The sequence below is a fragment of the Mus musculus genome, chromosome 7, assembly GCF_000001635.26.
Source record: "Mus musculus strain C57BL/6J chromosome 7, GRCm38.p6 C57BL/6J".
NCBI lineage: Eukaryota > Metazoa > Chordata > Mammalia > Rodentia > Muridae > Mus > Mus musculus.
The window spans coordinates 22,866,588-22,922,083 of record NC_000073.6 but is presented as its reverse complement, the minus strand read 5'-3'; the positions used below and the strand labels follow the sequence as shown (position 1 = coordinate 22,922,083).

Genomic DNA, 55,496 nt, shown 5'->3' with positions numbered 1-55,496 from the left:
GTTTACGCAACACTTGGAACCTGAACTCAGGACCTCTTGCATACTGAGCAAGCACTCTACCAAGCTGCACTCCAACTCCTCAGTTTTTATTTTACTTACTCACTATTAATATTTCTTTCTCTTTGTTTTTTTCTCACTGTCTTAGTTAGACTTCTGTCTTAGTTAAAGTTTTACTGCTGTGAACAGACACCATGTGCAAGGCAAGTCTTATAAAAAACATTTAATTGTGGCTGGTTTACAGGCTCAGAGGTTCAGTCCATTATCATCAAGGTGGGAGCATGGCAGTATCCAGGCAGGCATGGTGCAGGAGCTGAGAGTTCTATGTCTTCATCCAAAGGCTGCTAGTGGAAGACTGACTTCCAGGCAACTAGGGTGAGGATCTTATACCCACACCCACAGCGACACACCCATTCCAACCATGTCACACCTATTCCAACAAGGCCACAACTTCATTCAGATGGTGCCACTCCCTGATCCAAGGATATACAAACCATCACATCCAACTCCCTGGTCCCCATATACTTGTTCAAAAACATGAGTCTATGGGGGCCATACTTAAACATAGCATAATGCAAAATGCATTTAGTCCAACTTTCAAAGTCCTCATAGTCTATAGCAGTTGCAACAATGTTAAAAGTCCAAAATTCAAGGTCTCTTCTGAGATTCATTCAACTTAATTAACTGTAATCCCCAAAGCAAGGCAGGAAACCAGGTGGGCAAATTCCAAACTCTCCATCTCCATGGCTGATGTCAAAGCGGTCTTCAGATCTCCACTCCTTTGTCATCTTTGTTGACTGCAACAAACTGCTTTCTCCTGGGCTGGTTCCACTCCCTGTTAGCTGCTTTCCTCAGCATGTATGCCATGGCTCTGGCATCTTTAACATCTTTGAGTCTCCAAGGCAATTTCAATGTTACAGCTTCTTGTTTCAGTGTCTGGGATTCCACTTGATCTTTTGGAATCCTCCTAAGGGCTGGCATCACTTTTCCAGCTCTGCCCTCTGTAGCACTCTAAGCTCAGGTTGATCCACTCTACTATGGCTGCTGTTCTTGGTGATCATCCCACGGTACTGACATCTCCAATACACTGGGGTGTTCCACTCCAACTAGGCTTCACCAATAGCCTCTCATAGGCTCTCTTCAGGGTGTCAAGCCTCAAATCCTTTGCATGACCCCTTCAGTCCTGGGCCATCAACTACAGGTGAGGCTTCACATTCTCCAATGGCCTTCCCAGGCCTCTCACAGTGCTAAGCCTCAGCTTCTCTCCATGATCCCTTCATTCCTACACAAGCAGTACCACATGAGTGACTCTTACACATTACCAAGTCCAGCCACAGCATGAGGTACTGAAAGACCCCCGAAGGGAGACCCTCACTCAAGCCTCGGGACAGCCGCGGACCCAAGAAGACACTGAGACCGAACTCAAAATGTTGCGGGCAAGATTTAATAAAGCAACAGCAAGAAAGCACATAGACCAGAGCTCTGGGGTCAAAACTCATACACCTAGTATGGTGTAGAGGAGAATCGACCTCGAGCCAAATTTTTCACAGGCTTATATAGGAAAAACTCAAATGGGGAGAGCGGGGCAGGGAAAGTACAAGTTTGCATAACTAAGGGGTTCTGCCAAGGGACAAGGGGTTCTGCCAAGGGACAAGGGGTTCTGCCAAGGGAATTCTACGTAACTAAGGTGTCATGTCCTATTATTTGGCAATGTACCCGGTTCATTCTGAGGTTGTTCCAGGAGGCCCTTATCTCAAAAATGTTCTTGGAACAGTCTTTAGTTGGGAGGGTTCGAACTCTAGGGTAAGGAGTTCAGGAATGCATTCTGGGGTGAAGAGTTCAGGAATGCATTCTGGGGTGAAGAGTTCAGGAGTGTTCTGGGAACAATCTCTAGATGGGAGGGGTCGGGCTCTGGGGTGAGGAAGAGTTCAGTAATTTTTTATCTTTATTCTTCATTCCACACTCCTTTTAGAAAATAGCTCTAATCTTAGAGCGAGTTTTCAACCTCTTGGATGACCCGATATTGTTGCCTTAGTACCATAACCTGTACTGCATTTATCCTTTCTCTAATAAAAGCTACCAACTTATTAAGGATGCAGGGGCCAAAAGTAAGCAAAAGCATAAGTGTAATTAAAGGTCCTGCTATGGTGGAGAGGAGAGTGGTGAGCCAAGGGGACTTATTAAACCAGCTTCCAAACCATCCTTGTTGGCTTTCTCTTTCTCTTTTACGTATATCTAGGCGTTCTCTAAGTTTGGCCATAGAATCTTTGATTACTCCTGAATGGTCAACATAAAAACAACATTCTTCTTTTAGGGTAGCACAGAGTCCTCCTTCTTTAAGGAATAATAAGTCTAATCCCCTTCTATTCTGTAGCACCACTTCGGACAGGGAAGTTAAAGATTCTTCTAATTTGGTTATAGACTGTTCTATAGTTCTAAGATCAACATCCATAGCTGCACATAGTTCTTCATAGTATTGGGGGGTCTTAATTAAGGCAGCGGTTTCTGTACCTACTCCAGCCGCTACTCCCAATCCTAATAGAACTGCCAAAGTTAAGGTAACGGGTTCTCTTCTCCAGCGGACCCGATGTTCAAATTTGTCTAAAAAGGAGCTATCATCATGATACAGAAGTCTAGGAATAAGCTGAACCAAAATGCAGAAATCTTTGGAACTATTAAAAACAGACATAGACACACAAGGAGTGAAACCGGTATTGCAAGCCCACACTGTGTCTAGGGGGGGGGCACTAGATACTGACCACTTTTGCTAGACTGGATGTTCTGGGTCTGATTACAGAGGTGCCCTTTATCCTGAGGTACCTGGCCCAGACAAAGCCCTCTTCCTGAAACTGCTGCTAGAGTCAACTTTCTGTTTTCTCCCCAAAGGCATTGAGAATGATCTGAAGTAATATTATAAGTCCTGATCTGAGCTATTCCTTCATAATAAGGGGGGCTAGAGGCATAGCATAACCAGCATGATTGAGTCATATTAGGGTTAGTCCTATTTAAAGCTAAAAAAGCTCCCTGGACTAGACTGACCAGACGGCTCTCTGTATCTAGGGGCGGTGGGGAAGCCAAGGTAGGCTTTATGAGGGGAGTATTAGTCCCTAGGAAGGGTACCACCGTGTTGGGCTGTGGAGTTGGTGGAGCTGGTACGGCCGGGACCTTTGGGGGAGCCGGTACGACTGGGGGGCTCTGTTCTATAAGGACCTTGTTGGGCCCTACGAGTGTCACCGCCGGGTCTCTCACTGTCAGTCTGATCGTGAAAATGAACCCAGGGTCTCTTAGTGGAATGTATACTCGCCAACCCCACCTATTTCCTTTAAGCCAACTCAGACGGTGTTGTTTCCCTTTCTCGGTGAACTTTATAAGTAGGGGGTTGCAGTATTTACCTTTGCATGATCCTGGGGGGCTGTTTTTAAAAGCGCACCCATTCTCTGGATATTTATAGGGGTTTCTTTCTCCTTGGTTTGACTTATCATAGCCACTACCTCGTTTTACCGTGATTAGGTCCCAGTCAGAGGAGGGCTTCCAGTAAGCTTCCCCTGTCGTTTCACATGTCCATTTACCACAAAAGTAATCTGATGCCCCTCCACATTCTTGTTGAAGCCTTTTGCTCCGACCCTGACCAGGGCAAACATAAAATTGTGCAGCTCTAAGATTAGCTCGGTAGAACTGCCCCGAACATCCATACGAGTTCCCTATCCCGCCCGGGACACACCGCTGTTCAGAGGGTGGGTTGCTAAGATCAGTATGATCGGGGAGGTCCCAATTGGGGGATCCTGCCGCTAACTTACAGATGTCAGGTGTGAGATCAGGCCACCAAGTCCAGAGGGGATGGACTGCAGTGGTTGCCCATACAATGTTTCCCTCCTCATTAAGCACTTCCCAGGACTGTTGAATTGGAGCATGAGGGTTGTGGTTCCCTAGGCTCAGGGTGGTGCCTGCAGTGCAAACGAAGCTTAAGAGGATTGTCAGTGGCTGCCACTGTCCAATTGTCTTCGTGTTTTTCTTCATCTTGACTGGCGGCCCTCTTGACGTGGGAGGCGTGGATCCAGGAGGCAATCCCGTCAACTTTTACCGCAGTAGGGGTTGTCAGTAACACCAAATAGGGTCCCTTCCACCGTGGCTCGAGGCTGCCGGTTTGATGCCGTCTGACCAAGACTTTGTCTCCAACTTGGAACCCGTGGGGTACTGCGGTTGTCCCTGGGGTATAGGCTGCCTTCAGTTGGTCCCAAATTTGGGTCCTAATCACTCCTAGGGCCTTTAAATGAATAAGCAAAGAGGAGGGTAAGACAGGGTCAGAGTCGGAAACCAATGTTCCACCAGCTTCCATTAAGGGGGGAGGTCCTCCATACAGAACTTCAAAAGGAGTGAGCCCGAAACGTCCAGGGGTGTTTCGGGCTTGGAAGAGCGCAAGAGGGAGGAGAGCCACCCAGTCTTTCCCGCCGGTCTCAATGGCTAATTTAGTCAAGGTCTCTTTTAAGGTCCTATTCATCCTCTCTACCTGTCCTGATCTTCGAGGGCGGTAAGCACAGTGTAATTTCCAATCAATGCCCAACTGAGTGGCCAAGCCCTGACTTACCTGGGCAACAAAGGCTGGTCCATTGTCGGACCTGATTACCTTAGGGATTCCAAATCTTAGCAGGATTTCTTCAAGGATCTTCTTGGCCACAATCTGGGCAGTCTCAGTTTTAGTGGGAAACGCCTCAACCCATCCTGAAAAGGTGTCTACAAATACTAACAGATACTTGTTACCATACATTCCAGGTTTAACTTCAGTAAAATCTACCTCCCAATACACTCCAGGACGGTCTCCCCGTTGTCTCTTTCCAGGTTCTTTGTAGGCTCTAGTCGCATTAGTGAATGCACATGGTTTGCAGGAGTCTATAATCTTTTGAGCCACTGACTTCAGGTTGGGGACTTGGTATCGGGAATTTTTAATTAGTCTCATCATTTTTTCAACTCCCAGGTGGGTGAATTGGTGTAGTCCTTTCACAAATTTTATTCCTTCTTCGGGAGTCAATTCTATTTTCCCTTCAAAAAAGTATGGGAGGGGATCACTGGTCCACAATAGCTCTTTTATGTTATACCTCTCATCCTCAGGGCTTTTGGGCGGATCACCTTTTTCAGTTAAGATCATGGCCCCTTGAGCAACTTGTTTTGCCACTGAGTCTGCCATTCGGTTGCCCTTGGCCACCAAGTCTTCTCCTCTTTGGTGGCCGGGGCAGTGGATGATGGCTACCTTCTTAGGTGCATGTATGGCTTCCAACAGGGCCAGAATTTCTTCTTTGTTTTTAATGTCTTTACCAGCCGAAGTCAATAGCCCTCGCTGCCTGTAGATGGCCCCATGGATGTGTGCGGTAGCAAAAGCATAGCGGCTGTCAGTGTAGATGTTAACGATCTTACTTTTAGCCTCTCCGAGGGCTTGTATAAGCACTATAAGTTCAGCCTTTTGTGCCGATGTTCCTTCAGGCAAAGCGCTTGCCCAAATTACCTTTTTCCCGTCCACCACCGCAGCTCCAGCCTTTCGCTTCCCCTCTATCAGGAAACTGCTGCCATCCGTATACCAACTGGGAGCTCCAAGCCAGGGTTGGTCAGTCAGGTTCCTTCTGGTCCCAGTTTCTTCAGCGAGGATGTCTGTACATTGATGTACTGGGACGGAATCATTTGTTAGAGGGAGAAGGGTAGCTGGGTTGAGGATGGCAGGGGGCGCAAAGGTTACACGCTCATTTAGCAGCAGGCACTGATAGTGTGTCATTCGAGCATTTGTCATCCATCTGTCAGGTGGCTGCCGCACGATACTTTCCAGGGCATGAGGGGCTACAACAGTCACCTGCTGTCCCATTGTCAATTTGTCAGCATCTTTGATTAGCAGGGCTACTGCCGCAATAGCTTTCAGACATGTGGGCCATCCACTAGCAACGGGATCTAATTTTTTTGACAGATAGGCTACAGGTCTCTTCCAGGGTCCCAGTGCTTGTGTCAACACTCCCCTGGCTACACCCGCTCTCTCGTCCACATATAGGATGAAAGGCTTAGTCAAGTTTGGTAATGCTAGCGTGGGGGCAGTCATTAGAGATGACTTGATAGCCTCAAAAGCTCTTTGGTGCTCTTCTTTCCACTCAAAAGGAACCCCTTCCTTAGTCAAAGGATATAGAGGTGCCGCTAGGGTTGCAAAGCCTGGAATCCAGAGTCTACAAAAGCCAGCAGTCCCCAGAAACTCACGTACTTGCCGTGGGGTGGTTGGCGATGGGATCATCATAACAGTCTTCTTCCGGGCTTCTGTGAGCCATCTTTTACCCCCTCAGAGGGTATACCCCAGGTAGGTTACCTCAGTTTGACAGATTTGTGCCTTTTTAGCCAAAACTCGATACCTCAAGTCACTCAGTTCTGTGAGGAGCCTCTCAGTTCCCTGGTGACACAGCTCCTTCGAGGCCGCCGCGACCAAGAGATCATCCACATACTGTAGTAGGGTAAGCTGAGGGTTTCGAGCGCGAAAAGGCGCGAGATCCCGATGGAGGGCCTCGTCAAACAGGGTGGGGGAATTTTTGAACCCCTGTGGTAGCCTAGTCCAGGTTAGTTGACCAGTCTGTCCGCCCTCTGGGTCCCTCCATTCAAAGGCAAACAGGAGCTGACTCTTAGGGTGCAAGCACAGGCAAAAGAAGGCATCTTTTAAGTCCAGGACTGTATACCATGTTCTCTCGGGTGGGAGAGAGCTTAATAAATTGTACGGGTTCGGGACTGTGGGGTGAATGTCCAGGACCCTTTTGTTAACTTCCCAGAGGTCTTGCACCGGGCGATAGTCATCCGGCAGAAGTGGTGTATTCCAGGGGGACTGACAGGCCACTAAAACTCCTTGGTCTAGCAACCTCTGGATATGAGGCCGGATGCCCTCCCTAGCTTCCTTGCTCATGGGGTATTGTCTTACCGAGATGGGGGTGGCATCAGCTTTAAGTTCTACCACTACCAGAGGCACTTGTTTAGCCAACCCCATTCCTGCTTGTTCTGCCCAGACATTGGGGAACGCAGTTAGCCAGCCTGAAGAGACTGCATTTTTGGGTTGCTCTTCATGCAACCGGTACTCTTCCTCTGTGTTGAGGACAAGGCAGGCAACGGGGGCTTTTCCCTAGCTTACTTGTGGGCCTTCTGAAGTAAATTGGACTTGAGCCTTTAGCTTGGTTAGCAGATCGCGCCCCAAGAGGGGAGCAGGACACTCAGGTATCACCAGGAAGGAGTGGGTTACTATGTTCTTGTTTATCTGTAGGGCTCGTTCAGTCATCCAGGGGTAAAATTTACTACCAGTGGCTCCAATCACCATGGTCTTTTTAGAGCCTAGCTTGCCTAAGGGGCTAGTGAGTACTGAATGCTCTGCTCTGGTGTCTATCAGGAAGTTGATGGGGGTCCCCTCCACGGACAAAGTTACCCTAGGCTCAGGGAGGGGGTCTGAGCCCCGACTTCCCTAATCATCTTCTAGGGTCAGGACCTTGGATCGCTCCCGGTTTTTAGGGCAGTCTCTAGCCCAGTGTCCTTTCTCTTTGCAATAGGCGCATTGGTCTTTTTCCAATGGTATCTTTCTGCCACCTGGCGGTTTCACTGCCCTGTTGCCCAGGAGCCCTGTTTTACCTTTTCCTGACTGTCTATCATTTACAACTGCGGCCAAAATTTTACTCAAATTTCTATCCTGACGGCGATCCCGTCTATTTTCCCTCTCCTCCATTTCTTTCTTCTCTCTCTCCTGCCTCTCTTCTTCTGTTTCCCTCTTATGATAGACTTTCTCTGCTTCTTTTACTAAATCTTGGAGCGTATGATCTTGGAGCCCCTCCAGCCTTTGCAGCTTTTTCTTAATGTCGGGAGCGGACTGACCAATGAAGGCCATGGCTACAGTGGCTTTCTGCCCCTCTGACGAGGGGTCAAAAGGGGTGTACCTCCTATATGCCTCCATGAGACGCTCAAGGAAGACTGCGGGTGGTTCAGTCTGCCCCTGCAAGACCTCTCTTACCTTAGCCAAATTGGTGGGCCGTCTAGCGGCTCCTCTGAGACCTGCCACTAGAGTCCGGCGATAGACAAGGAGGTGTCCCCTACCTTCCGCGGTGTTGTAGTCCCAGTTGGGGTGGTTCAAGGGGAAAGCCTCGTCCACGAGGTTAGGGAGGGCAGTGGGTGTGCCGTCCTCTCCTAGAACATTTTTTCTCGCCTCCATCAGGATTCTTTCTCTTTCTTCTGTGGTGAAAAGAACCTGCAAAAGCTGCTGACAATCATCCCAAGTGGGTTGATGGGAGAACATAAGTGACTCAAGGAGCCCAGTAAGCCCAGAGGGGTTCTCTGAGAAGGGAGGGTGGTTAGTTTTCCAATTATATAAATCAGAAGAGGAAAAAGGCCAGTACTGTAAAGGAATGAGATCATTAGGTCCTGGCGCTGGCCCTCCCACATGTGCTCTAAGTGGCAAGGCAACTGTTGAATCCGGCCCCCCTTCCTCCCCGGGGCTTCGGCCTCGGCGGCTCCGAGTCCCCCCCCCCCCCCGCCGGTCCCTGAGCCCCTCTCGCTATTGGTCCCTGTGGTGGGGCGGCTACAGGTGGCTGCTGGGGCAGGGGGTAAGGGGGAGGTTGGGAGTCCATCCAGAGGAGGTCGTCAATCTCTGGATAAATCTTGGGGGTGCTGACAGGCCGGACTTTCCGGCTGCATCAGACTGGGCAACCGCGACCGTCAGTTTCGAAGAATTTGGGGTCCAAGGCTTGACCCACGGAGGTGGGAATTGGACGAGATTCTGCCAGGTCACAATGTAGGGGATCTGATCAGGGTGACCCCCTTCCTCCTGAAAAACAATTCGCCTGACGGTGGCGATTAGTGACAAGTCAAAAGCACCTTCTGGTGGCCAGCCCACTCCAAACGTCGGCCACTCAGAGGCGCAAAAGGTCTGCCACGGACCCTTTCTGACCTCCACTGACTGGTTGTGGGCTCTGACCTGCACCTCCTTCCAATGCTCCAGAGTTAGAGAAAGGGGAGTGGACACAGATTGTCCCATTTCTAGAATAATAGTAGACACAACAAGAGCGAACACGAGACTAAGACAAAAAAGAAACCAAAAACGGCGGCGACTTTGCGTCGACCACAAGCAACTCAAAGAATCAGATGGCCTTTCTAAGGCCGGCCGATTGAGACCCTCTGCACGAGGTGGGACTCGAACCCACGATCCCATAACAAAACACAAGGTGGGACTCGAACCCACGATCTCGCAACCCCAGATGGTCTCTTGGCCTCCAAAGGGGTCCACCAGGCGTCCCTGGTCCTCCCCTGTTCCTCCTGGGACGTCTCCCAGGGCGAACGGGCGGTGGACACCTGGACACGTCTATCCTTATCCACCCCGCGTTCCCTCTCGGAGCGCGGTCTCACTGAGCGTCCGCAAAACCGAAACTGCGATCGCACCAAACATAGAAACAGAACACAGACACCAAACCAAGACAGAACAAAGAATCTTACCTTTAAGTGGGTCTAGGACCTCTGGGTGGTCGCGCTGATCCCGGACGAGTCCCCAAATGAAAGACCCCCGAAGGGAGACCCTCACTCAAGCCTCGGGACAGCCGCGGACCCAAGAAGACACTGAGACCGAACTCAAAATGTTGAGGGCAAGATTTAATAAAGCAACAGCAAGAAAGCACATAGACCAGAGCTCTGGGGTCAAAACTCATACACCTAGTATGGTGTAGAGGAGAATCGACCTCGAGCCAAATTTTTTACAGGCTTATATAGGAAAAACTCAAGGGGGGAGAGCGGGGCAGGGAAAGTACAAGTTTGCATAACTAAGGGGTTCTGCCAAGGGACAAGGGGTTCTGCCAAGGGAATTCTACGTAACTAAGGTGTCATGTCCTATTATTTGGCAATGTACCCGGTTCATTCTGAGGTTGTTCCAGGAGGCCCTTATCTCAAAAATGTTCTTGGAACAGTCTTTAGTTGGGAGGGTTCGAACTCTAGGGTGAGGAGTTCAGGAATGCATTCTGGGGTGAAGAGTTCAGGAATGCATTCTGGGGTGAAGAGTTCAGGAGTGTTCTGGGAACAATCTCTAGATGGGAGGGGTCAGGCTCTGGGGTGAGGAAGAGTTCAGTAATTTTTTATCTTTATTCTTCAGTACAACCTTGGGTATCTCTGGAACACAGCTTCTTTGTGCTACCAGAAAACAATTTCCAGAAGATTTCACCTCAACAATGCTGGTTTCTTCTTAATCACCGCTAATTGCTTAGCTCCAGCTAACCAGCATCAATTTTCCCAGTAGTTCCATCCATTCTTAACTCTAGAGTCAGAGTCACATGGCTGAAGCTGCCGAGTTCGGCTGCTTACAGGAACTAGAACATGATCCCCTTGTACTATTACATTATCACTAGCTTTATGTTTTCTAAATCTTTCAATGCTTGGCTATCCTGGTTCTTGCTCTGTAGATTGACCTTGAATGCAGAGATCAGCATGCTTGTCTCATGGGATTAAAGGTATGTACCACCATGCCTGGATCTAATTAAGCTGGGTAGAATCTTGCCCCAAGGTCCCACTCCCTTAATCTTTTATCTCCTAAAACACAAGATTTTGTTTCATTTCACTTCCTGGTACCCCTTTAATACTCAAACCATATATTTTATATTTTTCCTTTCTAAGCTTGCTATGCTTGTTCAAACTTCTCTTCATAAGACTTAACCAGAGAACAAAGTCTCTGCTGGGCTTTTTTGAAACTTCTTTTGTCAATGCAATTAATACAAGTCTCTTCACCTTAGCCTCAGGCAAATTTTTCAGACAAGGGCAAAAAGTAGCCACATTCTTCACCAAAATACCACAAAACCAGTCTTTTTGCCACATTCTGACATTCTTCTCCTTTGAAATCTCTTGGGTCAGGTCAACACAGTTCAAATCACTCCCAGCAACAAAGTCTTCCATATTCCTACTAGGATGACCCATTAAGTCCCATTTAAAGCATTCCACTGCTTTCCAAATCCAAAATCCCAAAATCCACATTCTTTCAAATAAAAGCATGGTCAGGCCTATCACAGCAATACCCCACTCCCAGTACCAACTTCTGTCTTAGTTAGGGTTTTACTGCTGTGAACAGACACCATGACCAAGGCAAGTCTTATAAAAAACAACATTTAATTGTGGCTGGTTTACAGGTTCAGAGGTTCAGTACATTATCATCAAGGTGGGAGCATGGCAGTATCCAGGCAGGCATGGTGCAGGAGTTGAGAGTTCTATGTCTTCATCCAAAGGCTGCTAGTGGAAGACTGACTTCCAGGCAACTAGGGTGAGGATCTTATACCCATACCCACAGTGACACACCCATTCCAACCATTTCACACCTATTCCAACAAGGCCACAACTTCAGATGGTGCCACTCCCTGATCCAAGGATATACAAACCATCACACTGACTTATATTTTTTATTATTGAAATAATTCTCATTGTGTACATCCATTGTACATGGCTGTGTTACTAAGGGACATTTGTATGTGTAATGGCTATTCCTGGTTGTCAAGTTGACTATATCTGAATGAACCAAAATTCAGAATTGGAGGGCTCACCTGTGATCCAGATCTTGAGGCTAGAAGACACAAGTTTCTGACCTAAGTCTTGGCATGGAGATCTTGAGGCAAAATGACTATGAAAAGATTAGGCCAAGTCAAGATAGTACACACCTTTCATCCCAGGAGACTAAAGCCAGGAGATCTCTGAGTTCAAGGTCAGCCTGGTACAAGTCCCAGATCCAGACATGGTAGTACACACCTTTAATCTGGGCCATACCTCCTGAGGGAGACCTATATAAGGACATCGGAAGAAGGGAGATTCACTCTTTGTTACCACTTGCATTTACTTGCCAACACATCTGTTGGAATCTACTTCTACTGAAAACCAGCTGAAACAACTAGCCTCGTGGGACTGAGCAACTACTAGATTCTTGGACTTCCAATTAACAGCTGACCATCATTGAGAAATTGGACTACAGATTGTAAGTCATTACAATAAATTCCCTCAATATAGAGAAACATTCCTTACATTCTGTGACTCTAGATAACCCTGACTAGTACAGTATGCAAGTATAGACTACATTAAACATATTTTCTCCCATACAGCCTTCCCTTCTCCTTCATTGCTTCTCTCCTGATTTTTTTTTTAGTGTCTCTTAAAATTTTTTCAGTTTTTAAAATTTTATGTGACTGGATGTTTTGCCTGCCTATATGTCTATGTACTACCTGAATTCAGAGTCTGCAGAGATCAGTAAAGAGTGGTTGATCCCCTGGGATTAGGGATACATATAGTTGTGAGCTGCCATATGAGTGCTAGGAATCGAATCTTGTTTCTCTCCTAGAACAGCAAGCGCTCTTAACTATGGAGACATGTCTCCTGGATTTTTAATTTTGTCTATTTATTTATTTATTTATTTATTTATTTATTTATTTATTTATTTATTCACTTTATATCCCAATTGAAGCTCCCCATCCAACTGCCCCCCTCTCCTCCCAGTCTCCTATACTCCTCTCTTTCACCTCTGAAAAAATGGAAACCCCTCCTGGGTACCAACCCACCCAGGCACCTCAAGTTACTGTAGCACTAGGCACATCCTCTCCCACTGAGGCCAGACAAAGCAGACCAGTTAGAGTAACAGGATCCACAGGCAGGCAGCAGAGTCAGACTAAGCCCCCATAAGACAAAGCTGCACATCTGCTACATATGTGTAGGGGTCTAGGTCCAGCCCTTGTATGCTCTTTGGTTGATGGCTCGTTTCTTGGAACTCCCAAGGGTATAGGATAGTTGACTCTAATGGTCTTCTGGGGAGTCCCTGCCCCCTCCAGGTTCCCCAATCCTTCCCCCAACTCTTCCAGAAGACTTCCTGGGCTTGGCCTCATGTTTGGCTATGGGTCTCTACGTCTGTTTCAGTCAGCTGCTGGGTGGAGCCCCTCAGAGGACAATTATTCTAGGGTTGTGACTGTGAATCCATGCTGACAGATACAAACAACCTAAGGCTCCAAGATAAGAAGGCAGGCCCACAATGTGCCCCACTGATCCTCTGAGGACAGCTCAGCACACCGCCCCACCCTAAACTGCAGGGGTTGCTTCTGCATTCATTTATGTCAGTCTCACACAGGGTACCTATTTATCCAGGCCCGCAATGACAAATATAGCTGTCAACAGTGTCTTCACATGTTCTATCATTGTGACAAGGCTTTGACTAACAATGAGGTATCAAAGCCTCACAATGTGGCCCTGTGAATCTACTCCCCATGCAGTCACAGTAGTAGCTGTTTCTTCCATCCACACACAGATCCCTTGGAGATGTGGCTGACTGCACGTTCATCAAAGTTGAGTTCACAGTGGTCTCCAAGAAGTCTAGGTGAACAATCACAGAAGTGAGCCCCAAGAGCATCCTGACACATGGGGCATCATGTAGACATGGCTGGGATCCACATCCATCAATTCCCAACTCATAGCTCACTGTAGAATACTCTTGAAGACCAACTCATGTGTCGCTTCACTGAAGTCTCCCAGAGTTTTAAATATTGTGTGTGTGTGTGTGTGTGTGTGTGTGTCTGTGTGTGTGTGTGTGTGTGTGTGTGTGTGTGTATGGAGTGTGTTTGAACACTCTCATGTGGGTGCCTGCAGAGGCTAGAAGACAGCATTGCCTTCTCTGGATCTGCTGTTACAGATGATTGTGAGGGACCTGAGATAGATTTTGAGAGCTGAACCCTAGTCCTCTGCAAAAACAGCAAGTACTCTTAACTTCTGAGCCTTCCCTCCAGCCCTTTAAAGTAAAAATTTTACTTAGCATTCAAATAATAGGATTCATGATTACATTTTATACACCTGTCATAACACTTTGCTTTGTCTGTCTTCCTACTGCCACCCTCACTCCTCGTCTTTCTTCCACCACCCTCCTCCCTCCACATATTCCTCCTACCACCCCCTCCCTCTTCATCTTCCTCCCACCACCCTCCTCATCTTCCTTCCACCATCCTCCTCCCTCCACATATTCCTCCCACCACCTTCCTCCCTCCTTCTATTCCTCCCACCTCCCTCTTTCCTCCACCTGTTCTCCCCCACCACCCTCCTCTCTGCCACATTTTCCTCCCAACACCCCCTCCCTCCACACCTTCCTCCTGCCACTCTTCTCCATGCAACATGCTGCCTTTTTTCTATCACTTCCCTTAATTTAAATAATGCCTTCTATTTCCTTTCCTTTTCTTTTATTGAAGAGATTTTTGGGTTTTTTTCTTCACATAACATCCTGATCAAGGTCTTCCTTCCCTCTACTCCTCCCATTCTCTCCCTCCCTCCTCCTCCACCTGAATCCACAGACTTCTAAGAGGTAATAGTAAGATATGACAACATGAAATGTAATATGATTAAAATAAAAACCTATCATATTGGAGTTGGACAAGATAAACAAAGATAAGGAAGCCGGGCGTGGTGGCCAACACCTTTAATCGCAGCACTTGGGAGGCAGAGGCAGATGGATTTCTGAGTTCGAGACCAGCCTGGTCTACAAAGTGAATTCCAGGACAGCCAGGGCTACACAGAGAAACCCTGTCTTGAAAAACCAAAAAAAAAAAAAAAAAAAAACAAAACAAAAAAACAAAAAACAAAAAAAAAACCAAAAAACCCCACCCCATTCCTGAGCCAGGAGTGGTGGCACACACCAAAATAATAATAATAATAATAATAATAATAATAATAATAATAATAATGAAAAGTACCCAAAAGAAGGCATAAAAATAAGAGACACACTCATTCACAGACTCAGGAATCTCATAAAAATCCTTAATTGGAAGTCATAATGTATATGCAGAGGACTTGGTGCAAACCCGTGTGGGCCCTGTGCTTGCTGCTTCAGTATCTGTGAGCTCATATGGTCTTTGCTCCTGGTGATTAAGAGGGCCTTGTTTTCTTCTTGTCCTTCAATACCTGCTGGCTATTACACTCTTTATACCTCCACTTCCACAGGCTTCCCGGAGCCCTCAGGGAGGGGTTTAACAAAGACAATAGATTTAGGCTGAGTGTTTCAAGCCTCTCACTCTTCATTATGTCTGGCTTCAGATCTCTGTATTTTTCCCATCTGCTGCAGGAGCAATTTTCCTTGGTATTGGCTGAGCAAAGTGCTGATCTGTGAGTATAGCAAAATGTCACTAGGATTAATTTTTTTTTTTTTGCTACTTCTTTCTTTTGGACTAGTATTATTTTGTTTTATGCTAGGTTCCTTGGTTATCCAGTCTCAGGTATCTAGCCACCCAACCAGAGTTGGGTGTGAGTTCCTTCTTCTAGAGTGAGCCTTAGGTCAAATCAGATACTGATTGGTTACTCCTACAAACTTTGTGACACTATTTCACTAGTGTATTTTGTAGGCGGGGCATCATTGTAGATTGGAGAGTTTGTGGCTGACTTGGTGTTTATGTTTTTCTTTTGGTAGCATGCACAGGATCTTCCTGTACCAAAGGCAATAGAACATAGGGTTAAAGGCTCTATGTAGGCATATCAGCTTGGCTCCTCCAGGTTCATTGAGTTGCTTAGTTCGTTTCAGAAATGGTCTTAGCTGTCAGCAAGCTATAATCCTGGAAATAGCCTGGGTTGTTTAGGGATTCTCACAGGATAGCTCTGAACAAGTCAATTAGATATAACCTAATCCCAGGACTGAAAACTTCATTTAGTGAGAAGAGATGGCAAGTGAGGCACTATCTCTCACATTATTTAATAATTTCATTTAGAGCACACATATATGTATATATTTTAGGAAGCTTCTATTGCACAGGTTTCCATACTACCCCTCAAATGTCCCTTATGTTAGCTGTCTCTCCCCTCCACTTCCCCACTTGATCTTCCCATTCCAGTCCCCCTTCAATGATAGCTATTCTATTTCTCTTTCCTAACAAGATCTACATGTACCCCCATTGTCTCTTAGTCTGTATCCAATTTCTGTGGTTCTATTGATTGTGGCTAGTTTAACATTGATTCAACAGGTAATATCCACATATACTGGAACATGTAACATTTATCTGAGTGGGTTATCCCATGCAGGAGGGTTTTTTGTTTTTGTTTTGTATTACCTGTGTCACAATGACACTTTTTTTTTAATGTTTTTTCGAGACAGGGTTTCTCTGTATAGCTCTGGCTGTCCTGGAACTCACTTTGTAGACCAGGCTGGCCTCGAACTCAGAAATCTGCCTGTCTCTGCCTCCTGAGTGCTGGGATTAAAGGTGTGTGCCACCATGCCCAACCCTACAGGGGTTTTAATGGCTAAAATCCACAAACAGGGCTGGTGAGATGGCTCAGTGGGTAAGAGTACCCGACTGTTCTTCCAAAGGTCCAGAATTCAAATCCCAGCAACCACATGGTGGCTCACAACCATCTGAAACAAGATCTGACACCCTCTTCTGGAGTGTCTGAAGATAGCTACAGTGTACTTACATATAATAAATAAATAAATCTTTAAAAACAAATCCACAAACATCTATACCAAGTTATTCCACCAATCTGGACTTAGGGATAGGGGATTCCTTAGGAACATATCTTTGTTTGTTTGTTTCCATAGCATGAAGGGCCTAGCTTAACACTTATGGACTCCAACTTTCTCTGTGGTGAGAAACTGGGTAAATGATTTTTTGTGAAGATGTGACAAAGTCTCTTCCTCTGAGCCCCATAGATGGTAGTCACCCTGGAGTGTCCTGGGAAACAGAGCATTGTGTCACAGCATCCCAGTGTCCCTCACAAGCTACCATTTTATTCTTATTACTCTGAATCTAAAAATAAAAAAACTGATGTTTTTGAATATAAGTTAGACAGGTTCTATAAACCAACACTTATTACAGAATGTTTGTGTCCAAGTAAAAAGTAAACCACTAATATATGAATGTTAGTGTGTGCCAATAATTTTTTGGAAACTTGACACCAGCTAGAGAAATATGGGGAAGAAGAAGGAACCTAATTCGTTTGTAGGTAATTCTATGGGGGAGCACATGATTGATTTATGTCCCTGGATATGAGGTCATGGCTGTATATATGTATATATATGCAGGCTCAGTCAAAGTAAGCAGCTTTACTCCATGGACTCTGCCTCAGTTCTGGCCTCAAGAGTCTTGAGTTCCTGCCCTGACTTCCACTCATGTAGGCTATGATTGGGAAGTGAAAGCCAAATAAACCCTTTCTTCCCCAAGTTGCATTTCTTTGTGGTGTTTTGAATCCCAGCAAGATAAAGCACACTAATAGAGTGTGCACACCCAGTGAAGGATAGCACTCTGCAGCCTGGTGGAATTCAGATGAATTCACTTAGTATTATGAAAGTGGGAAGGGTCTTTATTGGGGTTTGGATATTGTAATGGCTATTCCTGGTGGTCATGTTGACTATATTTGGAATAAACCAAAATCCAGAATTGGAGGGCTCACCTGTGATCCAGATCTTGAGGCTGGAAGACACAAGTTTCTGACTTGGATCTTGGCATGGAGATCTTGATGCAAAGTGACTATGAAAAGATTAGGCTAAGGCAAGATAGTACACACCTTTAATCCCAGGAGACTAAAGCCAAGAGATCTCTGAGTTCAAGGTCAGCCTGAGATAAATCCCTGTTCCAGGGACTGTAGTACACACCTTTAATCTTGGCCACACCTTCTGAGGGAGACCTACATAAGGACGGTGGAAGAAGGAAGATTCACTCTTTTTAACCACTTGCATTTACTTGCCAGCATACCTGTTGGAATCTACTTCAACAGAAGACCAGCTGAAACAACTAGCCTCGTGGGACTGAGCAACTACTAGATTCTTGGACTTCCCATTCACAGCTGACCACTGTTGGGAAGTTAGACTACAGACTGTAAGTTGCCATAATGAATTACTTCAATATAGAAAGACATTCCATATGTTCTGTAACTCTAGAGATTCCCCAAGCAATAGAGATATCAACTATCCAAGAAAGGGTCCTGAGTTTGAACATTGGTCCCTAGCATGTGGCCCTGTTGGTCCAGTTGCCAAAAATCTTGAAAATATAGCCTGGCAGATAGAGTTGGTCATAGGGGGTAGGGTTGTGAGTCCTGTGTCCACTCTAACACAGGGATCGGCTGCTTGAGAAGGTAGGACAAAGGGAGTTTGTGCTAGTCCCATGCCATTGCTGAGTGGGTATTGGGCTGTGGGAAACTACAGTCTGAGGTGCGTGGCAGTCACAGCTGGCTTGAAGGTCCCTGGGCCTGAGAAGAGGCTAGAGCCATGGAGTTCCCAAATTCTTGGACACTCCAGCACCTCTGCAAATAGAGGAAGATCTGAGAACAGAATCTGGGCCTGTGGGATGGAGCTAGCCCTGGGCTGTGCGTGGGAAAGGGGAGAGCTCTGGCTGGTCCCTTGTGGAGAGTCCTTGGCTTGAGAGAGGCCAACTTGGCTTGGTGGCAGTTGTGGTTGAGAATGCAAATAGACCTTCTACAGGAAATTAGACAGAGGCTCTATAGGCAAGGGCCATCTCTGTGGCTCCCCACAGTGGATCCCAATGAAAAGAGGCAGTCCATGGAGTTAAGGTATTTATTGTCATGGCAGAAATTGAATGAGTAAAACCATACCCCACTTCTCAGGATGGGCCTGAGATTAAATACCATTTGCTGGGAGGAATGTCTGAGAAGGAAAGCTTATTGGCTAAGAACTCAAGGCCTCTAGGTACCTCATTAGAATGGAGATCTGTCTTGAGTCTAAGTGACCACAGGTCACATCTATTTTCCTATTAACTTGGTCTGAGATGTTCAGGCTACATGTGGAAGGGCTTTGGGCATTGCCCTTACTTTACTGATAAACACAAATCTATAAGGGCCTGCATCTAGTGACAAGGGCCAGGTGCCTGCTGCAGGCAAAGTTCCTACCATCCCTTCAAGGTCTCTGGGCTTCTAGCCTTAGCCCAACTGAAGGCCAGGCTAACTTTCATGGTCAAATTCCTTACAATAAGGGATCTAGGGACTGCTAACTAGGTGTAACCTTCTTCAGGTGTTTCTACTGCCCCACTAACCAGCCTTTCCTGTCCTGAGGACAGAATGTGAAAGAAACCAGTGAACTGTGCCCTACCATCATTGGTCCATTTTACCTCTGACCTCAAAAGGAGCCATTGGGAGGTCATTGACCTGCCCACTTAAGCTCTGGCTAAGGCTCCCTCCTGTCCTTACAGGGACTGAAGTAGCTGTTGGTTGGTAGAGAGCATTTAGAGTTCTAGGCTTTTGAGCCACTGCACTTGGATCTTCGTGTATTGTTGAATCTGAACATAGTGAGTTTTCTTTTAAATCCTTAGGTTTCAGTTTAGAGGTTACTGGGTTGTTTGTTTGTTTGTTTGTTTTTTAAAGGTGTATTTATTTTATATTTGTGAGTGCACTGTAGCTATAAAAATAGTTGTGAGCCTTCATGTGGTTGCTGTAAATTGAATTTTTAGGACCTCTGCTCACTCTGGTCAGCCCCACACACTCATCCCTGCTCATACTGGTCCAAGGATTTATTTATTATTATACATAAGTACAGTGTAGCTGACTTCAGATGCACCAGAAGAGGGCATCAGATCTCATTACAGGGGGTTGTGAGTCACCATGTGATTGCTGGGATTTGAACTCAGGGCCTTCAGAAGAGTCCTCTTACCCACTAAGTCATCTTGTCATCCCGAAGTTTCTGTTTTCTGCTTTTATACTAACTCTCTCTTCCAGTCCTTTGTTGGTTCGAAGTATGATTGGAAGAAATTATATCTTCTTTGTTCTTTAGTTTTTTGACTTTGTTTTAAAATGTCCTATTTTACATGGCTATATTCCTTTCACTATTTTGGAACATTAGTTTATGTTAACTACACAACATGTTCATTCTCAGTGATATTTCCATACATGTACATGAAGAACATTGATCACATTCTCCTCCCCATCACACTTTCTTATGCCTGCCCCATCCAAGTCCCTCAGTGTTTCCCTGTTTTGTCCACACCCTTACTTTCCAAGTACAGGCCACATCACATCAAGTCCTCCTGTTCAGAGGAATGACAGACAGGATTGGATGGTCTCTTAAGCAAGGGCACCAATGTGTCTCTGCTTTAGCAGAAAGATTCCTCCTGGCTGGTTATCTTCTGATCTTCCTGGAAGTTCAAACATCATGACTCCATGCAAGGAGCAAAGGCAATGCTCAGATCCTATTCTGTTGATTCTATTTATGGAAGTGGGCAGCTGAAAAGGTTCAAGGCCAGGATAAATGTAAGTCTAAAAGGAGCCACAATTGTACTTCCTTGAAGAACTTTCCTTGGTGGAAGATAAAATTGCTTGTCCCTGAACCTACTTGGGTCCCTCTGTCTGCAGCTGTCATCCCATGATGTATCTTCTGTCTTAAGTAGAGCAAATGTGCTATGAAAGCTAGTGTCTTCTCAGGCATAGGAGATGGGGGCAATAGTAATTTTGAAGCAAAGAATCAAGTCTGTGCCCTTGAGTCCCACTGGCCAAAGAACTCAAAAACATGTTGAGGAACAAAAGCTGCCTACTGCTTGGATGGTCTACCTCTCATTTCACAGAACTCCGTTACAAACTCCTGTCCCTTTGGAAAAACAGAGGGGAATTGTTACTGTCTCTGGATCCTGGGCTTTGGTGAGAACTCTCAGGCCTAATGGGGAAGATGGGATGAATGCTATCATCTTCCTCTAAACCTCACAGATGTTAGTCTCAAACCCTGGGTTACCATAGAAAACAGTATTTTGTTCTAACTACCAATGTAGTAAATAGCTACCATCCTTTAGCACCTATGAATGTGTGTTTTTTTAAAAAAATTAATAATTGAATCCTTTTAGTGTACACATGAGTTATTACAAAGTTGTCATAAAGGCTAGGGTCTAAGTGAAAAGCTGAACACTGTCCATCTGTAGCCAATGAATGCCAGAATCCATAACTGAGGGAGGACCAAAGCTCTGGAGCCCATCATCAGTCTTAGGACTCCTTGTTAACAAGGGGAGATTCCTTGTTAAAGTTGGGGTGTCAAAAGTTCCACAAAGTGTCAAGTTGTTTGAACATTGTTCCTACCTGTTTGCATAGCTTAGGGAAAATTATGAACCTTCGGCAGTGGACCTAGCAGGAAGAAGGGTCACTGGGCAACACTGTGGACAGATATTTGAGTGTAACCAGCCCTCTTCTGCCCCAATGACCAAGATCAGACATCCTGTCTTTCAAGAAAGAATGTGGGGAAAGCCAGTGGGTTGTGCCTGAACACCATTGATCAATTTCATGGTTTGACAACACCAGGACCCATTGTAAGGAATGATAGACACCTGTCCACTTACAGCTCTGAATGAGGCTGCTTCCTGTCATTACAGGACAGAAGCTGTAAGTTGATTGGAAAGCAACTGGCGTTCAATGATGCTGAGCGATTAGACTTGGACTTCAGGAGCTTCAGATCCCAAAATAGTGAGTTTCTCTACACTTTGGTGACTATGATAGGCTTTTGTGGTTATGGTTTGTGTGTTTGCTGGCTTGATTTATGTGTTTACTTTTCAATGTTCTTTATTATCTTCTATTTTACTTTTTAAAGTTACATTTGATAAATTAGAATATTTTATGTCTTCAATAATGTGCATGAGTATTTTGCCTCCATGTGTGTCTGAGCACCACCTCCCTGGTCTCTGCTATGGAGGTCAGAAGAGGGAGTCAGATTTTTCTGGAACTGGATTTATAGATGGTTGTGAGCCTCTTGTCAAACACCCGGAATTAAAGCAATAACATGTTCATATACCATACCTAGGTTTTAAACCAAACGAAGCTCTCACTACAACTGCCTGTAGTTCTACTCCAGAGAATCTGATGCCCTCTTCTGACCAACAAGGATCATAAATAACATTATATAGAAAGATTTGTATCAGTATTTTAAGTGGCATGTAGTGATGGTGAGTCTGCTGTATACGTGGCCTTAGAGGCCAGAGGTGTAAGATTGAGAGCTGGACTTAGGGCAGTTGTGGGCCATCTGACCTGGGTCTTGAGAACCAAGTGCAGGTCCTCTACAGGAGTAGCTGACATTTTGGACTCCAGAGCCAGCTCTCCAGCCTGGACACTGTGGGTGTTGGAGTGTCTGTTTGTTGTCTTATGTACTCCTCTAGAACCTGATTTTCTTGGTGCACTGGCTCTCAGTGTGTGCTGAGACCAGGGGAGAGGATGGTTCTTTCCAATGAGCAGCTCTTACTGTCCGTGATCCCTTGTTTTGTTCTATCAGTTTGCACTTGGTTGCTGTCAACCTGATCTATGTCATAGTTTGTGTCTACTGCTTTAGAAGGTGCTTTGCTCTCCTTTTCCCAAGCATTCCAAATACCTGATTAGGTTGTCTGACATGTTTCTGGCATTTTTCTTGTCTTTTGGAGGTAAGAAGTTTTAAATGTAAAAATTCTCTTTAGCCTGATTTTAAATGGTTTGTTTTTGTTTTGTTCCTTTTTTTTTTTTAACTTTCTCATTGCAAGGTTGGTTCTAGCCAAGTCATAGAGGGCCTGATGATGGAGCAGGATCTGAAGATGATGGAGCAGGATCTGAAGGCCTGCTACTCAATTGAAGAGAACTTCGACACTAACTATAAGATGCTGAACACACTGGGTGAAGGAAAATTTTCAGTGGTGAAACGGGCCTTCCATGTCCCCACAAGTACCTCTGTGGCTGTAAAAATTCTCCAAAACACCAAGGAGTACACCTCACCCATCTGCAGGGAAGCCAGGATTATGAAATCACTTAGCCATCCTAACATTATCAAGCTGTTTCATGTTGGGAGCCGCCCCCACATTCGCCGTCACAAGATGGCGCTGACATCCTGTGTTCTAAGTGGTAAACAAATAATCTGCGCATGTGCCAAGGGTATTTTACCACTACATGTACTCTGCCTTTCCCGTGGCAACAACTCGGTCATGGGCTGCAGCCAATCAGGGAGTGATGCGTCCTAGGCGAAGGATAACTCCTCCTTAAAGGGGACGGTGTTTCCGCCATTCTCTCTCTTGCTTGCGCTCTCTTGCTTGCGCTTTCGCTCTGGCGCGCTGGCTCCTAAAGATGTAAGAAGGGGGCTTTCGTTTTTGGGGCTTGGGGTTTTGCGCTCCTGCTCCTGAAGATGTAAGCAATAAAGTTTTGCCGCAGAAGATTCTGGTTTGTTGTGTCTTTCCTGGCCGGTCGTGAGAACGCGTATAAGAGTTGGTGCCGAAACCCGGGACGGGACGAGAAAATCCTGGGACAAGAAAACCTGGGACGGTTACCATCACCGGCGCAAGGAAGATCCCTCATTCCGGAACCAGAACTGCGGGTCACGGTAATAAAGGTTCCCGTAAAACAGACTGTTGAGAAGGATTCAACTGCATGAATTCAGAACTTTTCAGCTGGGGAACAGAAGTACCAGTGAGTACAGCTTTACAAGGTAAGTCTGGTCTTAAACTTTCTAAGGAAATTCAAGACAGTCTATCAGAAGTAAAGTGGGGAATAGCTTTACAAGGTACGCCTGGCCTTGAACTTTCTAACGAAATTCAAGACAGTCTATCAGAAGTAAAGTGGAAAATAGCTTTACAAGGTATGTTTGGCCTTGAACTTTCTCTAGTGTTAGAAGCCCTTTTGTTCCTTTTCACATGTTATCAAGTGGTTAAGGCAGGGCGGATTCTAGATGAAATTCAGGACAATCTATCAGAAGTAAAGCGGGGAGAGAGAATAGGAGCAAAGAGAAAATATGGTACACAAAATAAGCATACAGGCCTTTCCAAGGGTCTTGAACCCGAGGAAAAGTTTAGGTCAGGTAAGAATACCTGGGGAGAGATTAGAAGGAAGGAGAAAGAAAAAGAAAAGAAAAAAGATCAATCAGCGGAGGTTTCTAGGAAAAGGAGCCTATACTCATCACTAGGTGAGTTCAAGGAGCCAGTTTTTAATAGTTCTAAATCAGATGAAAAGGCTATTAGGGCCTGGAAGGCGCTCTCCCGAGCAGGTGAAGCCACTGGACAATAATGACAGAGGCAGGCTCTTGCAGCCTACAAGGTCTTATTGTCTACCCTGGAGTTGTAGATCAAGATTATAAAGGGGAACTTCAGGTTCTCTGTTCTTGTCCTCAAGTTGTCTTTTCTATATCACAAAGAGACAGAATAGCTCAACTAATAATTTTGCCAAGCCTACATGGCTGTTTTTCCTTCCTCTGGTATTCCTAGAGCTGCCAGAGGGATTGGTTCTACTGAAAATGATTCTGATTACTTAATAATGCCTTTAGATTGTTGTCAAATTTTATCTACTCACGTAGGGGTAAACCCTCGTGGCGTCAGGCCATTACAGGTCTGACAAATGGATGTCACGCATATTTCCTCCTTTGAGAGAAATCAATATTTACATGTTTAGATAAGAAGAGATCACCTCCATACCTTAAATGATTTTCAAAAGCTGTTGGGAGATATTAATTGGCTCAGACCTTTTTTAAAGATTCCTTCCGCTGAGTTAAGGCCTTTGTTTGGTATTTTAGAAGGAGATCCTCATATCTCCTCCCCTAGGGCTCTTACTCTAGCTGCTAACCAGGCCTTACAAAAAGTGGAAAAAGCCTTACAGAATGCACAATTACAACGTATTGAGGATTCGCAGCCTTTCAGTTTGTGTGTCTTTAAGACAGCACAATTGCCAACCGCAGTTTTGTGGCAGAATGGGCCATTGTTGTGGATCCATCCAAACGTATCCCCAGCTAAAATAATAGATTGGTATCCTGATGCAATTGCACAGCTTGCTCTTAAAGGCCTAAAAGCAGCAATCACCCACTTTGGGCGAAGTCCATATCTTTTAATTGTACCTTATACAGCTGCACAGGTTCAAACCTTGGCAGCCACATCTAATGATTGGGCAGTTTTAGTTACCTCCTTTTCAGGACAAATAGATAACCATTATCCAAAACATCCAATTTTACAGTTTGCCCAAAATCAATCTGTTGTGTTTCCACAAATAACAGTAAGAAACCCACTTAAAAATGGGATTGTGGTATATACTGATGTTCAAAAACTGGCATAGGTGCCTATGTGGCTAATGGTAAAGTGGTATCCAAACAATATAATGAAAATTCACCTCAAGTGGTAGAATGTTTAGTGGTTTTAGAAGTTTTAAAAACCTTTTTAGAACCCCTTAATATTGTGTCAGATTCCTGTTATGTGGTTAATGCAGTAAATCTTTTAGAAGTGGCTGGAGTGATTAAGCCTTCCAGTAGAGTTGCCAATATTTTTCAGCAGATACAATTAGTTTTGTTATCTAGAAGATTTCCTGTTTATATTACTCATGTTAGAGCCCATTCAGGCCTACCTGGCCCCATGGCTCTGGGAAATGATTTGGCAGATAAGGCCACTAAAGTGGTGGCTGCTGCCCTATCATCCCCGGTAGAGGCTGCAAGAAATTTTCATAACAATTTTCATGTGACGGCTGAAACATTACGCAGTCGTTTCTCCTTGACAAGAAAAGAAGCCCGTGACATTGTTACTCAATGTCAAAGCTGCTGTGAGTTCTTGCCAGTTCCTCATGTGGGAATTAACCCACGCGGTATTCGACCTCTACAGGTCTGGCAAATGGATGTTACACATGTTTCTTCCTTTGGAAAACTTCAATATCTCCATGTGTCCATTGACACATGTTCTGGCATCATGTTTGCTTCTCCGTTAACCGGAGAAAAGGTCTCACATGTGATTCAACATTGTCTTGAGGCATGGAGTGCTTGGGGGAAACCCAAACTCCTTAAGACTGATAATGGACCAGCTTATACGTCTCAAAAATTCCAGCAGTTCTGCCGTCAGATGGACGTAACCCACCTGACTGGACTTCCATACAACCCTCAAGGACAGGGTATTGTTGAGCGTGCGCATCGCACCCTCAAAGCCTATCTATTAAAACAGAAGAGGGGAATCGAGACTCTACCCCGAGCACCAAGAGTGTCTGTGTCTATGGCACTCTTTACACTCAATTTTTTAAATATTGATGCTCATGGCCATACTGCGGCTGAACGTCATTGTTCAGAGCCAGATAGGCCCAATGAGATGGTTAAATGGAAAAATGTCCTTGATAATAAATGGTATGGCCCGGATCCTATTTTGATAAGATCCAGGGGAGCTATATGTGTTTTCCCACAGAATGAAGACAACCCATTTTGGATACCAGAAAGACTCACCCGAAAAATCCAGACTGACCAAGGGAATACTGATGTCCCTCGTCTTGGTGATGTCCAGGGCGTCAATAATAAAGAGAGAGCAGCGTTGGGGGATAATGTCGACATTTCCACTCCTAATGACGGTGATGTATAATGCTCAAGTATTCCCCTGCTTTTTTACCACTAACTAGGAACTGGGTTTGGCCTTGATTCAGACAGTCTTGGCTCTGTCTGGACAGGTCCAGACGACTGACACCATTAACACTTTGTCAGCCTCAGTGACTACAGTCATAGATAAACAGGCCTCAGCTAATGTCAAGATACAGGGAGGTCTCATGCTGGTTAATCAACTCATAGATCTTGTCCAGAAACAACTAGATGTATTATGGCAAATAGCTCAGCTGGGGTGTAAACAAAAGTTTCCGGGATTGTGTGTTACTTCCATTCAGTATGAGAAATTTACTAGGGCAGCTAATTTGTCAAAAAGTCTTTTTCAGTATATGTTACAGAATTGGACGGCTGAATTTGAACAGATCCTTCGGGAATTGAGACTTCAGGTCAACTCCACGCGCTTGGACCTGTCCCTGACCAAAGGATTACCCAATTGGATCTCCTCAGCATTTCCCTTCTTTAAAGAATGGGTGGGATTGATATTATTTGGAGATACACTTTGCTGTGGATTAGTGTTGCTTCTCTGGTTGGTCTGTAAGCTTAAGGCCTAAACTAAGAGAGACAAGGTGGTTATTGCCCAGACACTTGCAGTACTAGAACATGGTGCCTCCCCTGATATATGGTTATCTATGCTTAAGCAATAGGTCGCTGGCCACTCAGCTCTTACATCCCACGAGGCTAGACTCATTGCACGGGATAGAGTGAGTGTGCTTCAGCAGCCCGAGAGAGTTGCACGGCTAAGCACTGCAGTAGAAGGGCTCTGCGGCATATATGAGCCTATTCTAGGGAGACATGTCATCTTTCAAGAAGGTTGAGTGTCCAAGTGTCCTTCTCTCCAGGCAAAACGACATGGGAGCAGGTCAGGGTTGCTCTGGGTAAAAGCCTGTGAGCCTAAGAGCTAATCCTGTACATGGCTCCTTTACCTACACACTGGGGATTTGACCTCTATCTCCACTCTCATTAATATGGGTGGCCTATTGCTCTTATTAAAAGAAAAGGGGGAGATGTTGGGAGCCGCCCCCACATTCGCCGTCACAAGATGGCGCTGACATCCTGTGTTCTAAGTGGTAAACAAATAATCTGCGCATGTGCCAAGGGTATTTTACCACTACATGTACTCTGCCTTTCCCGTGGCAACAACTCGGTCATGGGCTGCAGCCAATCAGGGAGTGATGCGTCCTAGGCGAAGGATAACTCCTCCTTAAAGGGGACGGTGTTTCCGCCATTCTCTCTCTTGCTTGCGCTCTCTTGCTTGCGCTTTCGCTCTGGCGCGCTGGCTCCTAAAGATGTAAGAAGGGGGCTTTCGTTTTTGGGGCTTGGGGTTTTGCGCTCCTGCTCCTGAAGATGTAAGCAATAAAGTTTTGCCGCAGAAGATTCTGGTTTGTTGTGTCTTTCCTGGCCGGTCGTGAGAACGCGTATAAGAGTTTCATGTGGTCCAGAGAAGAGAGACGACCTACCTGGTGATGGAGTATGCCTCAGAGGGAGAGCTACAAGATCGCATCATCAAAGTGGGGTCTTTAGAGGAGAGCAAGACTCGAAGGCTGTTTGCCCAGATAGTACATGCGGTGCAGTACTGCCATGACCATCACATTGTCCATAGAGACATAAAGGCCAGCAACATTTTGATCGACTGCAGGGGAAATGCCAAGCTGTGTGATTTTGGCTTGGCTGCTGAAGTGATTCCTGGACAAAAGCTGGCAGGTTTCTGTGGCACACTGCCCTACTGTGCCCCGGAACTCTTGCAAGCAGAGAAATATGAGGGCCCCCCTGTAGATATCTGGAGTTTAGGGGTCCTCCTGTTCCTCATGGTATCTGGGAACTTGCCTTTCCAAGGCAAGTCTTTTGTGGACTTGAAGCAGGAGATCATCTCTGCAAACTTCAGCATCCCTTCCCATGTTCCCATTGATATTTTCAATGTCATCATTGAACTGCTGATGATCAATCCCAGCAGGAGGCCCACCATCCACCAAATCATGAGGCACCCCATGATCAGGGGCAGTGAGGCATGTTTACCACCTACTTCCACACAGATTTCCCAGGCACCCCAAGCCACAGCATTGTCAGGACCATGAGAGTCATCACATAGAAGCCTGACAGGAATATGTCCTCCTGCAGTCCCCAAGAGGAGCTCTGTGGATCCCTGCAGCCACCTAAGAGTGTAGGTGTTCCAGGATCCTCCTCTGGGGATATCTTGGAGAAAGAGACCCTCATGGAAAAAAGAACCTCACCCAGGAAGAGGCCATCAAACAAGAAGAGGCTGTCCATCAGAAAGTTGCTGTCATTCGAGAAGAACCCATTATTGGTGGCCAGCCTCGGTATGGAGGTGGAGCCACCCTGCTACATCCACTCTAGTAGTGACTCACTTGACAGGCTTAGAAACCTGGAAGCAGTCCTGAGGCAAAGAGTTTCACGGAAACTTAGTCTCCTGGAACCATAGCATCCCGTATAATAAATGCTCCAAACTTGTCCTTGCGAATGGATCTGTGTGCTTTCTTTCAGCATTGTTTTATTATACGTGCGTCCAAGCAATGACTTGCTCAATATCTAAGCAAAGTCGAACATTGCTCCCTGGCCTTCAACAATGCCCTAGTCTTGAGCTGGCCCTGGGCTTGGAATTCAGTAAAAATATTTCCCATTCAGTGACATCCAGAATTGCCTCTAGTATTGTAAGAGAGATAGTGAAAGAAATCAGGCATTACTATCTACTACATAGAGCTAGAAATCTCAGGGCAAGCTTAACAATGTAAGTTTAGAATTCTTATTATAGTTATGTATGGCATACTACATTACTTATTAGTATAAAGTCACCCCAATACTATCACTTAGAATAAAAGCCAAGCTGTTCCCATATACAGGAATTTACAATGGTTTAGGAAGTAGATCGGGCTGTGGTTTTAGAGTATTGCATTATTGATGCGAAAGTTAGCTAGAGCGGAACTCCCTAATTAGAACCATGACTTGGGCATGAAAGCCCTTGCCTCGAGAGTGTAAAGACCTCAAACACTTGGCTTCTAAGAATATAGCTGATCTTAGATAGAGAGGACTTTGTCTCAATTGTTTTATTGCCCAGTTCCTGCCAGTTTTTATGTTTGCATTTCTCTGTTCTGTGTAAGAGTCATTAAGCATCCGGTAACCTCATTGTACCTTGCCGATGTGTCACCTAATTCCCCTATTTTCTTCTGTATTAAAAGTCTGGTACTGAATTTGACAAATTACATTCAGATACCACACTCCCTTGTGTTCGTATTTGTTTGTCATCCAGGCCAACTCCTTGCCCACTGATAACTGGAACCCCGAGTTTCACCCTTGGATCTAGGACCCAAGTGAGGTTCATCTGCAGCACTTCCCCTTGTATCTGGTGACACCATTGGAAGGAAATAAGGAAGATAACCATGAACTGTCTCTGAAATCTGTGCTGCTGCCTGCCATTAACAAAGAGAAGGAGTTTTGTTTTTAATTTTTAACTCTATCATTTTTATTTGTATAAATATTTTATCCCACCTGCTAATTAGGCAACTCCCAAGGCTGAGTGGCTCTGCCCGACTACTCCAACTTCTTGGGATTCTGTAATGTTCTTGCAAAGTGAGGAATCCTGACCAGAGGCTGGGGCACTATAGTCTTTGGATTCTTCAATGAAAACAGATCAGACTTTCCTCCTTGCTCAGCCTCCAGAGAGGTACCAGCTAGGTCTGGGGATAGCAATATCAGTCTGAGCCATCTACACTGGGAATAGCTCAGCACCGTGTCACTGGGTTCCTCAATAGCCAGGACCTGGTACACCATGTCTCAGGCAGCAATTCATGACAGTACAGCCTTCAGCCCTTGAAAGGCTGCCGTGCACACAGAGATGAGTTGGTAACCACAGTCTTACTGAGGCCAGGACTATCTGGAAAGGCATTCGGGTTACCCAAGTCAAGCAGCACATAGAGGTCAGGTTCAGAGTCAAGTTGTTGTTCACCATACCTAGGTCCTTCACATTCAGGAAGCCTTTGGAAACGTCCATATTAGTTCCTGAAAAACAAAACAAACAGTAAACATGATGGAAAAAATGGCACAGCAGAAGGGTGCTCTTCTCCTTCCCTCCGCTTTCCACAGTTCCTCCCCTTAGACAACCAGGTAAGGCTAAGACTATAGTAACACTGGTCCATTCTCTCTCCTCTTGGACTTTGGAATTTTCAGGACTGACTCTCTACCTACACAAAGGGCATTGAAGTTAGAGCTCACAGTCTTGGTCTGGACAGGAGACTCACCTGCATGGTTGATGAGCAGCGGGCTTTACAGCAGCTCAGTCTTAGGGAGCTCATGCCCAGAGCAGAGAAACTGCTGCCCAATGGCCTTAGAGTCCAGATAGGGGGCTATAAACACCACTCACAGGCCAGGCTGTTGCTTGGCCATCTCTGCCTTCAGTAACTGCAGCACTGAGTCACTGCTTGCACTTAGGAGCAATGAACCTGGAGACAACAACCAGGCCAGCTGTGGGGCCAGGGCTTTCCCCAAACCCTAGGTGGCACCCCTCAGCACACACACAGGGCAGCCCAGCCTACTTCCTCCAGGCCTGGAACTTAACCACAAAAGCATCTACTTAACTAGCATGGGGCAGCACCTCTCTCTCCCCTTGGTCTGGGAGAGAGGAAATTCAGGCCAGCATCCACTTGGGTTGGGTGAAAAAGGTGACCAATAGCCAGGGAGGCTTGGCTCAGCAGGACATCCCAGTCCCCCAGAGCTTCCAGGTTCCCCTTGGGCTGTTTGCACAAGAAAATCAGTCCTTTTCTGGGACACATGTTCCTAATCTCTACCCTGTTCCCAAATCAGTTTCCTCCTCCAGGGTTGGTTTGTCTTCATCCATAGGGGACATACCAGGAAGTGACCAGTGACTGCCTTGGATTAAGTCCTTGCCTGTGTAGAGCTTGTGGTCCCTTGCACTCTGAAGCCTTCTCTGGAAGAGCACAGCAGCTCTCCCAGGAGATGCTGGGCAGACAGAACAAATAAATGAAGAGGACACACGGGCCAAAAGAAAGGCTGAAAATCACAACAATCTCATGAACAAGACCCATCTTGAGTAAAAACACACCTTGACGCGCTGGGAACTGTGACCAGCAGCCTTATCCTGTAACCTGTCTCATGCATCTCAAAAAACACTTCATAATCTCAAACAAGACTTCTCAGAACTCTGGAGCTCTTGGAGGAGGATAAGGAGTTTAAGACATGGATTGCTTTGTTGCATGAGGTAAGCTAGAGTCCATCCAAATTACAGAAACGCAGGCTAGGGGCTAGCCCCTCTTTGTTTTAGAAAGTTACAAGTGTTAGACCTAGTCACTTATCTGGGTCATATAGGGAGGCCAGCAATCGGAGGGGGCCACTCTCCAGTCCCAATTTTTTTTTTTTTACTGACTGAGGCTTTTATCCTAGGCCAATGAGATAGGGATCAAGATGCAAGCTCTATAGGCCTATAGGAGAAGAGAACTGGACTTTCTCTATCTATGTTTAAAAAAAAAACACTCTCAAATGTTGCCAAATCAGCCCCTTAGCCATTCATGCCTTTTCTGTATGCCAAAGTTCCCTTTCTGCAGAATTGAATATTTAAAACTACTCAGTTATCACTAGTCTCTTGAATTTGTTACCTTATTTCCAAAAGGACCTTCAACAGATAAAACAAGCTCAAGGTCAACTGCTCTATATGAGACCCTGTCTCAAGACAAAATGTAATGCAGGAAATAAAAGAAGGTGGAGGTGGAGAGATAGCCCAGTCAGTCACAGGCTTGCCTTGATGAGTTTGAACCCCAGAACATGTGGGAAGCAGTTTCCACTGTGCCTGCTTGGCATAACTGGTAAACAAGCAATATGCGCATGTGCAAGAGTGTGTTCGAGCCAAGTCACTGCCCATCCCGGGGCATGCTGAAAGAGCAGCCAATCAGGTGTGGACACGCCGCACTGAGGTGTATATAAGCAGTGCCTTTTTGGGGCTCGGGGTCTTCCTCTTCATGCTGAAGATAGGGTAATAAAGCATTGCTGCAGAAGGATCCGGTTGTCCACGTGTGTTCTTGCTGGTGAGAAGATAGTGTGCAGGACAAGAACACACATTGAAAATGCTAGGTGTGCAACGAAAGAGTACACATGGAGGAATCCATGCTTCCAGCTACATATGTAGCAGAGGATGGCCTTATCTGACATCAATTGTTGGAGAGGACCTTGATCCTACAGAAGCTTGATGCCTCAATGTAGGGGGATGCTAGATTGGTGAGGCAGGAGTGTGTAAGTGGTTGGTGGAACATTCTCATACAGGCAAAAAGTGGGGCACGGAAAGGGTGGTTTGCAGAGGGGAATCTAAGAAAGGAAATATTGTTTAAAATGGAAATAAATAAATTAATAAAAAGGAAAAGAAGAGATAATGCTAGGTGGCTAGGCAGTGTGGTGCTTGCTTTTAATCCTAGAACTCCAGAGGCAGAAGCAGGTTGATTTCTGAGTTCCAGGCCAGCCTGGTTTACAAAGCTAGTTCTATGACATCCAGGGCTCCACAGGGAAACCCTGTCTTGGCCAGACAGCAGTGATGCCTTTAATTCCAGCACTCAGGATGTAGAGGCAGGTGACCCTCTGAGTTTGTGGCCAGTCAGATCTAGAGAGTGAGTTCCAGAACACCCAGAGCTACACAGAGGGAAACCTACTTACAAAACAAACAAAACAAAGCAAAACAAAACAAAACAAAACAAAACAAAGCAAAACACTTTTTAAAAGGAGGCCATGCATGAAATGAATAACAATAAACATTGTCCTCTGGCCTCCACCCCCTAAAACCTCCGAACACACCCAGTCACACAGGAATAAACACACACATTAACATATTGAGGAAGAAGACCAGGAAAAGGAAAGTTTCTTAAACAAAAGTAGGCATAGAGAGTCTTGTTAGAGTCTTTTAAAGAAACTATTGGACATATGTGAGTACACTGTGGTTCCTTTCAGGAGGAGCAGAAGAGAAAATGTGATCCCATTACACATGATTGTGAACCACCATGTGGTTGCTGGTAATTGAACTGAGGACCACTGGAAGAGCAGCCAGTGCTTTTAACCACTGAACTATCTTTCCAGCCTCTATATCTCCCTTTTTAAGGCTCTTTGAATGTCTTATTTATTTATTTACTTACTTACTTACTTACTTACTTACTTACTTACATATGTGTATGGGTGTTTACTTGCATGTATGTCTCTGCACTACTTGTATGCAATTCATAGTGGAGACCAGAAGATGGCCTTAGCTTCTCCAGGGAGTAGAGATTTAGACAGTTGTGAGCTACTATGTAGGTAGTAGGTCTTGAATCCCAGTGCCCTGGAAGAAGCAACCAGCTGTTCTTCACTGCTCCCATGTCTTTCTGGCGCCCTGAATTCAAAGTTTGAATCATGTAACAAAATGGTAGGTCTTAGTATTGCTGCTTGAAATTCCAGTAGTTAGGAAGCTGAGGCAGGAGAATCAGTTTCACTATGAGATTGTGGAGCCAGCCTCAGCTACATATTAAATTCCAGGACAGCCTGAGCTATATCACTCTCTCCTCAAATTAAATCCCTCACAATCCTATACAGGGCTGTTAATCTAGGCCTACAGGATGTAGGAGATATTTAGTTTTTTTATTCTTTTTCTTTTTTCTTTTTTGTTTGTTTTGTTTTGAGTCAGGGTTTCTCTGCATAGGCTGGCTAGCCTGGAACTCACTCTGTAGACCATGCCAGTCTCAACCTTGGAGAGTTTCCTACTTCAGGCCCTGGAGTGCTGGGATTAAAGTCATGCACAGCTACCACCATATGGCTGAAAGCAGTGTTTCTTAACATTTATTCTTCTGAGCTGCAGAGATGGCTCAGCCTTTAAGAGACCTGACTGTGCTGCAGATTGTGTTCCCAGCTCCCAGCAGTAGCTGTAACTGCAGTCCCACGAAACTTTCTGACCTCTAGAGTCACAAAGATGCATGCAGGTGACCAATCATTCACATAAAATGAATAAAAATTTGAAATTAAATTAAATTTTATTTTAAAAATATGAACTTATTTTTATGTGTGTGAGTCTTCTGTGTGTGTGTGTGATGTATATTTGCCACATGTGACTGGTTTCTACGGAGGTGAGTAAACAGCTCTTATTCCCTAGAACTGAAGTTGCAGACAGTCATTAGTTGTCATGTGGATGCTGATAATTGAACTTGGGGCCTATACAAGATCGGCCAATAATTTTTTTCTTTTTTCTTTTCAATTTTATTAGGTATTTTCTTCATTTGCATTTCAATTGCTATCCCAAAAGTCCCCTATACCGTCCCTGCCCCCCCCCCCGCCCTGCTCCTCTACCTACCCACTCCCACTTCTTGGCCTTGGCGTTCCCCTGTACTGGGGCATATAAAGTTTTCAAGACCAATGGCCCTCTCTTTCCACTGATGGCCGACTAGGCCATCTTCTGCTACATATGCAGCTAGAGACACAAGCTCTGGGGGGAACTGGTTAGTTCATAATGTTGTTCCACCTATAGGGTTGTAGACCCCTTCAGCTCCTAAGGTACTTTCTCTAGCTTCTCCATTGGGGGCCCTGTGTTCCATCCAATAAATGACTGTAAGCATCCACTTCTGTATTAGCCAGGCAGTGGCATAGCCTCACAAGGGACAACTATATCAGGGTCCTTTCAGGAAAACCTTACTGGCATATGAAATAGTGTCTGCGTTTGGTGGCTGACTATGGAATAAATCCCCGGGTGGGGTAGTCTCTGAATGGTCCATCATTTTGGCTTAGCTCAAAACTTTGTCTCTGTAACTATTTCCATGAGTATTTTATTCCCTATACTAAGGAGGAAAGAAGTACCCAAACATTGGTCTTCCTACTTCTTGATTTTTTGTGTTTTGTTAATTGTATCTTGGGAATTTTAAGTTTCTGGGATAATATCCACTTATCTGTGAGTGCATATCAAGTGACTTGTTTTGTGATTGGGTTACCTCCCTCATGATGATATGTTGCAGGTATATCCACTTGCCCAAGAATTTCATAAATTCCTTGTTTTTAATTGCTGAGTAGTACTCCATTGTGCAAATGTACAACATTTTCTGTATCCATTCCTCTATTGAGGGACATCTGGGTTCTTTCCAGCTTCTGGCTATTATAAATAAGGCTGCCCTGAACATAGTGGAGCATGTGTCCTTCTTACCAGTTGGAACATCTTCTGGATATATGCCCAGAAGAGGTATTGTGGGATCCTCCGGTAGTACTATGTCCAATTTTCTGAGGAACCACCAGACTGATTTCCAGAGTGGTTGTACAAGCTTGCAATCCAACCAACAATGGAGGAGTGTTCCTCTTTCTCTACATCCTCGCCAGCATCTGCTGTCACCTGAATTTTTTACCCTACCCATTCTGACTGGTGGGGGTTATTTGAATTTCTGAAGTCCAGCTTCTTGAGTTCTTTGTATAGGGGATATTAGTCCCCTATCAGATTTAGGATTGGTAAAGATCCTTTCCCAATCGGTTGGTGGCCTTTTTGTCTTATTGACAGTATATTTTACCTTTCAGAAGCTTTACAATTTTATGAGGTCCCATCTGTCGATCTTACAGCACAAGCAACTGCTGTTCAGCTCAGGAATTTTTCCCCTGTACCCATATCTTCAAGGCTTTTCTCCAATTTCTCCTTTATAAGTTTCAGTGTCTCTGCTTTGTGTGGAGGTCTTTGATCCACTTAGACTTGAGCTTTGTACAAGGAGATAAGAATGGATCAATTTGCATTCTTCTATATGATAACTGCCAGTTGTGCCAACACCATTTGTTGAAAATGCTGTCTTTTTTCCACTGGAAGGTTTTTGCTCCCTTATCAAAGATCAAGTGACCATAGGAGTGTGGATTCATTTCTGGGTCTTCAATTCTATTCCATTGATCTACCTGTCTGTCACTGTACCAGTACCATGCAGTTTTTAACACAATTGCTTGGTAGTACAGCTTGAGGTCAGGCATGGTGATTCCACCAGAAGTTCTTTTATTGTTGAGAATATTTTTTGCTACCCTAGGTTTTTTGTTATTCCAGATGAATTTCCAAATTGCCCTTTCTAACTCAGTGAAGAATTGAGTTGGAATTTTGTTGGGGATTGCATTGAATCTGTAGATTGCTTTTGGCAGGATGGCCATTTTTACTATATTAATCCTGCCAATCCATGACCATGGGAGATCTTTCCATCTTATGAGATCTTCTTCAATGTCTTTCTTCAGAGACTTGAAGTTTTTGTCATACAGATCTTTCACTTCCTTAGTTACGGTCACACCAAGGTATTTTATATATTTTGTGATTATTGAGAAGCATGTTGTTTCCCTAATTTCTTTCTCATCCTATTTATCCTTTGGGTAAAGAAAGGCCACTGATTTGTTTGAGTTAATTTTATATCCAGCTAATTCACTGAAGCTTTTTATCATATTTAGGAGTTATCTGGGGAATTTCTATGATCATTTATATAAACTATCATACCATCTGCAAATAATGGAATTTTGAAGTCTTCCTTTCCAATTTGTATTCCCTTGATCTCCTTTTGCTGTCGAATTACTCTGGCTAGGACTTCAAGTACTACATTGAATAGGTAGGTAGAAAGTGGACAGCCTTGTCTAGTCCCTGATTTTACTGGGATTGCTTCCAGCTTCTCTCCATTTACTTTGATGTTGGCTAGTGGTTTGCTTTATATTGCTTTTATTGTGTTTAGGTATGGGCCTTGAATTCCTGGTCTTTCCAAGACTTTTATCATGAATGGGGGTTGGATTTTGTCAAATGCTTTCTCAGCACCTAATGAGATGATCATGGGATTTTGTCTTTAGGTTTGTTTATATAGTGGATTACATTGATGGATTTCCGTATATTAAACCATCCCTGCATCACTGGGATGAAGCCTCCTTGGTCATGATGGATGATCATTTTGATGTGTTCTTGGATTCGGTTTGCAAGGATTTTATTAAGTATTTTTGCATCAATATTCATAAGGAAAGTTGTGATGAAGCTCTCTTTCTTTGTTGGATTTTTGTGTGGCTTAGCTATCAGAATAATTGTGGCTTCATAGCATGAATTGGGTGGAGTACCATCTGTTTCTATTTTGTGGAATATTTTGAGGAAACTGGAATTAGGTCTTCTTTGAATCTCCGACAGAACTCTGAACTAAACCCACCTGGTTCTGGGCTTTTTTTGGTTGGGAGACTATTAATGACTGCTTCTATTTCTTTAGGGGATATAGCACACTTTAGGTCAATAATCTGATCCTGATTTAACTTTGGTACCTGGTGTCTGTCTAGAAATTTGTTCATTTCATCCAGGTTTTGCAGTTTTGTTGAGTATAGCCTTTTGTAGAATGATCTTATGGTGTTTTGGATTTCCTCAGGATCTGTTGTTATGTCCCCCTTTTCATTTCTGATTTTGGTAATTAGGATGCTGTCCCTGTGCCCTCTAGTGAGTCTGGCTAAGGGTTTATCTATCTTGTTGATTTTCTCAAAGAACCAGCTCCTGGTTTGGTTGATTCTTTGTATAGTTCTTTTTGTTTCCACTTCGTTGATTTCAACCCTAAGTTTGATTATTTCCTGCCGTCTACTCCTCTTGGGTGAATTTGCTCCCTTTCGTTCTAGAGCTTTTATGTGTGCTGTCAGACTGCTAGTGTATGCTCTCTTTAGTTTCTTTTGGGGAGCACTCAGGGCTATGAGTTTTCCTCTTAGGACTACTTTCATTGTGTCTCATAAGTTTGGGTATGTTGTGGCTTCATTTTCATTAAAAAGTCTTTAATATATCTCTTTATTTCTTCCTTGCCCAACTTAACATTGAGTAGAGTGTTATTCAGCTTCCAGGTCAACATTGTATTTCAATTATTTATGTTGTTATTGAAGATCAGTCTTCGTCCTTGGTGATCTGATAGGAAGCATGGGATAATTTCAGTATTTTTGTATCTGTTGAGGCCTGTTTTGTGACCAATTATGGGGTCAATTTTGAGAAGTTACCATGAGGTGCTGAGAAGAAGGTAAGTTTGGGTATGTTGTGGCTTCATTTTCATTAAAGTCTAAAAAGTCTTTAATTTCTTTCTTTATTCCTTCCTTGACCAAGGTATCATTGAGAAGAGTGTTGTTCAGTTTCCACGTGAATGTTGGCTTTCCATTATTTATGTTGATATTGAAGATCAGTCTTAGTCCTTGGTGATCTGATAGGAAGCATGGAATAATTTCAGTAGTTTTGTATCTGTTGAGGCCTGTTTTGTGACCAATTATGTGGTCAATTTTGAGAAGTTACCATGAGGTGCTGAGAATAAGGTATATCCTTTTGTTTTAGGATAAAATGTTCTGTAGATATCTGTTAAATCCATTTGTTTCATAATTTCTGTTAGTTTCATTGTGTCTCTGTTTAGTTTTTGTTTCCAGGATCTGTCCATTGATGAGAGTGGGGCATTGAAATCTCCTGCTATTATTGTGTGAGGTACATTGTGTGCTTTGAGCTTTACTAATGTTTCTTTAATGAATGTGGCTGCCCTTGTATTTGGAGCGTAGATATTCAGAATTGAGAGTTCCTCTTGGAAGATTTTACCTTTGATGAGTATGAAGTGTCCCTCCTTGTCTTTTTGATAACTTTGGGTTGGAAGTCAATTTTATTCGATATTAGAATGGCTACTCCAACTTGTTTCTTCAGACCATTTGCTTGGAAAATTGTATTACAGCCTTTCACTCTGAGGTAGTGTCTATCTTTTCCCCTGAGATGGGTTTCCTGTAAGCAGCAGAATGTTGGGTCCTGTTTGTGTAGCCAGTCTGTTAGTCTATGTCTTTTTATTGGGGAATTTAGTCCATTGATATTAAGAGATATTAAGGAAAAGTAATTGTTGCTTTCTGGTTTTTTTTTGTTGTTGTTGTTGTTAGAGTTGAGATTCTTTCTGTTCTTGTGCTGTCTTCTTTTAGGTTTGTTGAAGGATTACTTTCTTGCTTTTTATAGGGTGTAGTTTCTGTCCTTGTATTGGTGTTTTCCAGTTATTACCCTTTGAAGGGCTGGATTCGTGAAAAGATATTGTGTGAATTTGGTTTTGTCATGGTATACTTTTGTTTTGCCATCTATGGTAATTGAGAGTTTTGCTGGGTCTAGGAGCCTGGGCTGGCATTTGTGTGCTCTTAGGGTCTGTATAACATCTGCCCTGTATCTTCTGGCTTTCATAGTCTCTGGTGAGAATTCTTAAGTAATTCTAATACGACCCGCCTTTATATGTTTTTTGACCTTTTTCCCTTAATGCTTTTAATATTCTGTCATTATTTAGTGCATTTTTTATTCTGATTATTATGTGTCAGGAGAAATTTCTTTTCTGGTCCAGTCTATTTGGAGTTCTGTAGTCTTCTTATATGTTCATTGGCATTTCCTTCTTTAGGTATGGGAAGTTTTCTTCAATAAATTTTGTTGAAGATATTTGCTGGCCCTTTAAGTTGAAAATCTTCATTCTCATCTATATCTATTATCCTTAGCTTTGGTCTTCTAATTGTGTCCTGGATTTTCTGGATATTTTGTGTTAGGATATCTTTGGATTTTGCATTTTCTTTGATTGTTGTGTCCAACCAAATGACCCCAAGAAAAAAGCTGAAGTAGCCATTCTAATATTGAATAAAATCGACTTTAAACCAGCAGTTATCAAAAAAGGTATAAAAGGACACTTCATACTGATCAAAGGAAAAATCGACCAAGAAGAACTCTCAATTCTGAACATCTATGCTCCAAATGCAAGGAGACACATATTCATAAAAGAAACTTTATTAAAACTAAAAGCACACATTGCACCTCACACAATAGTAGTGGGAGACTTTATCACCCCACTCTCATCAATGGACAGATCATGGAAGTAGAAACTAAACAGAGACACAGTAAAAAGTACACAAATTAAGAACTAAATGCCCAGGAGAGGTATTGCGGGATCCTCCTGTGGTACTATGTCCAATTTTCTGAGGAACCGCCAGACTGATTTCCAGAGTGGTTGTACAAGCTTGCAATCCCACCAGCAATGGTGAAGTGTTCCTCTTTCTCCACATCATCGCCAGCATCTGCTGTCACCTGAATTTTTGATCTTAGCCATTCTGACTGGTGTGAGATGGAATCTCAGGGCTGTTTTGATTTGCATTTCCCTGATGATTAAGGATGCTGAACATTTTTTCAGGTGCTACTCAGCCATTTGGTATTCATCAGGTGAGAATTCTTTGTTTAGCTCTGAGCTCCATTTTTTAATGGGGTTTTCTGATTTTCTGGAGTCCACCTTCTTGATTTCTTTATATATATTAGATATTAGTCCCCTATCTGATTTAGGTTAGGTAAAGATCCTTTCCCAGTCTGTTGGTGGCCTTTTTGTCTTCTTGACAGTGTCCTTTACCTTACAGAAGCTTTGTAATTTTATGAGGTCCCATTGTGAATTCTCGATCTTACAGCACAAGCCATTGCTGTTCTATTCAGGAATTTTTCCCCTGTGCCCATATCTTCGAGGCTTTTCCCCACTTCCTCATCTATAAGTTTCACTCTCTCTGGTTTTATGTGGAGTTCCTTGATCCAAAACTGACTGTATAATTGGTCACAAAACAGACCTCAACAGATACAAAAATATTGAAATTATCCCATCCAGGGGCTAAGGCTAATCTTCAATAACAACATAAATAATAGAAAGCTAGCTATGATGGTTTGTATATTCTTGCACATATTTGGATGTGTGGCCTTGTTGGAATAGGTGTGACCTGGTAGGAGTAGGTGTGTCACTGAGGGTGTGGGCTTAATACTCAAGGCCTAGGTGCCTAGAAGTCAGTCTTCCACTAGCAACATTTGAAGGAAGACATAGAACTCTCAGCTCTGCCTGCACCATGCCTGCCTGGATACTGCCATGCTCCCACCTTGATGATAATGGACTGAACCTCTGAATCTGTAAGCCACCCCAATTAAATGTCATTGATAAGACTTGTCTTGGTCATGGAGTCTATTCACAGCAGTAAAACCCTAACTAAGACACCAAAATTCACGTGAAAGCTGAAGAACAATCTACTCAAAGATACCTTGGTCAAGGAAGAAATAACGAAAGAAATTAAAGACTTTTTCGAATTTAATGAAAATGAAGACACAACATACCCAAACCTATGGGACACAATGAAGGCAGTCCTAAGAGAAAAAATCATACCTCTGAGTGCCTACAAAAAGAAACTAGAGAGAGCATACACTTGCTGTTTGACAGAACACCTAGAAGCTCTAGAACGAAAGGAAGCAAATTTACCCAAGAGGACTAAACTTCAGGAATTAGTCAAACTTAGGGCTGAAATCAAGGAAGTGGAAACAAAAAGAACTATTCAAAGAATCAACCAAACCAGGAGCTGGTTCTTTGAGAAAAATCAGCAAGTTAGATAAACCCTTGGCCAGACTCACTAGAGGGGACAGGGACAGCATCCTAATTAACAAATCTGGAATGAAGAGGGAGACATAATAACAGAACCTGAGGAAATCCAGAACTCCATCAGATCCTTTTTCAAAAGGTTATACTCAACAAAACTGGAAAACCTGGATAACATGGACAAATTTCTACACAGATACCAAGTACCAAAGTTAAATCAGGATCAGATTAATTATCTAAACAGTCCAATATCCCCTAAAGAAATAGAAGTAGTCATTTATAGTCTCCCAACCAAAAAAAGCCCAAGACCAGATGGGTTTAGTGGAGAGTTCTATCAGACCTTCAAAGAAGACCTAATTCCAGTTCTCCTCAAACTATTCCACAAAGTAGAAACAGAAGGTTCTCTACCCAATTCATTATATGAAGCCACAATTACTCTGATACCTAAACCACATAAAGACCTAACAAAGAAAGAGAACTTCAGACCAATATCCCCTATGTTTATAAATGCAAAAATACTCAATAAAATTTGGGCTAACAGAATTCAAGAACACATCAAAACAATCATTCATCATGATTAAGTAGGCTTCATCCCAGGGATGCAGAGATGGTTTAATATACAGAAATCCATCAACACAATCCGCTATATAAACAAAGACAAAAACCACACGATCATTTTGTTAGATGCCGAGAAAGCATTTGACAAAATCCAACTCCCATTCATCATGAAAGTCTTGAAAAGATCAAGAATTCAAAGTCCTTACTTAAACATAATAAAAACAATACACAGCAAACCAGTAGCCAACATCAAAGTAAATGGAGAGAAGCTGGAAGCAATCCCACTAAAATCAGGGACTAGAGAAGGTTGCCCACTTTCACCCTACATATTCAATATAGTACTCAAAGTCCTAGCCAGAAAAATTAGACAACAAAAGGAGGTTAAGGGGAGACATATTGACAAATTGGAAAGGAAGAAGTCAAAATATCACTATTTGCAAATGATATGATAGTATATATAAGTGATCCTAAAAATTCCACCAGAGAACTCCTAAACCTGATGAACAGTTTGAGTGAAGTAGCTGGATATAGTATTAACTCAAAAAAAAAATCAATGGCCTTTCTCTACACAAAGGATAAACAGGCTGAGACAGAAATTAGGGAAACAACACCCTTCACAATATTCACAAATAATATAAAATACCTTGGTGTGACTCTATCTAAAGACCTGAAAGATCTGTATGATAGGAACTTAAAGTCTCTGAAAAAAAAAACAAATCAAAGAAGATCTCAGAAGATGGAAAGATCTCCCATTCTTATGGATTGCCAGGATTAATATAGTAAAAATTACTATCTTGCTGAAAAAAATCTACAGATTCAATGCAATCCCCAACAAAATTCCAAGAATTTCTAATTCTTCAATGAATTAGAAAGGGCAATTTGGAAATTCATCTGGAATAACAAAAAACCTAGGATAGCAAAACTATTCTCAATGATAAAAGAATCTCTGGTGGGATTCACCATGCCTGACCTCAAGCTGTACTACAGAGCAATTATGATAAAAACTGCATGATACTGGTACAAAGACAGACAGGTAGATCAAGGTAATAGAATTGAAGACCCAGAAATGAACCCACACACCTATGGTCAATTGATCTTTGACAAGGGATCTAAAACCATCCAGTGGAAAAAAGACAGCATTTCAACAAATGGTGCTGGCTCAACTGGCAGTTACCATGTACAAGAATGCGAATTGATCCATTCTTATCTCCATGTGCAAAATTCTAGTCTACATGGATCAAGGAACTCCACATAAAACCAGAGACATGGAAACTTATAGAGGAGAAAGTGAGGAAGAGCCTGGGCACAGGGGGAAATTCCTGAACCGAACAGCAATGGGCTTGTGCTGTAAGATCAAGAATCACCCAATGGAACCTCTTAACAATGCCAAGCTTCTGTAAGGTAAAAGACACTCTCAGTGAGACAAAACAACAGTCAACAGATTGGAAAAAGATCTTTACCAATCATATATATATCAAAATGTTGGACTCCAGAAAATCAAATAAGCATATTTCAAAATGGGGTATAGAGGTAAACAAAGAATTCTTCAGTGAGGAATGTCGGGCTGAGAAGCACCTAAAAAAATGTTCAACATCCTTTTTCATCAGAGAAATATGAATCATACTCATGGATTGGCAGGATCAATATATTAAAAATGGCTACTTGCCAAAAGCAATCTACAGATTCAATGCAATCCCCATCAAAATTCCAACTCAATTCTTCAACGAATTAGGAAGGGCAATCTGCAAATTCATATGGAAAAACAAAAAACCTAGGATAGCAAAAACTCTTCTCAAGGATAAAAGAAACTCTGGTGGAAATACAAATCAAAACAATACTAAGAATACACTTCACACCGGTCAGAATGGCTAAGATAAAAATTTCAGGTGACAGCAAATGCAGGCAAGGATGTGGAGAAAGTGGAACACTCCTCCATTGCTGGTGGGAGTACAATCTAGTACAACAAATCTGGAAATCAATCTGGCAGTTCCTCAGAAAATTAGACATAGTTCTACCAGAAGATCCAGCAATTCCTCTCCTGGGCATATACTCAGAAAATGCTCCAATTTTTAATAAGGACACATGTTCCACTATGTTCATAGCAGCCTTATATATAATAGCCAGAAGTTGGAAAAAAAGTAGGTGTCCCTTAACAAAGGAATGGATACAGAAAATGTGGTACATTTACAAAATGGAGTACGATGCAGCTATTAAACACAAGGAATTCGTGAAATTTTTAGAGGAATGGATAGATCTGGATGATATAATCATGATTGAGGTAACCCAATCACAAAAAGACACATGTGATATGCACCCACTGATAAGTGAATATTAGCCCAGAAGCTCAGAATACCCAAGATACAATTTGCAAAACACATGAAACTCAAGAAGAAGGAGGACAAAATATGGACACATCAATCCTTCTTAGAAGGGTGAACAAAATACCCACGGAAGAAGTTACAGAGACAAAGTGTGGAGCAGAGACTGAAGGAGTGACCATCCAGAAACTGCCTCACCTGAGGATCCATCCCATAAACCACCACCAAACCCAGATACTATTGCAGATGCCAACAAGTGCTTGCTGACAGGAGACTGGTATAACTGTCTACTGAGAGGCTCTGCCAGTACCTGACTGATATAGAAGTGGATGCTCACAGTCGTCCATTAGATAGAGCACAAAGCCCCCATTGAAGAAGCTAGAGAAAGTACCCTTTCAGCTGCAGGGGTTTGCAGCCCTATAGGAGGAACAACAATATGAAAAAACCAGTAACCCCAGAGCTCCCTGGGACTAAACCACTAATCAAAGAAAATGCATTATGGGAATCATGGCTCTAGCTGCATAAGTAGCAGTGAATGGCCTAGTCGGTCATCAATGGGAGGCGAGGCCCTTTGTCTATGAACGTTCTAAACCCCAGTATAGGAAAATGCCTAGGCCAGGAATCAGAAGAGGGTAGATTGGTGAGCACAAGGAGGGGGTAGAGGATAGGGGATTTGCAGGGGAGAAACTAGGAAAAGGGATAACATTTGAAATGTAAATAAAGAAAATATCTAACATAAATAAATAAATAAATAAATAAAAGTGATGAATTCATGAACTTCTTAGCCAAATTATAGAACTATAAATTATCATCCAGAGTGAGGTAACCCAATGGCAAAATAACATACTTGGTATGCACTCACTGATAAGTGGATATTAACCCAAAAGCTATAAATAACCAAGATAGAATTCACAAACCACAGGAAGCTCAAGAAGAAGGGAGAAAAAGTGTGGGTGCTTCAGTCCTTCTTAGAAGGAGAACAAAATATTCACAGGAGCAAATATGTAGATAGAGAGTAGAGCAGAGACTGAAGGAAAGGCCATCCAGAGACTGTCCCACCTGGGGATTCATCCCATATAACTTACCAAACCCAGACACCTTTGTGGATGCCAAGAAGTGCATCGAGAAAGAGGCTGGTATGGCTGTCTCCTAAGTGACTTGCCAGAGCCTTACAAATACAGAGACAGATGCTCAAAACCAATCACTGGAATGAGAGTGGGGTCCACAACAGAGGAGTTAGAGAAAGGACCAAAGGAGTTGAAGGGGATTTCAACCCCACAGGAAGAACAATATCAATCAACTAGTCCCCCAAGAACACCCAGGGACTAAGCCATCATCTAAGGAGTACACAAAGCTCCAACAGCAGAAGTTGCAGAGGATGTCCTTGTCATGCATCAGTGGGAGGAGTGGTTCTTGGTCCTATGAAGACTCAAGAGATGCCCCAGTGTAGGGGAAGGAACTGAGGACAGAGAGGTGGTAGTGGGTTTGTGTGTGGAGGAACACCCTCATATAAGTAGGGGGATAGGGGATGCTATAGAGGGTTTCCAGGAGGGATAATATTTGAAAGGAAAATGAAGAAAATATCCAATAAGAACTTATTAATACCTGAAAAAAAGAAATTACGAAAAAGAAAAGAAAAGAACTTTACATTATCCAACGTCAGACATCTATGTGGGAAACTGTCCAACTAATATAGTGCTGGTTTTTAAAACTCTTTTGAACTATGCGTGTGAAGTATTACAGGAAGCCCCACAGTACAATGTTTCTATACATATTTGCAAAAAAAAAAAACTTAGTGTTAGCTATTCCTCTCCATATTTCCTCCTCTACTTTTCCTCCTGCACACACCCAAATCTAACTCTTCATCTTCCATTATCACCTTTTCATTCTTTAGAAGACTGTATTTTACCTCCTCATTTTTTTCAACATGCCATGACTCTAACAAATTCCTGACTAGGAAGGTTATTCTAATATAATTATGTATTAGGCTAATAAGCCATATTTAAATGTCAATTAGCCAATATAAATTTTACAGATGAAATCATGGATATGTGCTTGTTCTAGACAAACATAAGGTATCTGAGCAATTAATGATAAGTTATTCTTTAATTTTGTCCTATTTCCACATATATTCCATTCTAAATGCTGGTATTTGCATTTGTAAAAATATTGTACAATGATATCTTAATTCTCACACATGAAAGTATAAGTTCATTGTGCCTGAGACAATATTGTTGCAGGCTTAAATATCAATAAAGTTTTGGAACATACAATTCTTAGATTTATAACCTGAATTTTTACTTTTCATCATTGAAAATCAAAACTAAGTCCCTAGTTTTTTATTATACCTAGAGCAGAAATGAGTTGGAGCTATCTATTTCTTAATGATTGCTCAATCCATATCTTTGCTTGTATGTCCAGGATTACTTAATTACAAATGAAATTCTCTAGATACTACCAAAGTATATTAGACCTGTGATAAGGATTCATGAGTATATCTGAACACAAGGCATGATCTACCTGAAAACAAGTGGATATGGGAATAACCCCAGGATTCAGGTGAGAGAGACCAGCTTCACTTAATAAATTTGACTTTTATAAATGTCCTTGGTCAAACATGGGAAAAGTTGTAATGAAGCAACTTCCTGGGAAATTACAGAATCTGACTGATACATAGCCAGTTTTCTGAGAGGACTTGGTGTCAGAATAATTTTGCAGAAGTAAAATAGTAGGGAGGAAAGTACTCTGTAGAAACTCACATAATGAGTCCCTTGTTCTACCCTGGAGCGCCACAATTCACATCTGATGACAAACTCAATTCAGAACTTAGATTCTCCCAAAGGAAACATGAAAACCCTTCCCTAACTTCTGCCCAGGTCCTCATTAACATCTAACAAACTCCTAGACATAATCAGTAAGCATCAGAAAGGAATGGAGATTTGCTCTGGGGATAAATAATTTTCCTTCATTGGAGGTATCCCAAAGACACCATGCAGACAAATGTGCGGATGCCACAGATGATACAATAATAAACTCTCTGAAGGATGTCATGTCCCGCTGCCCTATTATTTTATGAGACTGGAAACTTGGACTTTGTTGGGTTACCTTCACAGCATTGCATGGAGAATAAGAAACCATTCCAATTTTCATTGCATTCTTTCTCAGGCAAAGAGTGACACAGAGAAGTTCCTCAATCCAGGCACTAGGAAATATGCTTCTATAGGAGCTGTGCTCTGCAGCTGGCCTTCAGTTGACAATATTCATCCTGCCTGAGGCTCAGAATCTTCAGTGAAAATTGTCTTCTGAAGTCAACATGAAACCTTATTCCTTTCTGAAGTCTGCAGGTAACCTTATATAGCTTAATATTTTGCTTTTGTCTCAAAGAAATGTCTCTGTCCTAGATTAGTACTCAGGAGAAAACAGCAGTCAGTGTAACATGTATGTGAGATGTTGAATTTTATCTGGTGGATGGAGGCCCTCATGTTCCTACAGAAAACATATAAACAAGTAAAATGCAGACTAAGCATCAGCTTGCAAAGGGTGTAACAGTGATTGTGTTAGTAACTTTGGAGGGAAGCTGCAGGTGACACAGCTAAGGCTCTGGCACCTGACATTTTAGAACAAAATTTAAGATCAGGAAAAATATGAATACATGAAACGTCTTAGCAATACAATATGCAATCCAATCCAATCCAATGCAGTACACCAAAATAATGCTTAGAGATAAGGGTATACACAGATTAACAGGCAGAGATCAGTGTTATAGGATACACTGAACTGATTAAAGTGAACTTAGAAAATACACTTTTTTTCTTTTCAGTGTGTGGACATGTTCAAGCACAGATTTGAGGAAGGCAGAGTACAATTGTAGGAGTTTGTTCTCTCCACTATGTAGGACCTGGGATAATCATTTCTAAGTTGTGAGTGCTTTAGCTGCTGAGCTGTCTTGCTGATTCTTATTATGGCCAGTGTTAAGATCAAGACTTGGTGCTGTGGGATTGTCATTTTTATTGTTGGTAGAAGTCTGTGAAAATGTACATGAAAAGTCTCAGTATTAATTTCATAACTCAGTGTGAATCTATCCTCAATATAGAACATACATACTGTTGTTTCCTATTCCATTATTTCAATCTCTTTCAATATAGCTGATATTTATGATTTCCTACTCCCCCAAATTGAAAGTGAAGAGTTAAGTGTGTTGGATAAATTTTTCAGTGTGGGCCTCAAGAGATGGCTCAGCAGGTTGGAACCCATGGTCATTTACATTGGATCAGAGCTTGATTCTGAGAAACTATATTTGTAGGCTTACATCAGTTTGTAACTCCAGCTCTAGAGGTATAACACCTATTCTCCTTAAGAGGAGGGAATCCCCACAAATACATACATACCCAATACACATGAACAAAAAAAATGAATGCTAAAATATTCTTTGTTCACAGAAGTAAGTACCACAAGTCAGATTATAAGTTTCATCACACTGACAGCTATAACCAATCCAGATATTTATCTTGTGGTCTTTCTTGCCTTGGTCATTCTCGGGTAGCTGAAAATATTAGATGCTTGATTTTAATCTTCTGAGAAAATAATTTTGCGATTGAGAAAGCCACTGACAGATGGAGTGACAACTTTGCCTCCTCATTGTTCTGATATATCTTGTCTCCTGTCTGATTGGTAGGTGTTTGTGATGATTGGAAAAACAATTTCACCATGGCTCAGAGTGAAGTCTTTACCAAGGTCTTTCAGGAGAAGATCTCCAGTGTGGATCCTGGATTCCTCCCTGGTCCTGAGACTTTAAATCTCTTAAGGCTTCTGAGCGGGAGCTGTTTCTGTAGCTTTTCCTATTTACTCTCGATGTGATCAGCAGATTAGACTGCTCTAGAGAGCACAAAGTTATGATGTTCAGTGCTTGACTCTCACCTCAGTATGGCCCAAGGTAGCAAAGCATATATCTCCTAACTAAAGTGGAATAACATGCAATATATTTACTATATATAAAATGTTCATCCTTGAAAATATTTAATTAGAGCGATGCATCCTCGTTTGTTCAGATAGAGAAATAGAGAGAGGGATTCTGTTCTTGTCTGAAGTTTGAAGTATCAACTAAGACGGAGCGAGAGTATCTATTTGATCAGGACCATTTAACACATTAAACTGTTTAGTGAAAATTGGTTGCATCAGTATCAGTCCAGCCTGCAGCATAATGCAGTTATATACAGGAAAACAGAGAATGGTGAATAACTCACTTACCATGTCAGTAAGATTCCAACCAGAAATCATTTCACATCAACAAATGAGTATAGTCTTATTCTTTTAAAATTACAGCAGTGAGCACCATACTGTGTTCATACAAAATGTTGAAAATATATTTATGGAATAAAGTACTTAATGGTATTAGTGAAGGTGTCTTCTGTATTTGGCAGTTTTATGGGCTCTTATTTTCAACATTTGAAGAGCACAGAACAAGGATCTTTAGGATCTCTGAAGATCAACAGTAAGGGGCAGATACTGGGGAAGACTGCAGCCAGAACCACACTGACAAGCCTTATGAAGAGATGAGAATGTATAGAAAAGGCATGAAAGATGATACAAATAAAATTTAGAAGATAAAAGCTAACAAATGTGACCACCAGCATCAGGATAGTACGAGTTGCTCTGGTCTCAGCTTGGCCTCTGGGGTTCTGATTGGGAGTGAGGATGTGCTGCATTCGCTGGCGATGTCTATGGAGGAGAAGTACCATGGAGACACTGGTCCAGACCATGATGATCATGAATGTGGCATCATAGGCAAACTGCAAGAAGACCATGCCTACAATGAATCCAGAAGTGGAACAGAACAATTTGCTTTTAGAGTCAGTGTTATTGTCTGTTATCTGTGGACCAGTGACCTTAATTGGAATGTGGATGTTACTTAAGACACTGTAAAACCAACAATTGTAGCAAGAATAATTCCACAAATTTGGGATACTTGCTCTGAGTATAAGTTTACCTTTACCTCTATTAACAGGAACAAGAGTGACAAACTGATGGATACTCAGGACACAGGTGGAACACAAGTTTGTGCTTCTTGCCACCATGTGACTGAAGAATTCCAATTTACATTTGAGTTCAGTTGGAGGAGTTTTGGGAGCAAAAGCACTCATGTTGTTTGGAAATATAGTGAGGAATAGAGTCAAGGCATTGGCCACAGCCATGTGGATTAAAATTACCTGTCTGGGCCTCTGTTTAGAACCAGTCAAGACTGGAGAGAAATTATGGACAAACAGAAAGACATTGGCTACGGTCCCAACCCCAAACTGGCAAAGCAAGAGGAGTTGAAGAGCCACTTCCTCAGTGGTTTTCAGGGATTTACCATGAGCAGACATGGAGAGGGCTTTTCCCAATCCTACAGTGATGATTAGGTAGGACACTACTCTCCTCGAGTCTCTGTTTCATTGTCCACACTTACCAATTGATTTGACACAATTTCTTCACTTGATAAGTGAGACACTATTCTATCACATTACAGGCAAATTGACATAAAAACAATGCGTGTATAATAACTCAAATAAAATTTTATCCTGATTTTATTACTCCTGCCTCAATGTAAATTTTGTATTGCAACTATATCTTTATTGGTCCAGTAGGTCAAGAGCACAATAACACACATTTTAACACACCAAGGTCTTTGCATATGAATACAGACAGTAAAGAGTCTACTATGAGTCTGTGATTCCATCATCAGAATTCCATACAATTAGGAGGAAGGAGAGGCTTCAATTGGGATGTAACTAAATCAATAACAAATAAAAGAATATATAAATGCAACATAAAAATAATTAACTGAATTTCCTTATGTTATAGTAACATATTAAAAATATTATGTATGGGATAATATAATATTGCACACAACAATGAAGTTGTGTAACCGAATTCAGTTGTAGAAAATTGAGTTGTTGTCTTTTGAGAAAATTTTATACTACTCATCCTAAAAAATTTTAAAAAAACACCAAATATTTCTGATAAAGCCACCTGTGTTGTAATCACACAGATGAACATAGGCTTACATATGTGTCCTCCATATGAAAAAAAACCACTTGCTAACAAGTTCCATTTATTCATAATTTTACTGATCATAGTTTTTGTTCTAAAATGTGAGGTGCCAGAATCTTACCTGCATCATCTGCAGATTCCCTCCAAAATTATTAACACAATCCCTTTGCAGTAATATAATATAATACAATACAATATAATATAATCCCAATACCCTTTGCAAGCTGATGCTTAGTCTGCACTTTACTTATTTATATGTTTTCTATAGGAGCAGGAGGGCCTCCATCCACCAGGTATAATTCATTATCTCACATGCATATGTTACACGAAATGCTGTTTTCTCCTGAGTACTAATCTAGGACACAGACATTTCTTTGACATGAAAGCAAAATATTAACCTATTCAAGTTAACCTGCAGACTTCAGAAAGAAATAATGTTTCATGTTGGCTTCAGAAGACAATTTTCACTGAAGAAAAGAGGAAAGAATTTTAAGTAGAAGTCTATGGTTGGAAGAATCCCACCTTCTGAGACTCAGTCAGGATGAAGATGCTCATCTGAAGGCCAGCTACAGAGCACAGCTCCTATAGAAGCATATTTCCTAGTGCCTAAATTGAGGAACTTCTCTGTGTCACTCTTTGCCTGAGAAAGAATGTAATGAAATTCAGAATGGTTTCTTATTCTCCATGCGATGCTGTAAATATAACACAACAAAGTCCTAGTTTCCAGGCTCATAAAATAATAGGGCACTGGGACATGACATCCTTCAGAGAGTTTATTATTCAGTCATCTGGGGCGTAGGCACATTTGTCTGCATGGTGTCTTTGGGATACCTCCAATGAGGGAAAATCATTTATCCCCAGAGCAAATCTCCATTCCTTTCTGATGCTTACTGATCATGTCTAGGAGTTTGTTAGATGTTAATGAGTACCTGGGCAGAAGTTAGGGAAGGGTTTTCATGTTTCCTTTGGGATAATCTAAGTTCTGAATTGATCTCTTGGTCAGATGTGAATTAGGGCACTCCAGGGTAGAACAAGGGACTCATTATATGAGTTTCTATAGAGTACTTTCCTCCCTACTATTTTACTCTTGCAAAATTATTCTGACACCAAGTCCTCCCAGAAAACTGGCAATGTGTCATTTAGATTCTGTAATTTTCCAGGAAGTTGCTTCATTACAACTTTTCCCATGTTGGACCCAGGACATTTATAAATGATGAATTTATTAACTGAAGCTGGTCTTTCCCACCTGAATCCTGGGGTTATTCCCATATCCACTTGTTTTCAGGTAGATCATGACTTGTTTTCTGATATATTCATGAATTCTTATCACAGGTCTAATATACATTGATAGTATCTAGAGAATCTCATTTGTAGTTAAGTAATCCTAGATATACATGCAAAGATATGGATTGAGTAATCATTAAGAAATAGATAGCTCCAACTCATGTCTGCTCTAGGTATAATAAAAAACTAGGGATTTAGTTTTGATTTTCAGTGATGAAAAGTAAAAATTCTGATTATAAATCTAAGTATTGTATGTTCTAAACATTTATTGATATTCAAACCTGCAACAATATTGTCTCAGACCCAAAGGACATATACTTAAAAGTGTGAGAAATAAGATATCATTGCACTTTATTTTTCAAATGAAATTACCAGTACTCAAAAGGGATATATGTGGAAATAGGACAAAAAGAAAGAATAACTGGTCATTAATTGCTTAAATACCTTATGGTTGTCTAGGACAAGCACATATCCATAATTTCAACTGTGAAATTTATATTGGCTAATTGACAATTACATATCATTTATTAGCCTAATAAATAATTATATTGAAATAACCTTCAAATTCAGGAATTTGTAAGAGTCATGGCATGATGGAAAATGAGGAGGTAGAATACAGTCTTATAAAGGATGAAAGGCTATAATGGAACATGAAGAGTTAGATTTCGGTGTGTGTAAGAGAGAAAGTAGACCAAGAATTATGGAGAAGAATAACTCCGACTAAGTGTCTTTAGAAAAACTATACAGACACTTGCTTCTATTGGGGCTTCCTGTAATACATTCACTTGCATATTTCAAAGGAGTTTTAATAAATCAGCACTATACTAGTTGGACAGTCCCCCACGTAGACATCTCATGATAAATAATGTAAGCTTCTTTGATTTTTATTTTTTTGTAATTTCTTTTTATTTGGGTATGAGTAATTATTTTGGATATTTTCTTTATCTATATTGTACATGTTATACCCTTTCATGGTCCCCCCCCGGAAACCCTCTATCCCATCCTCCCTCCCCCTGCTTTTATGAGGATGTTCCTCCACCTACCCACCCACTTCGACCCCTCAGACCTCAGTTTCCCTACACTGAAGCATCTATCGAGATTTCATAGGACCAAGAACTACTCCTCTCACTGATGCATGACAAGGACATCCTCTGCAACTTATGTACCTGGAGCTTTGTATACTCCTTTGTTGATGGGTTAGTCCCTGGGAGCCCTTGGGGGACCAGTTGGTTGATGTTATTCTCACTGTGGGGTTGCAATCCCCTTCAACTCCTTTGGTCCTTTCTCTAACTTCCCTTTTGAGGACCCTGTGTTTAGTCCAATGGATGGTTGTAAGCATCCATCTTTGTATTTGCAAGGCTCTGGCAGGGTCTCTCAGGAGACAGCCATATCAGGCTCCTTTCAGCATGCACTTCTTGGCATCCACAATAGGGTCTGGGTTTGGTAACTAACTGTATACGGGATGAATCCTCATATGGGTCAGACTCTGGATGGCCTTTCCTTCAGCCTCTGCTCTACTCTATCTTCATATTTGCTCCTGTGAGTATTTTATTCTCCTTCTAAGAAAGACTGAAGCACCCACACTTTGGTCTTCCTTCTTCTTGAGATTCCTGTGGTATGTGAATTGTATGTTGGTTATTTGGAGCTTTTAGGCTAGTATCCACTTATCAGTGAGTACATAACACTTGTGTTCTTTTGAAATGGAGTAATCTCACTGAGGATATTTTCTAGTTCTATCCATTTGCCTAAGAATTTCATTAATTCATCCTTTTTACTACCTGAGTAGTACTCCATTGTGTAAATGTACCACATTTACTGTATCCATATCTCTGTTGAGGGACATCTGGGTTCTTTCGAGCTCCAGGCTTTTATAAAAGGGTGCTTTAAAAATAGTGGAGCATGTGTCCTTATTACAAGTTTGAGCATCCTCTGGGTATATGCACAGGAGTGGTATTGCTGGGTCCTCAGGTAGTACTATCCAGTTTTCTGAGGAACTGCCAAACTGATTTCCAGAGTGGTTGTATCAGCTTGTAATCCCACCAGCAATGAGGGAGTGTTCCCCTTTCTCCGCATCCTTGACAGCATCTGCTATCACCTGAGTTTTTTATTTTAGCCTTTCTGAACGATGTGAAGTGGAATCTCAGGGCTGTTTTGATTTGCATTTCCCTGATGACTAAGGATGTTGAACATTTCTTTAGGTGCTTCTCATCCATTTGATATTCCTCAGTTGAAAATTCTTTGTTTAGCCTTGTATCCAATTTTTAATAGGGTTATTTGATTTTCTGTAGTCTAACTTCTTCAGTTCTTTGTATATATTGGATATTAGCCCTCTATTAGATGTAGGATTGGTAAAGATCTTTTCCCAATCTGTTGGTGGCCTTTTTGTCCTACTGACAGTGTCCTTTGCCTTACAGAAGTGTGTAAACTTCTCTTTCAGGTTTAGGTGATTTCTTTTTCTAGTTGCTTGCCAATTAACTCCCAAAGCACTATCTAAGCCACAACCAAAACTCACAGGCTATTACCCTGGTGCTGGTAATTCTCCAAAACTTGGTGGCTGAAGACAGCACATACTAAACACACAGAACATGAAGAAATCAAACTGGCACTTACTTTGAAGATTTGTATGCCGCCCATCTGTCCATAGGTGGTATAGAAACAGGTTGAAAAGTCCAGTGGAAATCATTC

At 42.6% G+C, this 55,496-nt stretch overlaps 2 protein-coding genes and 2 pseudogenes across 2 annotated transcripts; 1 reads left to right on the top strand and 3 right to left on the bottom strand.

The window, feature by feature from the left end:
- Gm18469 (predicted gene, 18469) lies at nt 12,951-13,492 on the bottom strand (annotated as a pseudogene).
- Gm8708 (predicted gene 8708) lies at nt 22,470-28,531 on the top strand. Its single transcript, XM_011250761.1, has 2 exons — nt 22,470-22,733; nt 27,697-28,531. The coding sequence occupies exons 1-2, from the start codon at nt 22,470-22,472 to the stop codon at nt 28,342-28,344; spliced, it is 912 nt and encodes a 303-aa protein (XP_011249063.1). The 3' UTR covers nt 28,345-28,531.
- A 1,284-nt stretch (nt 28,532-29,815) lies between these two features.
- Gm19900 lies at nt 29,816-30,850 on the bottom strand (annotated as a pseudogene).
- Nucleotides 30,851-49,936: 19,086 nt separating this feature from the next.
- Nucleotides 49,937-50,860, bottom strand: Vmn1r160 (vomeronasal 1 receptor 160). The gene has a single exon (NM_001166724.1). It carries the CDS (start codon nt 50,858-50,860, stop codon nt 49,937-49,939), a length of 924 nt encoding a protein of 307 aa, NP_001160196.1.
- Nucleotides 50,861-55,496: the final 4,636 nt, after the last annotated feature.

Coding starts and splice junctions, on each gene's coding strand:
- Gm8708 (XM_011250761.1), top strand. CDS start 22,470: ATGATGGAGCAGGATCTGAAGATGATGGAGCAGGATCTGAAGGCCTGC. Junction 22,734..27,696: donor ACATTATCAAGCTGTTTCAT/GTTGGGAGCCGC, acceptor CGCGTATAAGAG/TTTCATGTGGTCCAGAGAAG.
- Vmn1r160 (NM_001166724.1), bottom strand. CDS start 50,860: ATGTCTGCTCATGGTAAATCCCTGAAAACCACTGAGGAAGTGGCTCTT.